General features: G+C 37.2%; 1 pseudogene; it reads right to left on the bottom strand.

Moving 5' to 3' along the window:
• Positions 1 to 16,248: 16,248 nt before the first annotated feature.
• LOC137210714 (metalloendopeptidase OMA1, mitochondrial-like) lies at positions 16,249 to 58,940 on the bottom strand (annotated as a pseudogene).
• Between the last annotated feature and the right edge of the window lie 13,149 nt (positions 58,941 to 72,089).

The following is a 72,089-nucleotide window of genomic DNA, read 5'->3' as shown; positions in this document are numbered from 1 at the left end:
GTGTGGTTAAGGACAAACAAAAAGTTACTCGGCTATATGAGGAAACTAATATACACGTAAAGAAGACCTCATTTTAAAACACATTATCTGCCAAAATAAAATTGCAATTTTAACCTACCAACTTGAAATTACACAGAAATTTCAAAAGTAATTTAGAATTGTGAGCTGGAAGGGATTACAGGCAATGTAATACCCTAAATGTGCATGACAGATGCTTATTTGTGCCAGAGGTCAGTGCTCAGTTATATTCTGTATGTCATCAGCTGAGCCAGACAAAGGGAGGATGCTACTGGGGGAGAAATGGATTGAAAGAGGAAGATCTGATATTAAGATACACACACAAGAAAGAGTGAAAATTAAATAAATTTTAAGAATCTCTAAAAGAAACCAAAGAGGAAGAGGAAGAAAAATGAAACAAAACAAACTACCAATAATTTTCTACAGGGTCAGTCTCTAAGTATATGAAAACAGGTAAGACACTGATACTTGTTGGGCATTCTACTATGCATTTGACACTAATCCTGCATTATTTAATTTAATTCTTTTGGAAGCCCTGTGGGGTAGACTTACTGATGCCCAGTTTACAGATGAGGATGCTAGAGAACAAAGATCTATTGATGGGATGAAGGTCACAAAGCAAATTTGGCAGCAGCCAAAGGAAAAAAAAAAAATCTAAATTGGGTCCTTTGCTTCCAATGCCCTTTTTAGCATGCTATTCCTGCTGCTTTAAATTTTCTGGAAAAAATGCTCTGTATTATGTTTTTTGTTTTTGTTTTTACATTAGAAGACACAACTAAGACATAGTATTTTTCTCAGTGTAACTAAAGTCAATATTCTTTTTAACTGTTGTTAGAAATGATATTGTGATGGGTAGATAGGGTACCTAATATGTTGAAAAAGCTAACTTTTGCCTATATTCTCAAAACAAACCCAAAAACTATTCAAGAGTAAAACACGTCAAAAATCCCTACCAAGTGCCCAACGCTGCTCTAGGAGTTTGAAATCCAATGATGAACAGGGCACGCAGAGCTCATGCCCATGTGGTGCTCACTGTTTAAGTGGGGAGGAAAGGCAACTGATGATATTAAAATTGAGAATAAGGGGAGATGAGTATTATGATAAGACAAGTTTGAGTTATGATGGGTATGCAGAGCAAGGGCACCTAACTTAGTTTCTAAAGAATCAGGAATGGCTTCCCAGAAGAATTGGCATTTGTCCTGAGATTCAAGGGATAGTTAGGAATTAGCTAGGAGTAAAGGTAAATGTTGATTAGGGGATATTATCTAATTAAGCTTTATATTTCAAATTTTAGGTTCAGTGAGCACTTGATAAACTGATTTTAAGAAGGAAATTTAAAACGATGAGACTATTCATGGTGGCAGTTAAGGTATATGATTAAAACCTGAAGCCGTGATAAAAGGAAATGCAAGTTCTCCCCCATATCTTTCTCAAATAGAACTGGATAGGGCCTGCTACAAGAAACTCTGAAAAAAATCACTTTTTAATGTTTAGTAGCATAAAAGAACTGTGAACTTTGAAACACTATAGACCTTAGGCTCAATAAGATGATTTACTTCTTTTTAAATTTCCAGTGCCTACCCAGCAATTCACCCACTGTTTAATTAGTGTCACTATGGCTCTATAAGGGTGTTGTCCACATGTTGCAAAGACGGAAATGTTCTGTAAATCTGCATTATCCAATATGGTATCCAATGGCCACATGTGGCTATCGAACCCTCAAAAAGTGGCTAGTGTGACTGAAGAGCTACATTTTAATTTTTATTTAATTTTCAGAAATTTAACCAAAATCTAAACAGCACAGACCTATAACATGAGGGGATAATAGAACATATTATTTTCAAGAAGAATCTTAGGTGAAATAGTAAAAGCATTCAGATGGCTATATAGTTCTATAGCTAATATATTCGATGTTGAGATCAAGGGAACTCTCATGTTCTCTCACAATAGATATCAAAGTGTCAGAGTCAAGGACAGAACATTACCTGGGAGACAACATGTATGCAGTCCTGTGGCAATTTATGAGGCCTAACCCTTATCTAAGTGCCAGCAATGTACAGTTGTCTTGGATTAAGCTCTATGTAGATCCTTAGCATCTGCAGATTTTTGACAAATGTTTCAATCTCTTTGAGTGTCAGTGCCCTAACCTGAAAAATGAGGATGTTTAGTAACCACAAAGAAATAGCATGTGTTATCTGAGTAGTTCAGTAACTCTCCTTAAGAGAAAGGCGTTGATTTCCCTTTCCAGAAGCATCTAGCTCATTTGGAAGGAGAATAACTTGACCTTTGGGCCTTATTTCATATTGCAGATTCACTTACGAGTACTTTCTGACAAGTCAATGAAACCTGAATAGGAGCGACTATTAAGACGTAGACAGTGAGGAAAGAATAAGACAACAGGTTAATTTCAGACTATCCCAAAGAGCCAAAATGGAGCAAGAACTGCATTTATCTATTACAAATCATGGCTGAAGTTAAGCCGCTTTTAATCCTTGGAACTACTCAGACTTTCCAAGGGGAGGAGAAGTTTTACCTAGAAAACTCTGTGTGGGGAAAACCCACACAGCTCTAGGTAAAACTTTGCAACTGTTTACAAGACAAAAAGGAACTCTCTATAGAAACCAAATATAAACAGCATATGTTATTAAACTCAAAACACATGAAAGAATAAAAGAAAGTCACGTATATTTTCTCAATGTGACAGAGTCTGAGGCAAGTCTTGGGAGAAGTTGAATAAGGCCACAAAAAAGGCTTTAGCTTCTTTCAAAGATCATTAAAATAGCCCCCTTCCCCACAAAAGGCTTTTGCCTCTTTAATATGGATGCCACTCAGAAGCCTATAGAATACATTAAATTCTTAGAGCATACATTCATTGTCATGTGATGGAAAGTAACTATAGCTGCACGATGTGAATTTATAACTGGGTAAGGAAGGTCTTTCCTGCTGAGCCCCTTGAAATGGATGGGGATTGTGTTCTCGACTTATTTTTCATTTTAAAGGTTTCATTACAGTTGCATTTAAGAGGATGGTGAGTATCATTTATTATGGAATTAGTCCTCGTGAAAAAAGTGTGTCATCCTGTGCATTGGTTTTCTACTGTTACCACAAATTTGGGGGGGTTTTAAACAACATCCATTTATTAGTTCAGAGCTCTGTAGGGTTATCTGCTTGGGGTTTCGCAAAGCTGATGCCAAGGTGTTGGCTGATTGCAACCTCATCTGGAGTTTGGGGTCCTCTTCCAAGTTATTCTGGCTGTTGGCAGAATTCCGTTTCCTCACTGGCTGTCCGGTAGGGCCTCTCTCAGCTTTTTAACGCCACTCACATTCCTTCTCCAGTGGTTCCCGCCATCTTCACACCAGTAACAGTGAGTCAAGCGCCCCTCAAGCTTTGAATCTCTCTGATTTCCTCCTTCTACCACTGGCCAGAGAAAACTCTCTGCTTTTAAAGTGGCTCATGTGATTAGATTAGGCCCACCCTTATCATAAGGTCTACTCTGCCGTGTAATATACGTAATCACCAGAAAGATATATTTATGTATTCAAAAGATTAAGGCATTTCTGGGGGACTTGGAATTCCGCCTGTTACACTGTGTGTGGAACTCACAGGATGTCTTCTGAGGAAGGCAGGTAGTATCAGCAGCATTGAAACACTGCCCACAGAGTTTGCTCTTGTATTTAAATAAACATTACAAAATGTAACCCATTTTCCTGTACCACCTCACTCCCAGAAAACTGGAGACTAGCTTCTGGGTTAGTTTATCTAATTCTGAATATATTAATTTAATCAAAATCTATTTAGCCACACTAGTGGCTAAGATATATACTGCTTTCTCTAGATACCAACTTGAAGAAGACAAGGTCTGTGGCCCATAAAGAAGTTGTATTTTAGTGCAGGAAATGGATACACAAACCACTATGACAAAATGTGATAAGGGTTCTACTGAAGGCCTGGATGAAGAGCCATCCCCTAGCAGCTCTTAATAGGTGAATAACAGTGCCCTGGATGCAGTGTGACAGAGTGCAAAAACCATACACCTTGGAGACCACAGAAGGGATTCATAGATGGGTTTCCCCACTTACTATTATTCAACCTTGAGATATTTGCTTAACAACAATTTAGTGGAAATTACTAAATGTACTTCATGTGTTTGTTAGAGGATTATAAATAATATGACATATATGAAAGCATGCAAGTAGCTCTTAGCATTTATAGGTTTTTTCCTCTTTCAGAGAAAGTCTTTGTAAGCTCTACCTCAGTGTAAACCACAGAAGTTCAGACAGAAGATGAGTCAAACAAATACCTTTGTTTTCAGGCTCATGACTGTCTACCTGTTCACCCCTCAGGCTTTCATTTGTGGTATTTCAACTAAGATTTGATGAATGGTGCTCTACAAGTTAATATGAGTATGATATAGAACAATAAACACTTGCATTTTTTTGCCTTTCAGAAGCTTTCAGATTACTCACAGATAATAACCACCTAGCATGTGATGACAATTATCTTAAAATAACAAAACACCAATTAACAACACATGTTGGAAAGCGACTTAAAGACAGTTGGTCAGTTCTTGTATGTCAGATATCTCTTGGGAACTTTTATTTGCACTATTGACTTGCTTATCAGATTTTTCTTCATAGGCAGATAAAAAGATGTATGTCACACAGAATCTTTGAATGACTCCAGATTCTAAATTAATGGGGCTTGAATCAGTACGATATTCATCAGCGTACATGTTCTTCCAAGTATTTTTCACTTGGGTTGTTTGTGAAATTTCAGAATTCATCCCACGGAAGACAGGCTCCATGTGAGGCTTAATTCTGAAAATTATGAACTTCCTGTGTTTATAGTAAACACTGGGAATTTGAGAGGACCGGGCTCTTTGTCAATCTCATGATGAGTGACTTTGTAAAGGTGAACAGATCCAAACGTAAGATAAGGCCAGGAGAGCTGGATCATGTATCTTAGCTGCCTAAACTTTGTCAGTCTGTGAGATTTAACTGTGACGGTTATTCACAGTTAACCACAGCAGGAAGCTCACAGTAACTTACTGGTCTTGGATTTTAAAACAACCTCGATTACGAAAAAAAAAAATCTTATTGGACTTCAATGTTTCATTTTTCATTTTAAATCATATTAAACAAAACAATGTTTAAGGCAGTCTATACATGACATGTGAGCTCTACTTTTAGTCTTCAAGACTCCCTGCCCTTCACGGTAATCCCACTGATCCCTTTTATTCTACTTAAAAGGTGATCAATAAGGGTTTAACACAGAGCAGTTGAAGAACCTAAGGATGTTTCCATCACTTTTATTACCTGGAGAAGACTGCTAATCCACCCTTCATTTTTCCACAGATAAGATTATATAATATATATCACACATATATAGATCTATATGTATGTATGTATATATGTATGTACGTATATGTATATATATATATGAAATAAAATGAGCCTTTAAATATATCTAACTTCTCCCTGATTTTTTAAGGATTAGTCAGTGCTGCACCATGTTCCCATTAATTGTCTCTGAAAACGATTATATCTCCTACCTTATTTTGAATTATTTCTTTGTTGGAGTATCTCTTCTGTAATTCAGTAAACTCATCCAGGGTCCATTGGCTATATTTAGAATTCTACTGCAAACACATAGCTCAGGGCCTTGATGAGTAAATGTGCATTGAACTGAAATGAAATTATGGTCAGAGTTCTCAGCAGTAAATTTATGTTTCTGAGTCAATCAGCCTGTCAGCATGTACCTATACCTTGATTGGCTTCTATAAGGCCCAATTTACTGATACATTTCTGGGTCTAAAAAGGAAAAAAAAACATTAAAATTGCTAACTTTTATTATAAAAGGCTGGGAAGTATGTTGTCTTAGTTGAAGCTGAATTTTAGAGGAAAATGTCCCAGATTAAAGCAACACTTTGGCATAGCTATTCTCTTATCGGAGATTGAATATAATATTCGTGGCTTCCTCCTTTTTTTTTCAACCTCACAGATTGTGACCACTTCACTGATAGGTAGAGTATTTTTCCATAAGTGTCACTACTAGCAAATATAAATACAAAATGGTAAAAATATAAAATATTTTAGGAAGACAATTCATCAAATAACAATTAAAATGTACTAGGTAATTTATCTATGATAGGATTATTTAGCAATACCACAGATTCCCAATACATACTGTACAGGGGCAGCATATTTCCTCATCCATAAATTGTAAAGAGATTGAGTTGTCTTATAGATTTCACATTAAATATAACTACATATTTAAATAATTATCCTTTTCAGAAAAAAAATACCAAGATGTCACTCTTCATCATAAAACTCTACAATTTCAATTCTTGTGTTTTTAAACAAAACCTCATAGCCTTATTTTCTACATTTTCGGAAGAAATTCACTTATCAATAATTATTCACAAACAGTTGCAACAATCCTTTAGAGTAACAATTATTAATCTCAATTTTAAAACCTAGGCTTGAAAGAGCTGTGATTCCAACACAGCTGTTTTATATTTCAATATCTCTTTTCACTATACCAGCTATCACATGGCATAGCTAAGTTACTAAGCTACTCATAAATTGACATCCCAGACTTATCAACATTTAAAACCATATACCTACACACTGCAAGCAATTTTTATTTTAGTTTCTTGGAGAAAGTGATTCTTGAGGTAGTTTTCAAAGTTTATATGTCATGTTTAGATTGATTAAACATCCATCCACTAAAGACTTAGAACTGGATAAGTTGTCGTATATTACTAGGAGTATCTTTTCCTGTTCTAATTTGAATTTTTAAATTTTTAAATTTCTATTTTAATTTTCAACCTAATAAATAACATTGCAGATACAAGAGACATTGATCATCTAGAGGTACGTTAACAAGAGCAAGAACGCCAGTCTGAAAGTGCATGTTACTCTTTGAAATGGAACCAACAAAAAAAGACGCCTTTGTCATAATTCCTGAGTCTTCACAGGGCCTTTTTATGCTATAGGGCAGGAGATGGATCTTGTGGTTTCAAGTTTTGTAAGAGGTGAGCTCATTGACTCCAGAAATGAGGGCGCTAATGGTGTAGAGAGAACCTCTTCGTCCTTAGGCACTTGGCATTTTGTCAGTCCAGGTTGGGACTGGCTCCTGTGGAGCTTCAAAGATATGTGCAGGGGGCTTCCCTGGTGGAGCATTGGTTGAGAGTCCGCCTGCTAATGCAGGGGACACGGGTTCGTGCCCCGGTCCGGGAAGATCCCACATGCCGCGGAGCGGCCGGGCCCGTGAGTCATGGCCGCTGAGCCTGCGCGTCCGGAGCCTGTGCTCCGCAGCGGGAGAGGCCACAACAGTGAGGGGCCCGCGTACCGCAAAAACAAACAAACAAACAAACAAAAAAAGATATGAGCAGGGAGAAGGGGGCCTATTTTTGATGGATGATTGTCCTCCAAGAAGAATAATCCACCGCCCCCATAGTTAGGTGGAACAGTAGTTTGTTACATAGATTTAGAACTTGGAACATTTTTATCTCAAGATATTTTTGATGTTATGAGATTTATAAAAGAAGTCGCCATATTTTAAAATCTTTCATAGAAGGTTTATTAGGCAGCTTGTTGAGATTGAGCATTGTGCAGGAGGGGTTGCAACTCTTTCTCTCTTAACTCAGCCCAACTTCCCATTGCTTATTTTTGAAAAAGCCCTACGGACTCTAGTCATCAAATATTATTGAAACCCCATGTAAAATAACCAGAACATTTGTATTTTGTTTCCCTATGGATTATGCAAGGGTTTCCAAAATAATGCAAAATTTTTTGGCTAGCTTGTTTTGCACTTTGTGAACCTAACATTAAAACAAACCCACAAAATAGTTTTGTTTTGTTTTTTCTTCATGACATATGAACCTAGTACACCCCTGGCTTTGTCAATTAGGCCACTAATAAGGAAATGATAGGAAACGAAAAGCCCAAAGAATGGATTTTCTTTACAACCAAACAAAATGCCCATCTAGCAAGTGGAATGATTACAGTCAGAGAAGAGCTTGTGAAACAATGTAGTGTAATCAGTGAGGCATGCGCTTGAAGGCAGACAGACTGTGGGGCTTCAGAATTGCTTTACCTTTCACTAGCCATACAGCTGACAAATTATTTGTCCTTCCTAAGCGCCGCTGTTATTTTTTCAGGTATAAAATAGGAATAATGGCAATTTTCATTCATTTATATTCTACATGTGTTGAGTGCCTATTACAAGCTACACGCTCTCTGGAGCCAAGGAAATAGCAATGAAGAAAACAGACAAGAATCTCTGACCTTGTGAAAGGCACCCTTTATTGGGGGTGAAAAAAAGATAAACATAACAATTAAATAAATGCATAGTGTGCTGAAAGATGAAAAAGAGGTAAATCTGCAAGATAGGCTGTACTAGTGAAAGTTATTTCAAGTAGTGTGGTTAGAAACAGCCTTACTATAATAGTAACATTGGAGAAATTGTTTTGAAGATGAGGGAGTGAATAGATCATAGCCAGGTGAAGATATTTCAGGAAGAGAGAATGTGGGTCTGTTTTTTTTTTGGCCACTAAGTTGCTGTTCTCCAAAATAAGAACACTTTGCTCTCATTTGCAGTGTCCCATTAGGATCAACTTGGATGTAGGCTTCAGTGAACCTGGATTCAAGGTTACCCTTCCAGTAGGGATGGAGTTAGAGGTCTCTCTAAGAGGGAGATGTTGGAATTAGAAGATAAATGTATGGCCTATGGCCAATATCCATCCTATGTATCATAGCAGAGAAACAGTTCAGAAATGGAGAAATGGAATTTTAAATTATTAGATTGGCAATTTTCCTAATCTATAAATCAATCATGAGAACAGGAAAAGAAGGGGGAAAAAAAAATCTTGATGTTGTTCTGAATGAGTGTTTAAAATTAAACAGAATCACAAACACTAGGCTCTGGTGATTCTTTTTCTTCACAAATAATTTTTTTTTTTGATTCTCCAGAAAAATCCATGCTAAAAAAGGCCACATACTGGAAAGTCTAGTTTAATATCAATACTATTAAGTTGAATATTAAGTCAATTGTTCAATATTATTAAACTTAATATCACTATTAAGTTGAATATTATGTTGATTCTTAAATATCAAATATGGTTAGATCCTATAGGATAACCTTCATTTTTAATTTGTAGGAAAAGCTTATGAAATGCCCCTTGCCTTACTTATAGGCATCCGATAAACCTATCTGGCTATTTCTCCACTGGTAGTTTAATGGGAACCTGCTGTGAATCACTTTGTAAAACAAAGCAAGTGCTCTGAATGCTTAGATATTTATGTGTCGGATTTTTCTAGAATGAGGAATATCTGTTTCTCCAGCAAGAAGGACAACTCAGTGCTATAGGAAAGTCACTTTATTTCTTTACGTCACTCTGTCTTGCTCAGGCTAGTTCCTGTGTGGCCCAGGGAGGATCATAGTTGAAACAACCATTAGAATGCATTGCACCCATCACTGGGGAAGTGAGTGAGGACTGGCCTGCTGTTTGCTTTGTTTCAGCTTCCTTACCAGTCACCCTGGTGAACGGAGAGGCTGGATCAGCAGCCCAGGTTAAATAACTCATGTTCAAACCATGACCCTGGGAACACAGAGAAAGCCTCTGTCACACATGAATTCAGCTGTGTGTGGATTTTGCTCTTTGCTTCCCCATGGATTTCCCTTCCACCTGTCCCCAGGATCACTGCTTTTCCCTCCAAAGCATGAGTACTTGATCCTGTCCTCCAGCTTAGCCTAACTCACTTTCCCTGTGTGAGCTAAATTGGAAGGAAGCTCTACTTGTGTGTGCAAACATAACAGAAGTAAAAGCATGCTGGAGAGGGTGTAGAGAAAAAGGAACCCTCCTACACTGTTGATGGGGATGTAAATTGATGCAGCCACTATGGAGAACTGTATGGAAGTTCCTTAAAAAGCTGAAAATAGAGTTACCATGTGATCCTGCAATCTCACTCTTGGCATATATCCAGAGAAAACCTTAATTTGAAAAGATACATGCACCTCAATGTTCATCACAGCACTATTTACAGTAGCTAAGACAAGGAAGCAACCTAAACGTCCATCAACAGATAAATGGATAAAGAAAATGTGGTATGTATATATATTTATGTGTATGTGTATACACACACACACACACACACACACACACATACACGCACACAATGGAATATTACTCAGCCATAAAAAAGAATGAAATAATGCCATTTGCAGCAACATGGATAGACCTAGAGATTATCATCCTAAGTGAAGTCAGACAGAGAAAGACAAATATCATATGATATCACTTACATGTGGAATCTAAAAGGAAAAAAAAGACACAAATGAACTTATTTCCAAAGCTGAAAGAGACTCACAGACACAGAAAATAAACTTATGGTTACCAAAGGGGAAAGGGGGGAGGGATAAATTAAAAGTTTGGAATTAGCAGATATAAACTACTGCATATAAAATAAACAACAATGTCCTACTCTATAGCACACGAAGTATATTCTGTATCCTGTAATAAACCATAATGGAGAGGAATATGAAAAAGAATCTATATACTATATTATAGATATATAACTATATAACTGAATCACTGTGCTTTACAACTGAAACTTACAAGATATTGTAAATCAACTATACTTCAATTTAAAAATTGTTTAAAAAAGCAAAGGCTTTCAATTTTGTACTGGACCATTTGTTGGTCCATTCATATCTCTCTGTGAATTCATACTTAGCATTCATATCTGGCCACTTTTAACAGAGGATGCACCATAAATATCATGTCAGCCTGGAAGACTCAGATTTATGTGAGTCATTATGCAGATGGGCGGGCTGATACCACCTCCCCACATTCACCACCTCCACTTCTTGGTCTTAAATAAGCTACCATGATAAAGCCACATTCTACCTATTGGTATGGTCTCTAATATTTCTTTTATTTTTCACTCACTTAGAATGCCAGGTTATAAGAATTATGCATGAATGTTATTCTTAAATCTGAGAGCTGTATTTAGAAGATTTTGTTAGTACTTGCTCTCGCCAGGGCATTTTGTAGCAGTGAAAAGAAGTCCTTGGTCAGAGACACAGGGATTCGTAGTAAGCAGACATCTGTGTGTGGAAGTAAATTTGATGTGACGTGAGCGAGACACCAACAGTTTCTGCCCAGCCTCTTTCTATCTTAATGCTATTGTGCCACTCATTCCTACCGCTGCCCCACTCCCCATGCCAGTCCTCTATGTTACTTAGCAACTTAGGAATGCATCCATCAGGGCACAATACTGTACCGTAAACAGAGATGCAGAGAGGCCTCTCTCAGCTTCCTGGACACATCAGTCTCTCTCAGGAGGAGGACAGAGAAAATAATAGTCCTACAAACTCTAAACCCCCAACCCACAAATTGTTTTGATTTGAAACCCTCCTACCAGATCCACCCAATAATCTGTCGGGAGTTGAAGTAATAAAACCTCTGGTGAATTAGAAACAAGTAGAATAAGCACCTCTCTCATTGAAGACCACAGAGACTGAGAATTTCCTTTCAATATGGTTTCAGACAGGCCCCTTTGAAACAACTTCTGGTCAAAGCACAGCAGCTGGGCTTCCCTGGTGGCGCAGTGGTTGAGAGTCCGCCTGCCGATGCAGGGGACACAGGTTCGTGCCCCGGTCCGGGAAGATCCTACATGCCGCGGAGCGGCTGGGCCCGTGAGCCATGGCCACTGAGCCTGCACGTCCAGAGCCTGTGCTCCGCAACGGGAGAGGCCACAACAGTGAGAGGCCCGTGTACCGCCAAAAAAACCAACCAACCAACCAAACAAACAAAAAACCACACAGCAGCCCAGGTGTATGGCACAGTCATAGGGTAAGATCTTTCGTACTATTTTTAGATTAAACAAATGGAAATGAGAATTTGCATTAACTTTCCAATTCTTTTTTATTTCTCCTTTCTAATAAAGTGGGATTGGACGACCAGGGGTCCCTGTCTCCCAGTCTCTTGAATTGGCATTGAATGACGCTCTGCTAAAACACTCAAGGAAGCTTCTGTTATTGTCTTCTCAAATGCATCCTAAGTTGACAGTTTAGTACTAAAGTAGACAGAAATTTAGAGATCTGAGTTCAAGCCACGAGTGGACTTCAAATCACTTCACCTTTCTGAGGGTCAAGTGATTTATCTATACATGGGAATAAAGGTAACACTCTCACAAGGTAGTTGAAAACACTAGATGATGTGTTTTATATGTGTTTAAAAACATATATGTGTGCATGTGTGTGTGTCTAATTTTATTAGTTCCTTCTTTAATGGTAGAACTGACTTTGTTTTCCTAAAGTAAGTGATTTAACCTCACAGCTACTGAGTCTGTAAAATGGATTGGATTGGATCAGTGGTTCTCAACTGGGGCAAGTGGACATTTGTCATCGTCTGAAGACAGTTTTGTTTGCCACAGTTGGAAGAAGTATGTTACCGCCATGGAGCGATAGAGGCCAGAGATGTTGCTAAACATCCTACAATGCATAGCACTGCCTCTACAACAATTGTTTAGGTCAAAATGTCAATAGTGCCAAGACTGAGAAATCTTGGATTAGATGACCATTGAAAATGTGTATCAACACTAAGAGCTTTTTTCCCCCTGATATATTATTGCTCCAATCAATTACAAATATTTGTTGAGTACCAATGGCTTCTCATTAAATTGAAGACAATCTGAAATCTTGGCCATGACCTACAAAGTTCTATGTGATCTGGTTCTGGCCCATCTCAAGCCACTTTCAGCCACTCTCACTCTGGTCTAGCCATGCTGGCCTCTATGCTGTACCTTCAATATGGCAAACTCCTCAGGGATTTGAATGTTCATTGTACTAGAAATCTTCTTGTCAGGTTTCTGCTTGTTTAACTTTCTCTTTTATTCACATCTCTGCTCAGATCTCACTTTATCTGAGAGATTTTCTCCAACCATCTGATGTGAAATGTCATCATACTTCATGTTTACCCCCTTATGTTTTTGTCACTGTATTTTTGTTCACAGATTCATTCCTAGTGCCTAGTATGGCAAAGGTGCTCAAGAAACATGTTGTCAAATTAATAGCTTGGGATCCTGTGCCAGACACTTGTTTTTGGTCTGTACTATTTCAATTCTGTTTTACTTTTAAATACTGGTTTTAATTTTGTAATTGTAACATGGAAGATGTCAGACATTTTTTAATACAAATAAAATTTAAAGGAAAAAAGATCTTATAAGGATTACAAAGATTATTGATTTTCTTTTCATGGAGGAAAAAAACAGCAGTTCTTTTCACATAATTATTATATCTACAAGGGTAATGTTTGTTTAATTAACATTGTAAGAAAAAGTTCAAGTTTGTATTTATTTTGGAGCTAGTGATTGACAGAATAATACTTTTCTGTGTGCTTATTTTATTTGTTTTATTTTGCTTTGGTTTGTCTCAGAGTGCAAATGTTTCTCTCTCTCTCTCTCTCTTTCTCTCTCTCTCTCTCTCTCTCTCTCTCTCTCTCCCCCCTCCTCTCTCTCTCTGACATAGTATGTGGAGTCCTGACTTCTATGAGAGCAGGGCCAGATCTTCGTTCTGCTTGTGTTCAAGTTCTTGTCTCAAGGCAAAGATTTCACAGCATTCATTAATTTGACAATCTTCTGAATCAGTATGATTCATTTGGTATTTTCTTTTACTTGCCTCTTTATTTACATGAGCACAGTTAAGAACTGCTGATAATACATGAAGAACTTCCTAGGGTGTGGTTAATAAAATAGTCCTAAAGTATACTAAGAGTCAAAAATGACTCCTTTTCTGGAGATTTTATATGTCCTCTGGGGTAATAATTTGTGTGCCAGAAATATCTAATTGTCTCTATCAGCTTGCCTAGAGATATTAAGAATGAATAATTATTCAGTTTACTTCTCCAGGTTTAGCCTGACCTACCCTATAGTTGCAGGAATATTCTTTTTTATTCTGAGAGCTCCTAGTTTGTCTGTGTGTCTGTCCCGCCTGAAGGAAACATTACTTGGCTTCCTGTAAAGTTGAGGGTCCTTTAGTGATAGACCAGATAACAAGCCAGTTACGACGGAGGACATTTTATGTATCACTTTTCCCATATAAATTATCTATATTACCCAAAATTTCGTAAATAAACCCATGTTTCTTCTACACATAGAAAACATATATAAAAAATAAAGATCAAGAGAATGAGAAGACAAGTCACAGACTGGGAGAAAATGTTTACAAAAGACATATCTGTTAAAGATTGTTATCTGAAATATGGAAAGAACTCTTGAAACTCAACAATAAGAAAATGGACAAACTTGAGTAAAAAATGGGCAAAATCGGGCTTCCCTGGTGGCGCAGTGGTTGAGAGTCCGCCTGCCGATGCAGGGGACATGGGTTCGTGCCCCGGTCCGGGAAGATCCCACATGCCTAGGAGCGGCTGGGCCCGTGAGCCATGGCTGCTGAGCCTGCGCGTCCAGAGCCTGTGCCCCGCAACGGGAGAGGCCACAACAGTGAGAGGCCCACGTACCGCAAAAAAAAAAAGAAAAAAAAAAGGGCAAAATCTCTGAAGTGATATCTCACTAAAGAAGATATACAGATGGCAAACAAGCACTTGTAAAGATGCTCTGCGTTATATGTCATTAAGGAATTACAAATTAAAACAACAATGCAACACCACTACATACCTATTAGCTTGGCCAAAATCTAGCACATTAACAATACACAAATGTGGAGCGACAGGAACACACATTTATTGCTGGTGGGAAAGCCAGATGGTACAGCCACATTAGAAGATAGGTTGGCAATTTCTTACAAAATTAAACATAATCTTACATCACACTATCCAGCTATCACCCTCCTTAGTATTTATTCAAATGAGTTGAAAAGTTGTGTCCACACAAAAACCTGCACACAAATGTTTATAGCAGCTTTATTCATAAGTGCCAAAATGTGGAAGCAATTAAGATGTCTTTCGGTAAATGAATGGATAAATCAACTGTGGTACGTCCATACAACAGAATATTATTCAGCACTAAAAAGAAATGAGCTATCAAGCTGTGAAAAGACATGAAGGAAATTTAAATGCATATTACTAAGTGAAAAAGCTACATACTATATGATTTAGCTATATGACATTCTGGAAAAAAGTACAAGTATGGAGACAGTAAAAAAATCAGTGGTTGCCAGGGGTTGGGGGCCCGGGAAGGATGAATAGACAGAGCACAGAGGATTTTTAGGGCAGTGTAACTATTCTATACGATACTATAATGGTAGATACATGTCATTTTGTATTTGTCAAAATGCTTAGAATGTAAACACCATAAGCGTATCTAATATAACCTGTGGATTTGGGTTATAATGATGTGTAGGCTCATTGATTATAACAAATATACCACTCCAGTGTGAAATGTTGATGGCAGGGGAGGGTGTATGTGGGAGAGGGGAGCAGGGGACATAATAGAAACTCTGTACTTTCCATTCAATTTTGCTGTGAACTTAAAATTGCTCTAAAAAAATAAGTTCTGTTAAAAAAATTAAGCATAGAAAGATAAAGAAAAAGTGTAGGAATGTTGTTTCCCCACTGTGGGCACAGCATTTGTGAGAGAATAGCTACCATCCATTGAAAAGTAAAGCAAAAGGAATTTGGCAAACAAAAGACGTAAGGAAAAACAGGTTCTGGTAAGATCTCTAATTAAGTGGTAAATATGTTCACTTGAAGGAGTATATTTTCACTGAGGTGGTCTGCTAATTGAGCAAAAGACTTAATTTTGAATGTTTTCTTAAATATCAAGACAATACCCCAAGGTATCTTTAGCTTCTCTTCCATTCTCGAGCCAGGTACATGGCATCCTCCAAATGGAGGCTAAAGACTGAGCTGCTTGATTTTTCAGAGACTGAGTAACAGGCTTTCTGCAAGGATGGATTGATTTCTGGGTCACTTTCCCCACAGGCTTAGAGTAATCCCTTGCACACAGTAGAGATGCAATTAATACTTTTTTTTAAAGTGTAATATAAATTTATTCTGTGACATTTTTCTCATTGAAAAATTTTAAAATAGATTAAAATAATCAGTGGTTCATAAAAAATAAATACATCAGAGGAATTTAGTTAACGCCTGTAACATAGATGGCTTGACCCTGACTATCCACTTTTGTTTTCATGTCAAACATTTTTAATAAAGTAATATAAAAATGATAGATTGCTGCATTCTACACGTCCTGTGTCTCAAACATTTCAAATCAACTTCCAGTCTTTTTTCTCAACTCTGTATGTTAATGGCATTTGCTCCTGTTTTTAAATGGGAAGAGTATCCATTTTTTTTAACAGTGATATTTAGGTCTTCTTTTTCTGCTTCTTCAAGAAAATGCTTCATGCCAAGTTTGAATAGTAATTGAGGGTCTGGTCCAGAAAGCAGTAGGCAATTACAGAGAGCCAGTGGTAAGAATCTATCAAAGTGCTCAGCTCAATTTCCATGACAATGGTGTGTGCATAACCATTCTGGAAACTTGGGATGACCATGGAGGCTACCTGCAAATTTCATCTGCTGCTGAAACACTGGACTGGCTCTGACATCCACACAAGACTTTGCAGCAAACTATAGTCCAATTTTGTCAACTTCAGCCTCTAATATTCTACTGTTTGGTCAATCAAACATATACTCTTGCAATGCGGACTTTCTCAAAAGTGCCCAACTATCTCAAGGACAAACGGCCCAAATCACTGTGTGAAAAATCAGACCTAAGAAATCCAATAAATCAATCAAGCTAGTCTTTTATTGCAGCCTGCCCAAGTACTGCACGTTCTATTTCATAGCCCAGAAGGAAGAAAAGTTGATGAATATCAGTTCCACTATGTAAAAGCTCAGTGAAGATAAACATTTGTCCATTTGGAATCACAAAGGAAGTGCTGGCTCAGCACATATACTAAAATTGGAATCACAAAGGCATTTATCTGGGGAATCAACCACATGAATAATCTCAGAGATCCCTAGGATATCTTTACTGTGCTCAGTTAGATGATAAACCACTTCTTGTCCTTAACAGTGGTATTGGTTGTTTTTCTTTTCCTTATTTTATTGGAGTATAGTTGATTTACAATGTTATGTTAATTTCTGCTATACAGCAAAGTGATTCAGTTATATATACATATTATTTTTCTTATTCTTGTCTTTTATGGTTTATCACGGGATACTGAATATAGTTCCCTGTGCTATACAGTAGGACCTTGTTTATAAATCCTATATATACTAGTTTGCATCTGCTAATCCCAAATGCCAAGGGGGAAGGGTGTGAGGGAGGGAAGGATTGGGATTTGGGGCATCTTTCTGAGTTAGCATATCATTTTAAAATTCTTCCATTCATGTTTCACGTTCCAGTACTGATAAAATTCTGAAATGTTCTTTTCCCAATTATAGTAGCTTGCTCTTTCCTATGACTGGACTTACTCCAGCTGAGTAAAATAAAACAACTGCAAGTAGCAATCCAAGTAATAACTTCCAATTTTTGTCTTCTTTATACTTTCTTTAGATAGTTCCTTCTGATTAGGAGGAAGTATTTGCCACCATTTCCTTATTTCCCTGAATACTTACAATGATTACAAGTAGTTTCTGCACTGGTTTAAGAATTATCAATAAGAGAGGAATCGGTCAAGTTGAAACTGTGAAATGTGGAAACTCCTGATGTCTCTTATGGGAGAACAATTTGGAGGACACAATATTGAAAGAGCAGGGATGAACACAACTTCTTTTATCAGTAGGTGCCTTGAAAAAGAGTCATTCTATGCAGTAATTTTTGTGTAGTCATCCAAATTTCCTTACATCTGGTACTCTAGAGGCATCCTGTTCTTTTGTTATTGAAAATCCTATGGAAATAAAAGTTTCCAAGCAGAAAAGTCAACTTACCACACTGATTTATTCCCAGGCCCTGATACTGACTTACTATATGGTTCATTTGCACTAAATGACAGTCTGGTGAGGTTACAGCTAGTGTGTTACATTTTCTCCAGTTGGCCAGTGAATTAAATCAGAAGAAAACACAATTTCTACCAGCCGACTACAATCCACAGATGAAGCTTATCTTTCTTTTGCTTGATTTATCCTAACAGTGGCAAAAGTGATGAGTCCCTCCAATTAGTGACTGTGTTTGTTTATTTGCTTTTCTGGTTGAGTTAGTAAGCTTTGCAATTGTCTATATCTTTTTCTCCCTTACTGTAAACTCAATGAAAGAAAGGGTTTTGGCTTGATTCCCATTAGAACACCAACACCAGACACAATACCTGCAAATAATAGATGCTCAGTCAATACGTTGAAGGAAAGAATGTATGAACAAGTAAAGCTGAGTTTTCTTTTTTTTTGCAAATCTGATTCTTGAACGCTCATTAGAGCACTATGGTATAGTCAATTAGCCTTGAACTAGAAATCAAATACTCAGATTCAAAGCACTATTCCATCCATTTTTATTATCTATCCTTTCATAAATCGTGAAAGTGCTGAGACTCAATTTCCCTACTTGAAAAATGAGTAGAAATCAATCTCACCAGCTAATTCTACTAAGATCTGGAGACTTTATCTACATAAGGCCAATGAAAGCACTGTGAGTTTTAAGCTGCTGTATAAATGCGTGATCCAACATGGCGTGTCACACTGACATCAATCAGGGAAATAATTTACAAAGTGAGTGGGAAGTGTCAGGAGGTAGAGAATGCTTAATTTGCCAGAATTTTCAGGGCAGTATGGTATATAGTTGGAAAAAACGTTTGATAAGCTACAGGAGCTGTAAGTGCAATCCCTTACCACTCCCGTTCATGTTCCACTTTCAAATAATACCCAATAAAACTTTCTTGTAGGAAGAAGTTCTCCAGTGGACTTCCCTGGTGGCACAGTGGTTAAGAATCCACCTGCCAATGCAGGGGACACGGGTTCGAGCCCTGGTCCAGGATCATGCCGCAGAGCAACTAAGCCCATGTGCCACAACTACTGAGCCTGTGCTCTAGAGCCCACGAACCACAACTACTGAGCCCACATGCCACAACTACTGAAGCCCGTGCACCGAGAGCCCGTGCTCTGCAACAAGAGAAGCCACTGCAATGAGAAGCCCGCGTACTGCAACAAAGAACAGCCCCTGCTCGTCACAACTAAAGAAAGCCCACATGCGGCAATGAAGACCCAACACAGCCAAAAATAAATAATAAATAAATAAATTAATTAAAAAAAAAAAGAAGAAGAAGGTCTCCACTTAATTGCAGATCTTTCGAAAATAGGGTGCAATATAAGTATGGAGCCAGAGGTGTGTTGCTTGAGGCACAGAGGGTGAATTTTTTTCTACAACTTTCCCTAGAAATTAATCAAAGAGACAAAATTTTATTTCTTTAAAGTAAAACTTTGAGATGATGCCTGCCTACCAAAGATACCAAATCAAAAGGCTGCCTGGGATGTACACATATTGTAATGGTCCAACCTCATATATAATCATGTCAGAATCATCTTGGACTATATCAGACCTAAAGAAAATCTCATCTTTGTTCTATAAAGTCAGAATATATTAATGTAGGTGAGACCAAGCTCAATCTTCTTAGCCAAAAACTTAATCTCACATAGTAATGTGGGGACAAGCCCGGAGCCAAAACACAGTATTCTACCTCATGCAGTACGAAATGTTTTACAAGTGATTATATTTTAAGTATTGATTAAAAAGCATTGGACAGATCAGTTCTTTGTACCATGTTTTTCCATTCCTTTTTTCCAAATGGATGGACTACATTTAAACTAGGCCAATGAAAACTGGTAACAGCTTGCTAATGGAAGTCAGAATCTTAGCTCATTTTATTCAAGTGTCCCTTCATTTATTCCTTAATTCATCAAACATGTATTAGATGCCTAAATGGTCCAAGCATCTGGAGTTGCATAGGGAATTACAGTAAATACAAACAAACATTGTGTGTATGTGTGATCTGAAATGTTTACTAGTTACGGTCTGAGATAAGAAACATACCAATAAGTAAAACATTTGGCTCTTGGGCTAATTTCCAAGACAATTTCGAAAAAATGTCTATTTTCTGTGTTCCCTCTTCACAACTGTGTTGAATCTGGAATATAAAGCCACTAGAGATTTGACCACAGTATTTCATTTCTCTTATACAAATTCAATAGAATACTGACATTCAAATTATGCCTACTCTCATCTTGATTCATTTCCAAGATTACCTGAAAATTTTAAAACAGTTTGAAACATGCATTAATTCATTCATTCAGCAAACATTTACAATGCCCATCATGTGTCCTGCACAGTGAATAAGTACTGGGGGGTTAAAACACAAATGAGCCTGCTCCAGAAGAACTCATTATTTGTAAAAAATATGGCTAACCTAATTTAGAATTTACTATATGACTACAAAGATAAAATTGGGAGGATGCTTTGAAATGCCTTTCTATGGCTATGAAAAATTTGTCCAAGATCTTTGGTTCTCCTTACAATTTTCCTCCCTAGCAGCTTATTTTCTAATAAGTTTTCTACCTTTCCCCTTCTCCTTCTCCTTTCTCTTCCCCTTCCCTCTCCCCTTCTTCTTCCTCCTCTTCTTCTCCTCTCCTTCTTCTTTTTCTGCTTCTTTTTCTTCTTCTCCTCCTCCTTGTCCTTCTCTTCTTCCTTCTTTTCTTTTTTTAGTGGATGACCCTCTATGTCTATGACTATATATGAACTGGACCTTCATCTGACTGAGTAGTTTTAGATCTATGTTTCCAGAATTCTTTAGAGCTTTCTGTGGAGACTCCTTGGGGATGACTAATCCAGTGGCATTCCAGGCTCACTTTCTTCACCTGATCTCTGGCAGCTTCACAAAGAACTGCTATTTAAATTGGGGCTTTGAGAAAATTTCATTTGAAAAAAGAGTTCTTAGACATCTTTAAATTTTAAAGTCCCTCTCTTTCTTGTCTAATTATTATCTTTGGAGGATAAACTGAGGCAAACAGAGGAGAAGTGATAGTATCAATACTATATAGCTACCTAGAGAGAACTATATTTGAACATGGGTCTTTCATTCTCAGATGCTCATCCCTTTAGGTTATTCTAGGCAACAGTTCTCCTCTGCCACATTGCCCACTGTAGAGGTAGAAATCTCTGTCTGGAATTGTAATGACAAGAGTGTCACCATGTGCTGTGTGTTTCCCCTCAAGTGTAGACTTAACTACCTCTTAACTTCCTTTTAGCTTTAATCAGGAACACTCTGTCCATAATTTTCAAAATGTAATTCAATTTAGAAGACATGAGCTATGAATTTACTAAATTGACTATGCTAGTTTGTAAACACTAGGTTAATATATATATATATATAATCCTTGCAAAGGAGTTTCTTATCAACTTCTTTAGGGATTGGGGATGCAGACATGCATACATCTTCAGTGAAACTATATCTATATTAGTGTCTTGTTGTTATGAGTTGAATTGTGTCCCTCAAAAGACATGCTGAAGTTCTAACCCCCAGTACCTCATAAAGTGGACTTATTTGGAAATAAGGTGATTGCTGATGTGTCTTATAAATTAAAGTGAAGTCATACTGGAATAGGGTGGGGCCCTAATCCAACATGATTTGTGTCCTTATAAGAACATGGCCATATGAAGACACAGAGATACAGGGAGAACACCGTGTGAAGATGGAGGCAGAGATTGGAGTGATGCACCTATAGTCCAAAGAATACAAAAGACTGCCAGCCATCATTAGAAGTTAGGAGGACGTCATGGACTAGATTCTCCCTCAGAGTCCTCAGAAGAAACCAAACCTGATCTTGACTCTCAAATTTCAGACTTCTGGCCTCCAGAACTGTTAAACAATAAACTATTGTTTTAAGCCACCCAGTTTGTGGTATTTTGTTACGGCAGCCACAGGAAACTTATACACATGCATAAAGTTCACAGATGAAGAAGGCATTATCAACCTTGCCATGTGTCTGGCACTCTGCTGGGAGAAGCTGACATTTGAGTTGGGCACTCAGGAGGAATTCGGAGTCAGCCAGAGAGAAAAGGGAGTATGTGTGTTTATAGCACAGAGAAAGCAGGAGCAAAGGACAGGATTTGGAAAGGTCTTTTGGTGTTTGAGTAATGCTGAGTAGCTCTGTATAGCTCCAGTGTGGAACATAAATTGTTTGGTGCTTGGGCAAAGACTGATGCAATGCCCTTTTGCAACAAGAGAGTTTACTTAAATCAAGAAAAACTTCAAGTTTTGGAATCACTGTGTGTTTGTGTGTGTGTGTGTGTGTGTGTGTGTGAGTTTAAATATGTACTTATCCCCAGATGGTTTTTCTTTCTTTCTTTTAATTTCTTTTTAATTATGGCAGCTATTCTCCAAACATGTTTTTGTTTATCTCAAACTAAGTATACAGTTTCAACATATGGAGCATATTTTGTTTTACTTCAGTTTATCTTAAGAAATCAGCTTTCCTAACTCTTGTTGGCAGTGAACCCAAATGATTTCTTACTTTTTCTTTCCCTCTCTACTTTCTCCTTTTTTCTTTTCTCTCAGTTACAATTTATCTCGATCTCCCTCACTCTCACTTTCTCTCCTTTCCTCTCTCCCTCCTTTCCTCCCTTCTTTGCTTTTTTCCTTCCTTCCTCCCTACTACCTTTCCTCCTTCCTTTCTCCCTTCCTTCTCTTCCTTTTCCTTCTGGGAGGTCACAAAAGATTTCCCATGTTGATGAACCAGCTCATTTAGTGGCAGAAACCAATAGTTCCTTGGCTTGTGGACATTTAATCAGCCTAGAAAATACACAAACTGGAAATAATGTTAGTAAACAAGTCAGGGATATTATTTGCTCTTTCATTTATAATATTATGAACCTGGCATTCTAGTCTGTTCATAATCTGAGCCCAAACTATATTATCACCCTTAGTTTTGCATGATGTGTTTTCAAACCTCAGTGTATTTGGATCTCCTGTTCTTCCTTTTCTTAGGAAGCTTATTTTCATCCTCTCAGCCTACAGCACTCCACTTACCCTTCAAGATCCAGCTCAAATATCCCTCCTTTTAAACGCATTTTATGATGCTCACTGGCAGAATTAATCTTTTTCTCCCCTGGATTCTCCTAGAGCTTTGTACATTCCTCTATCTTTGCTTTATTATGATTGGTATTTATTTTCATACATGTCTCCTCCATTAAACTGAGGTCAAAAATGGTTTCTCATTGTCGCAAAATCTGCTGTGTCCAATAGGCACAAAGCACTTCATAAATTCTCACTGAAGACATGCTTGAGTGGGAAGAGATTGCTATCCTCATACAAGAAGCAAAAAGCTTGTCTTTAATATCCATGCAACTCTTCCTTAAAATCATTTGCAAACTTCCCAATGTGAAGGGCACTAGAAATGTCAGAAACTGAGCATTTGAAGAGAAATCCACTTAGAAAGCTGAGTATAATATTGATAAGGAAAAATAAAATAAAATAAAATATTGATAGTGGAACTTATCCTTTCTTGGTGTGTATATTCATGTAGCAGAAACTGGGCATTCTAGTGGACTTCAAGTACAGTGTAGGAGCTCAGTGATATATTCATGAATGTTTCTGCAGTGTCACTAGAAGAAATAGTTTTACCACTCATACCAAGCCTGAAATCAGTTACACTATGCTGAGATAGTTTATGAGTGCAACTGTGCTGTGACTCATGAGGTCTGCCAGAAGAATGAAAGTATAAGTAGGGGCACATGTGTCATGTATACTTAATGTCTGTACTCCCCCAAAACAGAGCCTATGTCTTTCTTCTTAAAACCCCCAGCACATTACTTGACACATTGAATATGATCTACAAAGGGCTTTTGAATGAATGAATGAAGATTGTCTAACCTGATACGTAGCAGGAATGCAAAGTCACAATCTTCATGGTTGCAGCTCTATAATTCCTGCATCTGTCCATTACTATTAGCATTTTCAATGACTTTGTGATATAAGAAACTTTTTAAATTATATTGCATGACCCTTAATTTCAGCAACTTATTTCCAGCATCAATGACCTTGATCATGACCTTATCTGTCCTTCAAGCATTGCTTAATAGAAGTCTGTGCACCGAGTAGGGATAATGGTCCATGGACTAAGTAAGCATAGGTTCTGACCATGTTACTTACAATGACTATAGTCCCCTATCCCTAACTACCTCCTTCTAACAAGGGCCTTGGAAGTCTCAGTGATATAAGCTGCTAAGGAAAAAAATGTGGAGAGGATAAAACAGATGAGGTGGGTTCTGGTCCCAAGTAGGGAGGTATAATGGACAGTAGCATGCGTGGTGGAGGGTCTGATATAGGAGGAGGAATAGAGGTGTAGTGGTGGTGTACAGGGACCCATAGGCACCATGGATCAGCCTCACCACACCGCCCCCCGCAAGTCACTGTTCCCCTCCCTGGGGTCCTCACCTTCATTTCTCATGGGCAAATTGAACAGTTTCCTATCTTAGAGCAGTAAGAGATATTTACATGAGTATGACACATTTTCACTGAAGAGCTTGTGTTAGGGTGTGCATCTGCCCCATGAGGACAATGAGATTTTGTTACCTGGGAAACATTGTAACTTTCCCGTACCTGGGTATTCCCATCCTCATTGGAAAGGTGGTATGTGAAGGAACTGAGATTACAAATGAGGAAGAGTTTATAGAATGTCAAATGCTGCAGAAATACGTCTTGATTATTATCTTGATATTGTCCTTAAGGTAGGATAGGATTGGGAGATTGGGACTGACATATATACACTATTGATACTATGTATAAAATAGGTAACTATTGAGAATCTATTGTATAGCTCAGGGAACTCTACTCAATGCTCTGTGTAATTGACCTAAATCAGAAGGAAATCTAAGAAAGAGGGGATATATGTATATGTATAGCTGATTCACTTTGCTGTACAGTAGAAACTAATACAACAAGATAAAGCAAATATACTCCAATAAAAATTAATTTTAAAAAAAGGTAGGATAGGATTTCTCAAATGAGGAAACAGTCTCAGCCAGGTCAAGGACCAGAGATGAAGGAGCACACAGCTTATCAGCAGCAGAGTTCTAGAACCTGGTCTTGTTACTTTCACCCCAGTCTGTTTTTATTTTTGCTTCCCCCATGCTCATCCTCAGAAACCAGGTTGTCTCTGATGTAACAACATATGAACTTTAGTTAGGAGGTGTTTTTTCATTACAAAAGGGTAACCTTAACTGTTACATTCATGATCATTTAGATAGCTTGTTTTCTTTTAGTTTAAACCTAAAATTAAATAATCTAAATAAGGAATATATTTTTATAGCTAGAAGGGAATTTTCTGGTTAAACGTCTCACAGAGCTGGATCCTGAGGCTCTGAGTGGTTGATAAATAGCTTACCTGGTGACAAATGAACTACAGTGGTAGCACCAGTGCAATAGCCCCTTGCCCATGCATGTCACCAGGCCCCGTGCTGCCTTTCCTTTACAGAGCACCAAGTTAAATCAAGAGATAACAATCTTCAGAAGCAACATTAAACACTTCACGCAGTACCTGACAGTAGACTCCTAAACCCCCAACACAGTCAAGCCAGGAGATTTAAGAACATTTACATACATATTTGGAAGCTGTATTCAGCAAGCAGTTGTTCTTAGGTGCTCTGAGTAAAAGAAAATAGTTTTGATCGGGAAGGAGATGAGTCACTATCCCCATATCTTGCATTGGAAAGAGGGTATGGTGCAGTCCTCACTAGAAAGCAAACCTGGGAGGAAGGTGGGCAAGACTCCCAGGCGGAAATTTATTGTCTTTGCTGCAGGACCACTCACCTACCAACCCATCAGTCACCAGCTTATATGTTTCTCTCCACTGCTTCCTTCACTCTCCAGTGGGGAGAATTCTCCTCTGTCCTTTGGCTCATGAAACAACCTGGGTTTCTCTGACTCTCCCCACTTCAGCTAAGAAGCCCACATTTATGTTTAATCAAACTACAAATGCAGAATTGTCAGTCTCTGGGTGGCTTCTTTAGAAACAGCCAGAGGCTGCATATTTGATGCTTTGAAGCACATTTTCACCCCAGGAGTTAAGCTAACGTCTGTTGAGAATTGTCTCCAGCTCTGTCACTGTTGAAACAGAAGCTCCTCCATAAACCCCACTTTTATGCCACGAAAAGACTCCACTCTATGCTAAGACGTTAAGAATAGTTAGGGGGAAACGTTCTAGTCATTTAAAATAAGAAATCAGCAAAACTTCCACAAACCTTCATGTTAACATAGTGATTCCTAATTTACAAAGCACTTTCCCCTGGCTAGCCTTGCCCCTGTTTGACTTTAAACCACAGAACAACTGCATTGGTTAGAAAGAGTTTGTTGTGGAAATCTCCCTTACACTCCATCCAGTACCAATGACAAAACTCGGGTCCTTGAAAAAGCCATGCTCCTCTCACCACCAACATCTGCTCCCACTATTTTCTCTTTCAGGACTTCCCAAGGGAAAATTGCCCACCCTCTCCCCCTCTATCCCTACTCCAAACATTCCTTATGTGCATAGGAATGAAACATAGAATCATGTTTCTATCTTCCAGAGTATCTGAAATCAGTTTCTGGTTATTCATTTTTCAGTATGTTTATTTTAATATTTGTCACCCTATAAGGTTACACATCATTTCTGTGCTTAGCTTACTATTATATCTTTAGCATATGTCTAGCATATAATAGCTCAATAAATACTTCAGAATGAAATGAATGACCACCACCCACCTTTCTTTTCAACTGAGAAATCTGAAGCTCAAAGCAACATGCCAAATGTCATGTTACTAATAAGGGTTTTTGATGTCAGAGAGACTTGAAATCTCCAATTTCAAATTTTAGCATTGGCATTTACTCATTTGGGTGATTTTCTTTAAATCTCTGGTTCTCTTTTCTTTTATCTGTTAAATTCATATAATAGAAACTAAAAGGATTGTAAGTTCTATAAGAAATAAATTACATATAGTGTTTGTGTACTCAATATACCCTTAATAAATCCATTCATATCTTTTAAATCAATTAGTTGGACCACTGATCCTAGGCTATGAAGCTATTTCTATATATTTCAAAATCATCAATATCTCTTCTTACAAGAGGAAAATCTGAAGCAGAGGGCAAGTAGTCAGTGCTAAAAGCAATTGTTTCTCTTTATCTTTTCTCCTTTAGCTCATAACGCAGTGACAGAAAAGACTGTGAAATAAAATTTTCAAGGTAATAGAAATAGAAGCAAAACTAATATTTATTTAGTTTATTTAGCATCTTCCTAAACGCCTGGTATAATGCTTGTTGCCTTGTCAATTATTCACATTAACAAGGATTGTTTGAAAGACAAGCCCAAGATGGAGATGTTTAGGAGAAAATGAAGAGTTCTCATGGTAAAATCAAAGAGTGAAGTCACAGTGTTTTTACTGGCAGATTTGCTAAGGTATGGAGCTAAGGAAACAGCCAAGATATTAGTTAAAGAAGTTGTCTGAAGAGAAGGCTTATGCAGCTTAAAACCAAAAAAGGAAAGAAAATGAAAGAAAGAAAAAAGAACAAAAAAGAAATAAAGTAAGCATTAAATATCAAGAGATGTTCCACTCAAGTTTCTTGACACTTAATCTTGTGTTTGATCCACCAGACCACCTGTGTTGCTCTATAATATTATTATGTCCAATGTATAATTTATATTTTCTGTATTGTATTCCAAATCTATTAAAGGCAGAACACAGACCAAAGAGATATATATATATATATATATATATATATACACATAAATCGCAGCATAGAAATAGCAAGGGAATATAAAAATATTACCCTTCAAATATTCTATTTCAGGCTGAAAATGAAAGAAGGATATTGGAAAACCCACACGTATATGACTTAATATATATCATCTAGTTCATTTAACTTCAAAACTGCTTTAATACAGCTACATTAGAAGCAGTAATTATACATATTTAAAACTTTGGCTGGAGAGAGCTGACTGAGAACATTGACATGGGTAACAAGATGTTTGTGTAAGAGAACATGCAGGGGACTTGGAGTCAAAAGGAACTGGGATCAAATTCTAGCTCTGCCACTTATGATCTCTGTCATACTAATGTTAGAAAATGAAATCTGGGGTTAGTAATGCCTACGTCGTAGGATAGATATGAGTAAATAAGGTTGAAATAAGATTGAAAATAATAATTATTGAAAATAATATGAGTAGCTTCTATATACTAATACTTGTAATACAGTCTACATTTAATAAATAGTGTCTTTTTCTCCCAAAAGCATTTGTTGTTTTTAAATAGGAGAGAAAAGATAAAGTATCTTTGAAATACTAAATGATGTGCATCAGCCATGCTGCTGGAAACAAGAAAGTAAATGTGCTTTGCTTATCAGAATGGTGCCACTGTCATCTACCATGCACCTGTTTCTTTCCTTCTCCTCCACCTTTACCTCAACTATTGAAGTAAAAAAATGATTGAGGTGATACCAAGGCCTGCCTTATTCTAAAGGAGACTGAGGTCATACAAACACGTCCAAGCAAGCTGGTGATCTTCAGGAAGGAAAAGAATTCAAGCATTTTTTTTCTGCATATATAGACACCCAAGTCATTATATTTTTCTTGACTTATTGCACTGGCTAAAACATCTATTACAATATTGAATAGAAGTGACTGAGTATTCTTCTCTGTTCCTAACTTTCAAGGGAAAGCATTTGGGTTTTTTACCATTAAATGTGGTGTGAAGTATATGATTTTCATAGATGCCTTTTATTAGACTAAGGAATGTGACTTCTATTTCTAGGTTGATGAGACTTTTTTTTTCAGGAATAGATATTGGATAGTGATACATGTTATTCTGCATCTACTGAGATAATCATATTTTTTAGCCTGTTAATCTGGTTAATTAAATTGATGAAGTCAAATATTAAAATATTAAGCCAATCTTGCATTACTAGGATATAACAATTTTGATCATGATGTATTATCCTTTTATATATGATTTGACTTAACTTAGCAAAACTATATTAAGAAATTTTGGATGCATATTCATACGGAATATAAATCTGTAATTCCTTTTTCTTATAATTTCTTTGTCTGGCTTTGGTATTCAAAGAACACTATCCTTATAGAAAGATTTGTGTTGTGTTCTTTCTTCAAATTTCTGGAAGAATTTTTAAAGAATTGTGCTTTTTCTTTCTTAAATACTTGGTATAATTCACTATTAAAACAGCATGGCCTAGAGTTTTCTTCGTGTGAGGTTTTTCACTGTATTTCAATTTTTAAAATAAATATAGTGCTGTACAGGTTATTTATATCTGCTTTCATGAGCATTGGTATTTATTGTCTTTCAAAGAATTTTTCCATTTCATCTAAGTAATTGAACTCTGCAAGCATTTTTAATTACTAAATGTATAAAGTAATTATGAAAAGCAACCTGAAAGCTTTTGAAATTTTATAAAGAAATAGATTATGGTACTTTACTGCTTAAATCATCCTAATACTTTCTATTGAGCTCCCTACTGAACTCGAATTTCATATGAATCTTGTAATGCAGCCCATTAATTACCTTAAAATTTGAAGTTTGCATGACCTGCAAGTTCCTCCGTGATCTTACCCTTCTTCCCTTGGCACTCAGGCCTTCTGTTTCCCATACCTACAAAGTTATCTCCCACAGCAGAGACTTCACACAGTCATTTCTTCTGCTGGAATATTTTTTCTATGATTATTATATGGCTGGCTGCTTCTCAACATTCAAGTTTCAACTCAAATATGACATCCCTAGAAAGTCTTTCTTGGCTATGCTAGTTAGAGTTGTGGGCTTACTATGCACTGAAATAGTAAGAATTCTAAGATGACCCACAATTACCCATACCCACGTACAATCCAGTCTTTTTGAGTGTGGATAAGACCTGTGAATACGTTAGAATATCACTGTCATGATTTATGCCATGTTGTTTGGCACAAGTGAGTATGCAGATGTAATTAAGGCTCCTAGTAAGTTGACTATAAATTAATCCAAAGGGCCATTATCTTGGGTGGCCTTGACATAATCAAGCAAATCCTTTGAAAGCAGAAATATTCTTCTGTTTCTATGGGAGAGGTAAAAAATCATTTTGTGAGAGAGTCCACAGAGAGTCATATGGCATAGACCTCAGGATGGCCTTAAGATGCTGAGATTACCTCTGGCCAACAGCCAGTAAGAAAACAAAAACCTTAGTCCTACAATTGCAAGGAACTGAATTCTGCCATCAACATGAATGTGCTTGGAAGAGGACCCTGAGCTCCACATGAGACTATAACTCCAGTTAGCATCCTGATTTCAGCTTGATGAGACCTTGAGCAGATGGCCCAGTTAACTCATGCTCAGACTCCCGATCTAGGAAAACTGTGAGTTGATAAATTGTTCTGCATTAAATTGCTAGAATTCTAGCAATTTGTTATGCAGAAATAGAAAATGAATACACCCAAAGCCACTCTCTATTACACTGCATTATTTTATTTTCTTCATAGCTTAAAACTTTGAAGTTATATATTTTCTTGTTTATTTCAGTATTTACCCCAGAATATACATTCTACTAGAAGAGCAATTTTGGTTGTCATTCTGCCAGGTTGATTCTTGCCATTCTGGCTATTTGAGAGGTAGATTGGAGAGAATTATAAATCTGTTTCTGTTTTTCTGTTTAAAAAAGAGAAGCTAATATATACTGCATAATATTGAGATTTTTCTCAGTGGGACAAAATAATCTTTCTTTGGTATTCTTCAATTTACTAAATAATTAAATATGAAGGAAAGTCTAAAACTTCTTCAAAATGAGAGAACCAAGCCAAGATTTCACATAAATCAGAGGCATGTAGCTCTGTTATTTTTCAAATAATACAATTGTTTATGGAAGCCATGCAACATTTCAGAACAGAATTTTATTTTGCATAATGAATATACATAAAATTTTTTTTGGATTTTTCCCTCTGTTGTTATTGTGACCACATGTGGTGTTGGTGCCAGAACATTCCTCCCTTGTGTGTTTCATGCCCAAAGTGATCCTTATACTCAGGGTTTCCAGCATATCTGTCTGTTTTGTCAATTCTTGCTATTGTTATCCTGAAAAGGTAATCACAACTGCCTGAGCCAAAGAGGAGGGAGAGAGAACCACATGATTGTCTTTTATCCTCCTACGGGAAGAATTTAACTCCTTTACTTTTACTGAACTAGCAAGCAAAAAATACACTGATTAATTGTTTTTAAATCATCATACTTCCAGGTAATATATCCTCTTGGGTAAAAATTCAAGTCTAGAACTTTGTGGCCCACTATATTCATGTTCAAAATCTTATAGCTAAACAAAGAAATGTTGCATTTGTTATCACCTTGAATTCAGGTGTATTGAAACATCCAACCTGTACTCTTCCTGAGTGTCTAACATTTGTGGCTGTTAGCAACTGCAAACTTGTGAAATATGCAATGTCACCTTCAAATTCCAGGTCTTCAAAATGTTACAAGATTATATTAGATAAACATGTTTTGCCTTCAGCTGGTCAAGCTGCTTGGTAAAAGCCCTAAACCCCAAACTCTCCATTTAAACCAGTTTCAGTAACATCAACAGAATCCATTCCAAGATTTCAAACATGGTAAACATCTTCAAACATATGTCTAGAAGTACTAATATCTTTTTTGTATGAGTTAAAAGATTCTAGAAATTACTCTATTCAAAATAAATACATTTCCCATTGATCCTCATTGGTACCTAAAATTTTACCATTAAATTAAAAAAATTTTTTTGTGCTCAAGATTTACAGCTTACAAAATGATGGGTGTGTGTTTGCAATTTGTTCCCTGAAACAGAAATCTAGCTTAACCTGGTAGATAGAAAAGCATATTGGGAAGGGAACAACCAGGCAGTCCAGGCTTAAATCTTGTATCCATTTCTTATTGAAATGAAAACTTCTGGACCAGAGTATCCTCACATGTTAAAACCTAATTCAATAACGCATCTTACAAGACTGTCATGAATATGTTACATAAAGTAAGAAAAAGACCAAAACAAAACATGATTATTAGTAGCTATTATTGTTTTTATTTTAGGTGACCTGCTAACATTTATTGAGTGTTCTCTATAGACAGTCTATACATACATAGAGATGGAATAGGTTTGTTTTATGTGAATTCCAGGACAAAATAAGAATCAAAGAAGAAAACCATAGGGAGAAAGAAAATTTACTTCATTCTAAAGAAAAGAAAAAATAAATTATTATTAATCATTTTAGTATTGTTGCTATTACTTATTGACTGACTCCTTTCTATAGTCAAGTTATTGTGTTAATTGCTTTCATGGATTATCCTATTAAATTTTCACAACCCAACATTTATTACTATTTTTTGGAGAATCACACTGAGTAAGTTCACAAAGAGCTTTGCAACTATGACCTGATCTCAGGTATGTTGAATTACAGGAAGGTGTTGACCAGAAACAAATAGACTGCCAGATATTTCTCCAGCAAAGACAGGTGTATTCATGATCAGCAGAGAATTGCAATTTGGGGTCTGCAACCATGAGACACAGGCAAGTCCTCCACACAAAGGAGAATGTTTTTATAGAGAGGAAGAGGAATTTGGGAAGTCTATCTTAAACAAAGAGCTTATGGCTTTTCATTGGCCAGAGTCCTTGCAAAGAAAGAAGAGGAATCTCTTCTTCCTGTTGGGCTTTGCTATGTTCACAAGGTGTGAGAGCACCCCCTTCTGGTCTCCCAACCCTATTTAATTGAGGTTTCTTTTTATTAATTTTTTTCCAGGGGATAACAATGGGATTTGTAGGACAGCTAACTTGGAGGTACAAGGTAACTCTCAATTAGACTTTGTATAACCTCACTTAAGTTGCTAAAGATTTATTAAAGTACAGAGTCTAGATTCAATGTCATGGAGGTCTTACTTGACCCCAGTACATTTATTTCACATGGACATTTGGAGAGTTTTGGGGATGTGATGCCAATCACATGGTGGTAAAAGTTGGGAGTATTTTGTGATATTGTGATTTATAATAAGAAATGCTTATTTGGTCTTTGTCCCCTCTTCTGGCACAGACCTCCATAAAAATCTTGGAACTTCTTAAGTGATAAGAACAATAAAAGCGTCTTTTGTTATGTTAATGAGGCGGCTTTTGGAAAGAACTTAAGAATGAGAGCGGGTTGCCAGTGGATCCAATCATGTGATTATAGGGTTGGAACTTTCAATCCCATCCCTCTGACCTTTAGGGAGAGAGAAAGGCTAGAGATTGAATCAATCCCTAATGGCCAATGATGTAATTCATCATGCCCATGTAATGAAGGCCTATAAAGACCCCAAAGTATGGGGCTTAGAGAGCTTCCTGGCTGGTGACTGTGGAGATGGGGGAGAGTGATGCACTTAGAGAGAGCATCAAAGCTCCACACCCTTTCCCTGCACCATGTTCTGTGCATCTCCTTCATCTGGCTAATCCCGAGTTATATCATTTCATAATAAACCTATAATCTAGTTAGCAAAATGTCTCTCTGAGTCTTGTAAGCTGCTCTAGCAAATTAATTAAACCCAAGGAGAGGGTTGTGAGAACCTCAAACCTATAACCAGTTGGTCAGAAGTATAAATAACAACCTGGGCTTGGGACTGGTGTCTGAAGTGTGTGGGTGTGGGTGGAGAGGCTACTGAACACATAACCTGTGGAATCTGATGCTGTCTCTGGATTGGTAGTGTCAGAATTGGATTGAATTCTTGGACACCCTGCTGGTGTCCCAGAATTGCTTATTGGAAGTGTGAAGGAACACCACCACCACCATCATATGGAAATGGGTCTTAGAACACCAAAATAATTTGCAAAAATAATTGAAGACAATAAGAGAAGGACATAGCTGTGGATCAGAAGATGGCTATACATACCATATGACCATACCATACGATGACCATACCATAAATACATATCTAATGACGTTTAAAGCATACCATGAGAAGGTTAGTTTTAAAATGACTTAGAAAGTATAAATAACTTTATAGGAACTACAATAAGTCTCTAATAGAGTAGTTACATTAAGGAGATAAATAGTATATAGATGATAATTTTTAAAACATGTCATGTGGCATGAGATCTAGAGTTACAAGACTTGAATTAGAAAATTTATTTTGCTATCTATGTTATGCTAGCTATACTATGCTGTATCTATTTTACTCATCTTTGTAAACTTAGACAATCCATTTCACCTACCATGAATAAGTTTCCTTCCCTGTAAAACGAAAATATTATCTTGACTAAGTTATGTAATTACTGACCAGGGTAAAAAAGAAAACAAGATAGCATATATGAAGATACTTTATAAATAACCCAGTGATCTGCAAATTTATGGAGTGCTGAAGATGTTGATGATCATGGTGGAGGTGATATTGTTGCTGCTAATGGTAGTGATAATGGCCAAGCAATTCAAATCAATAAGTTTATTGATCTGCAAATTGTATCATCTATCTATCTATCTCTCTCTCTATCTATCTTATCTGCTTATCATCATCATCTCGGGGGCCAGAAAGGCCCCTATAATTGTCAAAAATTGGGACTGATTCTGTTCAGCAAGTATTTAGTTAAGCTTTAGTCAAACTATATCCATAGAAGGCAAGAGATCACCCCTGAAAGCCTGGAAAGCTGGCTACAAAAGTTAAACTTGATCGAGATGGCTTGGGTACTTTTCTTGGTGGACCTTGTGAGTTTTTGCACATCTGTGTAGATTGGGCAGCTGCCCAAGGGGTGTGGCTTTAAGTATACCAACATGAACACATGTCATGCAGATAATTTTCTGGTCTTTTGAAATGGTGGTATTGAGACAATATTAATGGAACTTCAATATCAACAGATTTGCTTGATTGTTCTTCTGGTTACAAACATAGAGATTTAATTGTTCCTTTCCAAAAAACAATTTTTAATGAGAGAGGAAAATGAAAATCTTTAGTGGAGAAGAGAATATTGGAAGAAGGAGTTAACACTTTCAGAATGTAAGTGTAGGTTACAAAGCAGGAATTAAGTGGAAAGAAGATACTTGAATCAGACAGCAATTGATTCAGTTCAAGGATTCACTAGGGTTTAAATTCCTGAATTTTAGCATTGTTTTGGACTAGATAATCCATCAGAATAAAAATGTCCATAGTTTTAAAATAAGTAATCACAGTACATACTTCTCTGAATTGGTGGAGATCAAATGAAATAGTATATGAAAATTGCCTTCTACAAAGTATTGTTTATCCTGCTTTACCCAAAATAATTTATTTTCTTCTCAATTCTGCCAAAGTCCCAGAAATTATCTTTGTGGGTCTTACATTCTTTTAACACACAATCTTAATTAGATTATTAATTTTTATATTTATAATAAATATATTTTATTTATCATATTTTCCTATGTTAATTTTATTTTTATTGCTATAATTTAATTACCAAGCATTTATTGACCCCATTATTAGGAATTGTTGCATTTGTATGTGAGTTTAGGATGTGAGAACAGGACATAAAACAGGAGATGTTTTGGGAAAATGCGCTTTAATTTGATGGTCAGATATTGATAGTGACTGAACAGTACTCTTATAGCTTACATTTGATATTTAGTGGAAGAAGAATCTAACATGTGTTGTTCTTCCAATATGACTTTTTTTTTTTTGCATGATCTGTGGAAACTTACAAAATCATGAAATTTTAGGTTTTAAACCTGAGAGACACTTAAGGAAACAGTTTGTGTAACCCCTCAACTTATAGTTGAAGAAACTAAGGCCTTGTATTTATAGATAGTGTCTATCATCCAGGTTACAAAATAGAATATATAGTATGATATGTACTTATGTATAAATAACCATAGAAAAAACAATCTGGAAGATAATATGCAACACACAGGGAGATCAGCTTGGTGCTTTGTGACCACCTGGAGGGGTGGGATAGGGAGGGTGGGAGGGAGGGGATATGGGGGAATATGTATACATATAGCTGATTCACTTTGTTATACAGCAGAAACTAACAAAACACTGTAAAGCAATTACACTCCAATAAAGATGTTAAAAAAAAAAAAAAAGGTAATATGCAACATGTTTCTTGACCCCAAGGCTATCATCAGGAACATTCTTCCTCATTCCTCCTTTGCATTCTTTAAGTAAAACCAGTAGAAAAAAACCTCTTCTTACTTAAGATTTCTGCTCAGTTGGCCTTCCTCAGAGAGGTCCCTGAACCTTCAATCTACGTTTAATACCCACGCCTTTGCATGGTCTGTGGAATGGAATGCAAATAGGACTTCTCTAATGTCAGGTTTTACACGTTAATTTAAAAAATAATTGTGGAAAGAACACAACTTCACACCGACCTTCTTAGTAAATATTTAAGTGTACAATGTATTATTGTTTACTAGAGGTATAATGTTGAACAGCAGATCTCTAGAGCTTATTTATTTTGCTTGATTGAAACTTTATGCCCATTGATTATAATTTCACCTTCTTATGTATTATTCTCTCATTAATATCTGTATCCCCACTAGACTATATATTCCAATAGAGCAAGGGCACTGCCAGATGTTTCTCACCATTGAATTTCCAGTCTTGAACATAAATATTGGCTCATTGTAGATGCTTGATAAATATTCATGGACTTAACAATACATAACAATCAAAATACAATCAAATGCCATTTTGAAAACATCCTAAAAATTCTAGAATTTCCAGAGCAATTTTTCTGACTACATTTATCATTCTGGTGGTCTTTAGAATCATGTCAGTCCCGTTTATTCCTAATCATAAATATTCCTGAAAGAAATCTGAGATACCTTTTCTGACTGTATTGCAGTGCAACTGTGCACATGTGCGTGTGTGTAAGTGTGTGTACTGAGAAAGAAAGAGAGAGAAAGGGAGAGAGAAGGAAAAAGGGAGAGAGAGGGAGGGAGAAGAGGAAGAGAAATAAAGCATTAGGAAGCAGGGGTTAACTTTTTGCAAAAAAAGGTAACAAATTCAGTAAGAGAAAAAAATAAATATCACTTATTGTAAAAACACTAATATTAAAGACATTACAACTTAATGTATGGGGAATATGTGGATAATAGTCATTAAATTTAGCCTCACATATATTATATATATATGAACCTATATAATATATGAAAAAGGATGTGATAATACAGGTTTCCCCTACTATCCGAAAGTAGAGAGTTCCTATGAAACCTTTCCTGAACCAAAATGGCATAAAGTGAATAAGCAATTACCTTAGGACACCCCTTGCTAACGAATTCACAAAATAAATTGAGATAAAGCACAAATGCCCACAGACACAGCTTAAAGCTATGGCAGCTCAGTGCTGAGATGCTGAGGGTAGTTCCCCAGGGAAGGAGCTTGGCGGGACCACTCTCACTGCATGGGGGGTGTGCTGCCTCTATAGCAGCTCCCTGCAAAACAAATGGTGAACACTATTTTCACTTTTTGCCTTTTGTTTTTTGTAAAAGTGAAGATGCCCTTTGGATGCCCTTTCTTTCAGTTAGTGAAAATAGGTGCTAATGCAGATATTTCATAAAAGCGAAGTGGTGTAAAGCAAACCTACAAAAAGAGGGGGATACCTGTGAAACAGTAGGGAAGAGAGCAGGGCACAACCTTTAAAGGAATGATACAGCCCTAGGCCATGACAAAGACTGGTTAGAACCAGCTGGGTCCCTGATGGCAGAAGATTTGTCTTCCAGTAGACCTTGAGCCTCATTATACATTCATTGTAATACATTAACATGCTAACTGACACACCCACCAGTACCATGACAGTTCAGAGCTAACCACAAAAGGCCAAAAAGTGGGCAGTGGCCCAATTCCTGGAAATCCCTGCCCTCTTCCCCCAAATAATTGGAATAATCCTCCCACTTGCCTATGAATTTACCCAGCCCATAAAAACTAACCACACCATATTTTGAGGCTCTCTAACCTTCTGAGATGGCCCACACTCTGTCTGAGGAGTGTGTTTCTCTCTAAATAAATCCACTTCTTACTTATCACTTCGTCTCCGAATTCTTTCTCAACGAGGCAAGAACCTTAAATTCACTGAGAACACCTGTAACTGCTTTTCCAAATATAACAGTAACAACTATATTACTTTTTGAAATTTACTCAAAGATGCATGTCCATTTTCTCATTCAAATCTCTATTCTTATTAACCCAATTTCAAAACAATAAACTAAGGGTAATAATAACTTATACAGTGCTTGCTATGTAGTCAGATACTCTTGCTAAAGCATATACATGTATAAACTTACTTAATCTTCATGAAAAATCTTACAATATAGGTATACTTCTTTTCCTTAGCCCAAAGTAGGAACTGAATCTTAGCTAAATTTAGTTTAATGTCACAAAACTACATAGTTGCTTACCTTAATACCCTTTCTGCCTCCTTCCCACCTCCTGTGGGAAATGTAGAATGGCAACAGTGGAACCAGCCTCTGTAGAACAGAGCCAGGGCACAAGTCTGGATCCTTGGATAACCTTGTGAAGTGGAAACATTTACTCACATTGGACCAACCACCTAATTTGGGGCTGTTGCATCTAAGGAAAAGAATTTTTTATCTTATTTAATCCACTGTAATTACAGGACATTACCTTGTGCTCTAACAAAAAAAAAAACCATGGCTTCTACCAAGTATTTTGGGGAAGGCTAAGAAGTTCTTAAACCAGATAGAACTGAAGTTTCAGCTAAAAGGAAATTCTCGTAAGCAACATCATGGTCTTGTCACAACAGCAAAATCCTGGCTTATCATTTCTATAAGGAAAAGGTATATACTCTACTGAATGTACCATGTCTCAGAATCTTAGTATTGCAGGCTCATATATCTACTTTTGTCATCATCACACAAAGAACAGACACATCTGTTGAGATAGATTAAAATGGTCCAAGATCACGAGATTGGTGTATAAAAACAATGTCAATTTTTGAGTTTACAATGAGAAGTCACTGTCACACAATCAGAGACACTCAAGTTCATGTAACCAATTTATTTTCTTTGCAGAATAAAGATAAACAGGATGCCAAATTGTAATCAGACGCTACTGCACAGTTTTATGAGAACTGAATATACTCAAAGTCTATATAATCAGCCCCGTGAGTCCCTGTAGGCAGATGTACACCGGAAGCCAAATCTTAATCAGAAGTTGCTTCGTGAACATGGAATCAGATGTAAGGAGTTTGATGATTCAGGCATCACGTGGTACATCTCACAATGTGATTCTCTTGGCAATAGGAGCAGATAAGCTATGGTCCATCTTTAGCTAAAATCATTGTCACTATGGTAAGCTATCTCCACTTCCAGATTTGGAGTGCCTTAATCATGAGGATAAAAAAAACTCAAAGTGAAAACAAAGGCTAACGATTGCCCTTCACTTCTACACTGTTTCCACTTCATGTTTTTTGCCTCCTTTTCCTTTGATTCCTCTTTTGATCTACTTATTCTATTTTTAGCTCTTATGTTACTTTGAACTAATGTCATACTTTTGCTACAGTCAAATGAGTTGATTTACTGCTTAGTTATCAAAGGGCAATCTTGTTTCAATCATTTCTGCATCTGGAGGGCCCATTAATAGAGGGCCCAGGTATTCACAATAAAAGAAAGTTTTTCAGAAGTTAATTTTTTTTTTACTGGAGTAAAGTTGCTTTACAATGTTGTGTTCGTTTCTGCTGTACAACAAAGTGAATCAGCTATATATATAAGAGAAATATTTAGGTCAGGTACTATGAATTACCAGAATTTTATCACTCCTTCTTAACCCTATTCTGAGATTTAACTTTATTTTCTTTTAGCTTTCTTATGGCATTTGACTGTATATTGCTTTATAATTTGGAAATTTTTATACCTTTATAATTCACACTTCAGTTTACAAGTGGCTTAAGGGGAATGGCCGTTGGTGATTTAACACTGCAGTTGCTTCAACACTTAAGACAATGTCTTAAAAAATAGGTTCAATTAACATTTGAATAATTAATTCAGTTAAAAAGTTAATAAAAACAATTGAGATGAAAAGTGTGCTAAGTTCTTTCTGTCCATATCCCATAACTAGAGGAGCCTGGCTAACAGGATAACAATGTTTCTAAGTCAATACATATCACTTTATACAAATGCTGCAAATTACTCAGAGGATAATAAAAATTCATATAATTGTACATTACATCATCATATGTTAACATTACCATCATGATAATGGACTAAAATGAGCACCTAAAATATGTATTACCTCAATTATTTTCCCCAAATGTTTTGAGGTGTAGTATTATTATTCCCCTTTTCAAATACAGAATCCAAAACATAGAAGGAGAAAGTCACACAAAATCCTGTAACCTACTATTTCTTTCTCTTTTTTTAATTGAAGTAGAATTGACCTACAACGGCTATGTTAATTCCAGGTGCACAACATAGTGATTCAATATTTCTATACATTATAAAAGGATCACCACGATAAGTATAGTTACCATCTGTCACTATACAAAGATTTTACAGTATTATTGACTGTCTTCCCTATGCTGTATAGTTCATCCCCATGACTCATTCTTTTTGTAACTAGAAGTTTGTATCTCTTAATCTCCCTCACCTATTTCACTCAGCTCCCTCACCCACCTTTCTTCTGGCAACCATCTCTTTGTTCTGTGTATCTATGTGTCTGTTCCTGTTTTGTTATTTGTTTATTTTTTTTGTTTTTAGATTCCACATATAAGTGAAATCCTACAGTATTTGTCTTTCTCTGTCTGACTTATTTCACTTAGCACTATATAATTTGGGTCTATCCAAACTGTTGCAAAAGACAAGATTTATATCTTTTATGGCTGAATAATATTTATATATGTATATGTATTATATGTGTATGTGTGTGTATATGTGTGTGTGTATATATATGTATATCTATCTATCTATCTATCTATCTATCTATCTATCTATCTATCTATCTATCTATCTCACATCTCCTTTATCCATTCACTTATAGATGGGCACTTAGGTTGCTTTTATATCTTGGGTATTGTTAAAGAAAAAAAAAATGCTGCAATGAACACAGGTGTGCATATATCTTTTCTAATCAGTGTTTTTGTTTTCTTTGGAAAATTACCCAGAAGTGGAATTGGTGGATCCAACGGTAATTTTACTTACAGTTTTTTGAGGAAACTCCATATTGTTTTCCATAGGGGCTGCACCAATTTAAATACCAACCAACAGTGCCTGAAGGTTCCTTTTTTCCACATCCTCACCAACACTTGTTATTTATTGTCTTTTTGATAATAGCCATTCTGACAGGTGTGAGGTAATATCTCGTTTTTGGTTCTGATTTGCATTTTCCTGATACGTGATGTTAAACATCATTTCATGTGTCTGTTGGCCATCTGTATGTCTTCTTTAGAAAAATGTCTTCTCAAGTTCTTTGCCCATTTTTTAATCAGGTTGTTTGTATTTTTGATGTTGAGTTATATAAGTTCTTTGTATATTTTGGATATTAACCCCTTATTGGGTTTATTAATTGCAAATATCTTCTCCCATTCGGTAGGCAGCTTTTTGTGTTGTTGATAATTTCCTTTGCTGTGAAAAACCTTTTTAGTTTGATATAGTCTCATTTGTTTATTTTTTCTTTTGTTTTCTCTTGCCTGAGGAGACAAATCAAAAAATAAAATTGCTAAGACTGATGTCAAAGAGCATAGTGCCTATGTTTTCTTCCAGGATTTTTATGGTTTCAGGTTCCACATTTAAGTCCTTCATCCATTTGAGGTTCTTTTTGTACATGTTGTGAGAAAGCGGTACAGTTTTATTCTTTTGCATGTAGCTGTCCAGTTTTCCCAACACCTTTTATTTGAGAGGCTGTCTTTTCCCCGTTGTATATTCTTGCCTTCTTGCCATAGATTAATTGATCATGTAAGTGTAGGTTCATTTCTGGGTTCTCTATTCTGTTGCACTGATCTATGTGTCTGTTTCTGTGCCAGTACCATACTCTTTTGATTACTGTCACTTTGTAGTAGAGTGGGAAATCAGGGAGTGTGATATCTCCAGCTTTGTTCTTCTTTCTCAAGATTGTTTTGGCTATTTGGGGTCTTTTGTGTTTCCATACAAATTTCCAAGTTATTTGTTCTAGTTCTGTGAAAAAATGCCTTTGGTATTTTGATAAGGATTTCATTGAATCTGTAGATTGCCTGGGATAGTAAGGTCATGTAAAAATATTTCTATAAATAAATGCAGTCTCTCCACCAGAAAAACACCTCCTTTTCCTCACTTCTTAGCTTTAATAAAAAGCATTCTTTCTGCCATATTAAGTTGATTTATTGTTTCATTTATTTTTCTTTTGCTAGATTTTAATTTTCATGAGGACAGGATAAGATATTTGTCTTGTCTGTTGTTGTTTCCAGAGAAAAAAGATCCCACAGTGCCTAAGGCATATTAGTCACCCAATAAACATTTGTTGAATGAGTCAATAAATTTAGAGTTTCAGAAAAGTGTAACAAAGAATATTTTATCCATTTAAAAATTGAGGTGGAAAGAGAAATAAAACGATGTAATAGATTTTTATATTAGTGGTTAATATTTGCGTTAGATAAAATGCTTCCATAAGGGTTTAGGAATATAAATTTACATTATGAGTAAGTTTGATTTCTCATAAAATTATCATACTAGTTTATTAAATTTAATTGCAGGCAAAGAATCTGAGAATAAATAAACTGCCTTTAATCTTCTAGTCTCTCAAACTCTGACTCTCACAGTGGCTGGAATAAAAAAAAAAAAAGAATTTCAGACAGTGGTGGATATTATCAGATATATTTTCCCAACAGGATACAGGTAAACACGTTTGGAAACTCCAGCAGGAAACCTCTAGCCAAGATTTGCTGCCATATGAGACCTGGGAAAGAGGATATTGGGCTAATTCTTGTCTGATATTTATGTGGGTGTCCTTAAAAGGGAGGAAGGAAATCGACTTTTTCCACAGCTGAATTCCAGATGTATCCAAGGGAACACATTTTGCTCCTACTGATGTCAACTGTCTCCTAACTCCTTTCACTAATTATTACAGATTGTAAACCCATGTCATTTCAGGCAACCACTCTCAATGTTCTTGGTGTATGGTGTCTCTCTGATCTCTGCTTCTTAGCTTAATAATAACAAGAATAGGAAAAATAACTGCCATGTAATGGGTATCTAGTGTTTGGCATGTCTTTGCGTACATCACCTACTGTAATCCTCATGGCAAACCTGGTAGTAGTTACTACGATCTATATTTTACAGATGATGAAATCAGGGGCCAGAGTTAGTGACTCTGTGAACTGTTTAGTTCAGTAGAGTCTCAAGCTGAGGGTTTCTTGTAGCAGTGTTTCCTACAAAACCTAAGAGAGACATCCTTAGAAAATCAAGGTCAAGATTAAGTGTGAGCATGTTAATTTCAGTTTTTTCTTTCCAGTCCCTGTGTCTATGTAATGTTGAAGCAACAGCTCCATTCAAACCAGCCTTTGGACAACTGAACCATCCAATCAAGTGATCAACCAACTTAAAAATAAATGAATTGTCAGTTTGATATTTAGAGTCAAATCATACAGTTTACAAACAACATACCCTTGGTTTCATTGGTCTTAGCATTGCAGGTGATACATAATTATTATATAAATTAGAACTACCATGACTTTTGTGCCTTCCGTATCTTATTTGGTCTTCTTTACATGACTTCAGAGATTTGATGGTTAAAAAAATATATTTATCTTGTCCAGCCAAAAATGTGTTTTCTAACCTGCTATCTAAGAAAGGTTTCAGACCTAAGAGGCAGGGAGATGGCCAATTCAAGCCTTCTTTCAAATGTTTGGGTTTTGAGACAGCCAGTGCTATTTGCCAGCTGGAATGTAATTGGATTTGGGAAAGGATAATTTTCACCATGAAACTTGAATAAGTCATTACTTTAGCCTTCAAGACCCCTGATAGAAATCTAATCCCAAAACTCCAGAGAAAAAGAAACTCTCCTAAAAGGAGAATGGATTCACTGGAGATCTGATTTCTTAAAGAATGTGATTCTAAAGGATTGATCAGTAAGACACAGATAATGCCTTATGCCATGATGATTCTCTAACCATTGATGGACAATTGTTATTTTCATCCTGCATTACTCACAGTATAAATCTCTGCCTGGCTGCCAGTCCTCACTTACCACTGTTTTCCAAATCCAGAAAAATTTCAGCCTCACTTGTAGGCCTGACCTGTCTTTAGGGATTTTCCTAACTCAAGATAGAAGAGATATAACTTGAGGCTCAGCCTCCAGCTCTGATTGGGTACTCAGTTCTACTCTACTTCTGAGACATGGTCCATATTTGTTCCTCATATATGGTAACAAGAGTCCTCTTTTGTATCTTGTACTTGTTTTTATATTGGGGGACCTATACCTCTAAAACTGGGATCTGAATTTATTCTTTTCAAGCCAGCTTCCAGGAACTAAAGCTCTGGCCCGGTTCCTTGCCCGTATGCCTGAGACATTTTTACTCAACTGCAGATTTTCTTTGATACCTACCAAGCTACCCAGATTCCTCACAATTATTTGCTCCGGATTCCCATCCCCTCAGTAAGCCCCTCTATTTACTTCCTCCAATCCCTATCTCATAATAACTGCTTCCTTAATACCGTTTTTGTAATTAACTTTTTGCATCCGTGGTTATGTTGATGGACTGGACTTACTCATGGTACCTGTGGCTTCTCTCTTTCCCGTGCCCATCTCTCGCAGAGCACTTGTGTTTGCCCTATTCCATTGCATCACTCAACTTTGGGTAGACATATGACACATAGGGTCCCATAAATCCTAACTGCTGAATATGCAGACAAATATCCCATTCTGGTCAGTGTGTGGGATTGCATAATCCCACATGCCATATAGCACTGCTGGCACAGTTCTTGCAGGAACAATTCCTCTTCCTGGAAATAATCACAACCAGAAGCATTAAATTTTGCAACACCCTGGGAAACCACTTGAACTATTCTGTGAGAGTGAGGAAGATATCAAGTATCAGTCCTGGAATCATCTTTTCTTAGAACAAAAAAACTGTGTTTGTGCTATCCTGATCACAGCAATTTTTCCCTGCATATTTTGAAAAAACACATATGCTTATATTATTTTAGATATTTAGGTGTATAGTGCCTAAATTTCCCAATTCAAATTATGAGGATATTTGAGCAATGGAGGTGCTTGCTTCTCCAGAGGTCTTTAAAATTAGGATAGGTACTCACTTATTTGCGATTTAGAACAAAGGCAAAAATTCTACCCAAATTTCTGGCTCCATATCAAGCCCTGTATCTGTAGGTTGCATTTTGTGGTGTTCATTTTGGCTCCTGAAGGTCTATTTTACATATAGAATTTATCATTAAAATTACAAAAATTATAAATAAGTTAATATATGTAATATATATAGACATATTTATACATATATACACATATATGTGTGTGTAGTCACAGAACATTTTACCAAGTGCATTTGCATATAATATTTCATTAAAAGTCTCAAAATTCACTGCAAATTAAATATTATCTCCATTTTATAGATGTAGAAGCGGAAATCTTAAGTGAGTTGATTAAAATCTCTAACAAAACCAGGAGCTGATTTCAGGTAATGTAGTTCCAAATCTCCCATTGTTTCCTCATATTCCACTTATCAAGCTTACTGCCTTAGCATCACCTCTCCCTATTAGGGTCACCAGTACATAGTATGTTACACTTTGAAATACATGCTATAAAAGGAAGACTCAGACCAAACCTTCAATAAAGCATCCAGTCTGGTAAGTTGTAATATTTTATATTTCAACTATCCTTGAGAAAAAAATTATTAACTGCCTAGATAACCTAGGATGGAAAATTTTATTTTTTCCCCTTACCTAGAATGGGAGAGGAAAGTAGCAGAATCATCAAACATCTGTTCTTGAAAATGAAGTACTGATATTTCATTTCTTTTTTAACTAAGTTTTTCAGACAATACATTTTGTTTGGGCATTTATTAAGTATTAGGCACAGTGATAGAAACTGAGAATACAAAGATAAGAAAAAGACAGCATCTCTTCTGCGGTTGTTCATAGTTTAGTGATGAATGCTGTAATGCTTTTAATAGAGGGGTCCACAAAATGTTCTGAAAACTTCAAGGGGGAGAATGCCACTCTATTTTTGGAAGTATAAAAAACTGAATTGAGTAAAAAGTCACTTAAGAAAGGAAAAGAAGAAAAAAAATAAATCTGTTGAGTAAGGAATTCAGATTGAAGGAAGTCCACATATTAAGGCTTAAAATAATGCAATTATCAAGAATATTCTGGAACTGGTGTGTTGTGGACAAAGAAGGGTTATACATCAGTCTGTAAGTTAGTTTAGGCCAAGAAGAATCACAAATATCATTCTGAGATTTTTCTACCCATTCCAACAGTTCATACGTGGAAGCATCGAAGGAGATCCTGAAATCTTCTGGCCAAGTCCCTAAATTTGATTTCCCTCAAAAGCAGAGCCTGAGACAAGGATTTTGTTACAAGTAATTTATTTGGGATGCAATCTCAGGAATCAAGGTGAGGGAATGGAGAGGGGAGGAACGGAAAGGAAGAAAGCCATTAGTGGATGTCAAAATGAGTTGGTTACCGCTGTGACATCTAGGGCTCAATCTGGCTTGGGATTCACTGGGAGATGCAGAATAGACCATAGTGTTGCCCTACCAAGCATGAGGAATCTGGAGCATTCATCTACACTCTCTACTCTTCATCCACTGTGGGTAATTCCTAGGGCATTCTTCCCAGAACTTCTGGCTTGATCTAAACTAAGAGCATTCTCATTAGATAAGCCTTTAGGTGGAGAGATAGAGGACATGTTAGCTCATAGGAGAGCCGTGTGTAGGTGATCTCTTAGGTGGGCCTGTAGTTTTATAGGACTACAAAGAGGATCATATTTATTTCTTTACAAAGTGTGAAACTAGCCTATTCTATCTGGGAGGCAACAGTGGAGACCCCCTTGAAGAGGCTGTGAATTTTAAGTCATTAGGGTTTTCTTCCTTGTCATCTCCTTCAATGAGTCTGCCTCCATGGTAAATCTGAAACATGCCCAAACCATATCATCCATGATAGAATCCCACTGCCTGCTGAGAAGGTTAGTTTTTAAAATCTGGGATATCCTAATTGCAGTCAGCAGGCTTCCTTTGAATGCCTATGGGGCCTGGGAAAGCAAACTGTGTTTGTTATTTGTCCTCCTTGGGATATACAGTATCAAGAAACAAGGCCCACCTTCCAAGGCTTCAATCTCTTTTCTTGCTCCAGATTGCAAATGACATCCTTGTGTGGGATGCATTAAAATCCTTTGTGTCCTGGTATCAGCCGGAGGCCTGCTCAGTGTACACCCTGGCAGCTCTCATAATGAGGAATAATAGGCAACATGTTTCCTTAAGATTTGTTATCTTTTCTCACTCAGCCCCAGCCAATGGGTCTGCTGGGCATTTTCTGAGCCCTGCTTTGGTGCAATAATGTGGAAGGCGAGATAGTAGAGCAGCATTTGTTATGGGATTCCAGCTGCAAACCTAACATCTGCTGAGTATTCTGTAACTTTCTTTGAACATAATTAAATACAATCACCAACCTTCCCCTTGGCCTCCCACCATAGACCCCATTAGAAAAGGGGAAGAAACTGACATCAAACGTATGTGGAAAATGCTGAACAATGAAACTAATTCAACCTCAATTTACCCATCCATTTCTGCTAAAGAAGCATTTGAATCATTATTGTCCTGAAAGCCTTTCTGCTTTTCTTCCTTTCTTTTTTCCTTCCTTCCTCCTTCCCTTTCTCTCTCCTCTCTTCTCTCTCTCTTTCTTTCATCATTTTCTTAAACAAATATTTATTAAGTACATTCCAGTACCCATGCAAGATAGACATCTGCCCTTATAAGTTTAAAGTTATTTAAAACAAGTTCAGAAACATAGTGTCATGATTAGTGGGAAAAGCATTGACTTTGTAATCAGATGTACCTGGGTATAAATGCTTCTGAACTATTTCCTAATTATTTCACTTCCCTGGGTCTCCTTTCCTCATGTATAAAATGGCAAATGTTATTTTTTTAAACTCACAAGGTTGTTGTGAAGTATAAACTAGTTAACAAACCATAACACATGAAGCAACATATTACAGCTTTTCTGCTTGTCTCAGAACAAGTCCCTTTGTTCTTTGAAAAGAGTTAGACACTCCCTGTTTTCTGAATAAATGAGGAGGGGAATGTTAATCTTTTAACATTTTAAGAATATACGACTGTCTCTGGCCAGAAGAATATATTCCCATATTCATAGAAACAAACAATTTCAGAGTCAGAAGGGACTTTTACTCTATATAGATGAGAAAATAAACAACTTTAACGAATATGCCTCAAGTCATACAATTAATTGAGGGTTGAGAGTTGGCTGAAACTCAAGTCTTATGGCTTCTCTCCCAGTACTCCTTCAACTCGCTGCTCTAGAGAGTCAATTTGAGAATATAGGTGACTGGCCCAACGTGGAAATGGAGAGTCTGTTGTAATCTCTCTCTTACACCTGCTACTAGATTCTGTTTTCTTTTAAAAATATGTTTGTAACGTAATTATGACATTTTTGTGGTAGAGAACATTGATTGCTCATAGAGCAGTCATCCCCATTCTCTTCTGAAATAGCCTTCATTCCACATAGAAGCTAAAAAGGATAGCTTCTTCCTTTCCCAGTCTCTTCAAAAGCTAAGATATGGGTATGAAATTAACGTCAGCTGATGGTACATGAGGGGATGGCTGATGCTGTATGGGGGGAATGTGTTGTTACTTACAACTTACAAGCTGTTTATTAAAAATATATATGCAAAAATAGTAAAACTAATCTATAATGTTAATATTTTGATTTTGTTACATTTGTTTGCATGTCTTTGCATATATGCACATCTATGTGAGCTCAAACATGTACATACATATATATACATGGTCACTTGTAAGTAGTATTTTGAAACCTTTTTCATGTGGTATTACCAATTTTGCATACAATTTAAAATTCTTCTACACCATTATTTTGGCTATACAATACTCTAACTTTTGACTAACTGGATGTTTATTTAAGCAGCTCCCTACCATTGATCATTAAGCTTATTTCCAACATTTTATATTATAAACAACATCTTCATGACTATCCACAAAACTAGAGTTGTCTTTCTTTCCCATAGCATATTAGTTTTCTCAAAACTGCATTTATAATGGCATTATTTTACTGAAAAGCCTGGAAAGAGCAAGTTACTTTGGAAAGTTTTACACTTTCTAAAGTGCTTTTATATTCATTGTCTCTTTTGACCCTCACAGTGATCTGTTGAAGGTGATTGGGTAGCTATTATTAACTCTATTTTTTAGGTGTAAAAACTAAGGATTACTGTTTGATTGGCTTTCTTAAGAACTAAGCTAGCATGTGGCATGTCATTAAAGGTTTTTTTGACTCTAAAGTATAGTATCTTCTATCTTTCTTTTCCTTTTATCTTCCTACCTGTCTGCTTTCCTCCGTTTTTATTATTTTTTTGACTAAAGAAAACATTATCTCTGCCCTTGAGTTGCTTATAATTCACTGGGGGAGAAAGGCAAGTAAATTGACATTTACATTATCTTGTGAAAAATGCAACTATGGGAGAATGAAGGAGTAGCTCTTAAATCAAACAGGAAAAGCTTCCTAGGAAAAGTAAAATTTAAGGAGAGATACTCCATATCAAGCTCATAATTCTCACTGAGGTGTTTCAAATTCCCTCTAATCAATTATAACCTCACTTTAAAATCTCCACTTCTTTGGAATTACAATATTACATTCAAATAAGGAAGAGTCCCTCCCTGTCTTTGGCCATCGACACTGCCCTCATCCTAAACTCCTTGACTATACCAGCCCTCCTTCATTATGTATACAATCTGTTGTCTTATGAATAATTATTCCACTTAATACAATCTTCCCAAACCACCCCCCTCTCTAAATCCTACTCATCACATAAAACCCAGTTCAAGATTTATGTCTTTCATGAAACCAGAATCAGCACCTATGGCTGTGCCTGAGAAATACAGAATTCTCATATAGTTGGAGAAGACTATAACCATCATTCTGTAAAATTTTCCATTCTCTGACCACAATTAAAGAAACACTAGCTTGCTTACTATTATCAGTTATTGTGCCTTGGACCAGGGCTACAGAGATATTTAGGGTATGGTCACTTCTAAGAGAAGGTCATTGTAATAGTCCAAGGATAGTGAGATGGTAACCTTCTGAGAAATGAGTTCTATATGTGTCCCTTTTTCTTCCCTTCTACAGATTTCTGTCTTTCTAGCTTTTTGATACAGGTGAGTATTAAATGATAGTGGTCTTGCATCTGAGTTTTCATAATCTTCTCAGAAGCTTAGAAGAGCTTCACAACTAGGACAAAATATCAGAAGGCTGAAGAGATGCCACTCAGAGGAGATTGAACAAAGCTGATATAAAAAGAGGCTGCCTGAGAAGGTGCTGACTGACAAAGACATCCATTCAATGAACTTTGCCTTTGGAAGACACTTCCCCTGGATTCTCAGAGATCTCTTTTTATTTTTTAATTTTATTTTATTATTATTTTTTATATGGCATTTTCTTATTAGTTATCTATTTTATACATATTAGTGTGTATATGTCAATCTCAATCTCCCAGTTCATCCCACCCCCCCACCCCCCACTTTCCCCCCTTGGTGTCGATACGTTTGTTCTCTACATATCTCAGAGATTTCTGATAATGCTTGGCAACACTGTTTTGGAAATGGTATTTAGATTTATGTTAATAGACTTCACTGTAATTAACATCTATCAAAGCATTCAGGGGAATTTGGAACCTTTACCTTCTTGGCATGAGATCAATGCAATAGAGAAAAGGCATTTTGGTTGACAACTAAGCCAAAGTCCCAGAAATATCACTCAAGAACTCAGGATTTTGGCACTGAAAACAAAAGTACATAAATATATTGCTGAGGGCAATCTCCATAAATTAGATTTGAGTTGCCAAACCATGACGGAGGGCCAAAAGATAGGCAAGTTATGCAGACCATTAGAAGTTAAGTGGGCAAATATAAATTTAAAAAATTGATTACAGGAATACTTTGTTTTCTGAAGAACCTGACCTGTCCACACAGAGAAATGCATTTAATTTTATAATAAATACTTGCATTAGTAATCTACTGTTACAAAAAAACATTACCACAAATTTAGGGGATTAAAACAACACACTTTTACTATTCCAAAGTTTCTGTGGATCAGGAGTCTGGGCGCAGCTTATCTGGATTTTCTGCAAGGCTGTAATCAAGGTGTCAGCTGGGCTCCATTCTCATCTGGAGGAAAGACTGGGGAAGAATCCACTTCTTCCACTTTGTGAAGAAGTTCACACAGGTTTTTGGTAGAATGTATTTCCTTTTGTAGGATTGATGGCCCTAGCTTCTTGCTGGCTGTCAGCTGGAGGCTGTCCTCAGCTCCTAAAGGCTGTTCATAGTTCCTTGATATGTGGGTTTTTCCAACTGACCTTTTAATTTATCAAGTTGACAAGGAGAATATCTAGAGCCAGTTGACTAGTAGAGTCATATATTTTAACATAATCATGGGAGTGATGTCAGATTCATCCCTTTTGCCATATTTTATTGATTAGTAGCAAATCACAGGTCCCTCCCAAAATGCAATAGGAGGAGATTGAACAAAGCTGTAACCACCAGGAGGCAGAGATCATGGATATCATCCAGATCTGTCTGCCACTATAAGGAATAAAAGGTTCATGGTTGTGTATGGATACACTAAGTTCTAAACTCAAGCATCATTTTTAAATCTATACCTTTCTTCTCTGGACTACTGCCACAGTTTCCGAATTGGTCTCTTAGCTCCTAATTTTACTCCTAAAAATCATCCTCCAGAGAACAAAGTTTATTTAAAATCCAGTTTTAACATGTCACAGACCTGCTGGTTGCTCTTCCTTCCCTAGTCCCCCACCTGCCTTCAGGTTAAATCCAGAATCTTTAGAATGGAACTATACTGAATGTATACAGCACATCTCTTCAGTTTTACTTCTAGTCTCTTCAGCTCTGCTTCTTATCACACTTCTGTTACCCTGCATGTAGTATGCTATTTCTCTTCTTAGCCTTTGCATATGATCACTACTTCCCCTCAAATAACTTCCTTACCTTCCCTGGCATTTCCTTCATCTGGAAAATTCTAACTTGTTCTTTAAGAAAATGCTGGCTTCGTCTCCTGTAAGAAGCCTTCTCTGTTATTTCCTTGCAGTTTCTCAAATTCTTTAATACTCTTTGCATAGCTGAACAGTTTAGTACCAACCCACTATGTTATATTGATTATTTTGTTTTTCTGTCTCCTCCAACTTGTCTCTGGACAAATTCAGGGAAGAATTATGTTTTGCTCACTTCAAACTTCCTGATATTAGCATTGTACAGTGTCATTTGAATGAATCGATGCATTAACAAAATAGTCCTTGTCAGTAAATATATAATGTCAATTTTGGCTTCAAGATTTTTTTTCTTGAATGCACATCCTTCATGAGATATCAGTATGTTGTAATTTTAGTAGTAGCATTTTTCCACGTTATTGGGTGTTTGAATTTCACCTATCGTTTCAGAAAAAAATTTAAAAGCCATGAACGTTGGATTTTTGAGATACAAGTTGCAAATATTCCCCCTTAATTTATCTATCATTTAATTTTGCCTATTATGTTTGGCAATAGTTTTACAAACTTTTTATGAAGGTAAATATATTCTTTTGATTATTTCCATGTTGTTATCTTCTCTGGTTGACACAGAAAATTAAACAGTTCATGTGCCAAAGTGGAAGAGGGAAATTTACTCATTCTTTGGTTAACACTGATACCATAATCAGAATAGACACATACAATGTAGTGGTTTAAATAAACATATCTTACAATGCCTTGCACACATCAGGTGTTCAATAAATATTAATTGTGTTCCTCCATTATTTTTAGTCACACATAATACCCATGTATTTGTAGGCAAATACATACAAACATAGAAACACAAACTCACCTATTCATATATTCTTAATTCAGAAACCGATCATGTTTAGGGGTTTTCTCAAAATATCATATTTTGCTTTTCAACATATATGGCTTAAAACAACAAAAACAAATGTCTCACCATTCAGTGGGATGGGTCTGCTGTGTGGTTCCTCTGCTGGGGTCACCTGGGGTCACATATGTGACTTCAGCCATCTAGTTAATTACCAGGAACTGGATGGTCCAAGAAGGCTTCACTCATATGTCTGGTGACTGGGGCTAAGTGATGTCTGGCCTCTCTCTCCACATGGTCTCACTCTTCCAAGAACGCAAGTGCAGAAGCTACAAGGACTCTTGATGCCCTTCTCAGAAGCTGTACAAAATCACTTCCACTGTATTCTACTGGTCACAGCATATCACAAGGTCAAGCCAAAGTCAAGGGCTGGGAAAAGAGACTTCTTGTGAGGAGCTGCAAAGAACTTGAGGCCAATTTTGATCCACCAAATTGTATAGTTGGATTTTTAGACCAAGTCCTAAAGGGGCTCTATTCAGTCACTTGAACAAGTATCAGAATATAAGAGGAGCTTAAATACAACCCTTAGTGAGTCAAGGAAACTCCTTAAAAAGTGAATATTCTCCTGTTCATTAATCATTATAAAATGTTTTGTCGTGTTAGGTGCACCCTACACATATGGGAAACACTTGGAAATCTTAGGTTTTAAACCCCACCAACCGGTTTCCTTTTAAACTCCTAACTTTATGTATAGATATGTAGGTACTCATATACATAGAAATATATAAACATGTATTATTTACATATAAGCATACTGTTATTCACAAACTGTATATAAATGTATTCCCATAGTTAAAAATATTTTAAAGTTTCAATCCAACTCCTTTATTGTGATTACATAGAGGGGAAAGTAATTTATATAAATACAGCCTGAAAGCCTTTCAAAAATCCCCTATAGTATGGATTTTGGCTTCTCCCATCATTTGTTGATATGATGTGTATGATAAAGACCACACAGGATTTATATCTATATATTTTTTAAAATCACATAAAAATATAAAAGGAAAGGTTGGATGCTTTTTGCCAAAGTGCCACATTATGAAATATTTCAGTGTAGGGTATATTAGCAAAAACACGGAGTGCGTCTTTGGGTAAAAAGAACACAGATCAGTATGGAAAGACTTTAAGAGTTATGATTCATTTTTTGGAAACTTCAGCCATGTGCATTGTTAATCCTTTGTAGTTTTAATTGACCCTCGCCCTATATCTATCTTATTTCAACTTCCTGTATCCCTAAGTGTGGCTGCAAAAATATTGGGCTGGTCAAAAGTTTCGTTCGGGTGTTTAATAAGATGTTATGGAGAAATCCGAACGGACTTCTTGGCCAGCCCAATACTTTGATCTGCACATACTTTCTTTCTTAAGGAGCAACTAAGCAATCCTGTTAGGCCAGAGAAAATCATAAGTAACAGTGAGATACAGAATGACGTTAACAGGAGATTAACAAAGAACAGAAACTATTTTTTATGATGCAACCCTTAATTTAAAAAGCATTCATGAAGAAAGAGTTTTAAAGAACAACGAGATGAGCAAATCGACCACTTTTGAATTGTATCTATCACAGACTGTATATGTCAATATATCACAGATTGTTGTGTAGATTCCTCCAGCTTCTAGGGCAGCAGTTGGCAAATTATGGTCTGTGTTCCAAATACAGCTCACCCTCTGCTTTTGTAAATAAAGTTTTATTGGGACACATTCATTTGCTAATGTTTTCTCTATTGCTATTTTTGATATACAATGCCAAAATTGAATAGCCTTGGAAGAGATCACGTAGCCAGCACCACCTCAACAATTTACTGTCTGCCTCTGCACGCAAAAGTTCACTGATCCCTGCTGTAGGGCCTTGGATTTCTTCTGGCGAGGTGAATGAGAATCAGAAGTTGCAAACAGGGCTTCCCTGGTGGCACAGTGGTTGAGAGTCCGCCTGCCGATGCAGGGGACGCGGGTTCGTGCCCTGGTCCGGGAAGATCCCACATGCCGCGGAGTGGCTGGGCCCGTGAGCCATGGCCGCTGAGCCTGCGCGTCCAGAGCCTGTGCTCCGCAGCGGGAGAGGCCACAACAGTGAGAGACCCGCGTACCGCAAAAAAAAAAAAAAAGAAAGAAGTTGCAAACAAAAGCAGGAGGCGTTTGTGGTTTACTGGGAAGAATATTTTTATCGATCATTGTCAAAAGGTTTGGGTTTGAATTTTGGTTGGCTATCTGTTGGCTGTGTAACTCTGGATAAGCTATTTAACCTGGGATTCTTCTGTTTCCAAAGTCTCTGCTACTTTATCTCTGACCTTAAAATGGATGTTGATAAACATCCTGGAACAACTTTCTGAGCTGTAAAAATGCCATATATATGTGAATTACTATTAATTATAGTAACCATTTAATACTGTTGACCAAAATATTTTTCTTTCATAAGCTTTGTAAAACTGCAGTCCTCTGTCTTTCCAGAGTAGGGTATGGTTGCAAAGGTGGCTTTTGCCAATGAAATAGGAATCAAAGTATCACTGTGTCCCTTTGAAGGAGGAGTCATTTGGTAGGATCTTGGAACATATTAACTAAAAAAGAAGAAAATCCAAATTAGGTGCTAACTTTAGTTAGTAATAATGTACGAATATAAGTTCATTAGCTGTGCCAAGTGCATCACACTCATGAGCGATGTTAACAACAGGGAAAATAAGGTGTCGGCTATATGTGAACTCTGTCCTATCTCTGCAACTTTTCTGCAGATACAAACCTATCCTCAAATCAAAAGTTTTTTGAAAAGATTATCTTGACCGGAATTCCTAGGGACTCATACCTTTTCTCAATAATCAGGGCTTTCGGGGTCATGCCAAGGTTGAGAATAAAATATTTCCCTTGCCCTTCACACATGTGTTAGCTTTATTAATTCATGCAAATGTATTAATTCATTCAAACTAATGGATACTATTAAATAGCTGCCTTACAACAGACCACATAGCAAACACTGCGCCAGGCACAGGAGGTATGGATTACAGAGCTTAATCAAATTTTAATTTTTTACTTGAAAAGAATAATAATCCTTGGGTCATTCTGAATTGTACTTGTTTTTCTTCCACTACCATTACTATAAAATATTTAGAAAGTAAAATCCTCAGTTTTTAAAGGGTATACAACTGGGTCTACCAGTTTTTAAAGGGTATTCTCTGTAACAGGAAGAGTTCTTAGATTTTTTTCCTGCCAAAAGGAATGGATATAAACTTCAACCAGTCATCCTGGCTCAAAAGCAGAACAGAGGGGTCATTGTTAAGAGACGAAGATGTAATGCAGAAAGAGAGAGAGCAGATCAGTGCAGCAGACACAAGTAAATGCAATTCCCTGGTGATAAGTAATTGGCAGCAGACATGCTGTCGAATGTACTGAGGACAGAGAGAACCTTCTTAAATTCAGTGAATTTTAAACAAAGACTCCAGAGTAGTTAAAGACAGAGAATGAGGACTGAACTTCAAATGATTGCAAACTAGGGGATTAAGTATTCTCTGCAATCCCTGATATGTGCTCTAACACATAAAAACAGCACTGGAAATGCAAAAACAACTGAGGCACGAGGAAATGCAGCAGAATATGCAAAGTAGAAGATAAAGGGGCTACAATTCTTAGTGCTGAGCAATTTGAAACTGTTAATACTATATATCATTTATATTTTGTTTTGTGAACACACACACACACACACACACACACACACACTAGAGTTTATAAAAATCTCAATTCACAGTGTGAAGTTCAATTAATCTAAAGTAACAAAATCTCCCCATGAAACATACTGTGTATATACAGGCTAGTTGGGACTCATCTGACAGTTCCTTTTAAAGCTGTGATTTAAGTTTTGCCAGATAACGTGCTCTGTGGTGTTATTTGCATTCTCACCACAGCACTAAGAGTTGGGAATTAGGAAACCCCATTTACAAATGAGGATTCTAGTTCACATAAGTAGATTAAACTACCAAATATAAGATAGCAAATTAGCATTGGATCCAGATTCAAACCCATCTTCCTAACAGGTACGACCAAAATTCTGATGGTCAGAGTAGGCGAAATGAATTCTGATCCCGTTATCTCCCATATAATCTGCGTTAGCCATAATTGTGCCTGTGTGGTACACTGAATGAATACATGTGATTCTCACCAGGTGAAACTGATCACGATGAGCTGGTTAGAAACAGTAGAGTGGAGAGTCTGATTATTTGCCATGGTTTCTCATGAAACACTAATGTTAACCTGAAATGTGTGGACTGGGGCTGAGTGGGATGACGGGATGGCTGGGCCAAAAAAGAACTTTCTTGAGATATAGCAACTTCCTCGAGAGATATCGCATCCTTGAGAGATAGCACAGTTGAGTTAGCGGAGTGATGCTTGCATCATCCAGTAGGATATATAAAAGTCTTATCTTCCCAATCTACTACTTGTGCTGTCCTTTCTCTTCTCCACCTTACTGACTTTGGGGGCATTTTTATATTGAAAGATATCAACAATTAAAAAGCATATGGGACTCATTTGAATGGTTAAATAATAATAATAAAACAAATACTTGTGTAGCCAATACCAAGCCAACAGTTTTGTAGCCATTAAGATACATTTATCCATCTCTTTTCCTCCCTACGAGAGGTAACCCTAATCCTGAATTTTGTCTCAATCTTTTCCTGGCTTTTCTCTGTAGTTTTACCACTTAATATGTATTTGTATTTAATAAATTATTTAGTTTTGGTTGGTTTTAACCTTTTATGTAAGTAGGATGATCTTACACACTTATTTTAGCCATCGTATGTTTGAGATTCATTCCCGCTACTAATAGATAAATTCCTGTTTCCTGCAATTACTATCTCATTTCACGAACGCTTCAGTTTATTTACTCATTTAGCAGTGCTGGGCAGTTAGGGTTTTCCCAGTATTTACTAATAATGACACTGTTGCTGTGACTATTCGGATACCTGACTCCTGATCCATGAAAAGAAAATCTCCCTGCAAGTTTACCCAGGATATGTACCAAAGAGAGGAGCTGCTGTGTATCATGGCATGTACATGTTCAAATTCACTAGGTAATTCCACTTTTTCCTCAGAAGACTTGTAGCAATGTATGCCCCACTAGCAATGGGTAATAGGTCCCCATTGTTCCACAGCCTCATGAATGTTTTCTATAATCCACCTGCATAGTTTTACCAAATTGGTCCATGTGAAATACTGGCTTAGCGGTTTAAATTTTCTATTTCTCTGAGAATACAATTAAGCAATATTCTGTATGTTTATGGTCATTTGTGTTTCTACTTCTAAGGAATGCCTTAGACTTGTGTCTTTTCTCATTTTATTTTCATTTCTTTCTTTCCCATAAATTCTTTGTATATTCTGGAGAGGAGCTCTCTGTCAACTCTATGTATTAAAAGTATCTTCTTCCTGCATGTGGCTTTATCACTCTCTTTGTGGTAACTTTTGATGATTAAGAGTTTGTGTTTTTAAATTTAATGTGGTTAAATTTATCAAGGTTTCCCCTTATGTTTTATATTTTTATGTCCATTATAATTTCTTTCAATATCCCTTTCGGAGGGTTGTTTCTGGTTTGTAAAACTATGTTCCTCTATTGCGTAGGTAATATTTATAGCTACCGAAGCCTACTTAAACTCAGTATTCAAGTTTTCCTTTCAGTTTAATCCTTCTCAAAAATTGTTCTGACCTTCTCTTTCCCACTTTCCTGTCTGAACCTTCTTTGTGAAATATTACCATAACTAATTGAAAATTATTCTAAATACCTCTAGAGTCTAAATTAAGAATTACTTCATATTGGCTTAAATATCAGCTTCTTTCCGCCAACTATCCCTCACATCCGGTACACTTCCTGAAAGGTCAGGAACTTCAGGGTTCTCCTTTCTTCTGAAATCATAGCAATCAGGCTCCGTGAGTTCCTTCATCTCGTCTGTGGAGGAATATTTTATTTTAAAAAAAGAGAGAGAGAGAAAGAATGAAAGAAGGTTTTCTTTCTAATCCCACACAGAGAAACATTCCTTTTCGTAGCCAGATCCACATCAAGATGCAATCATTTGTTCTGGTTTTTAATCACACTTGACTGAATTGTTTACCTTAAAAATGGTACAATTAAAGATATTTTCAGGTTTCTATTCAGCCATGCAATGTGGCTCTCAGCCCAGGCTTGCTCCTAACCACAAAATCTTCCACCAAACAATAGATGTGCAGAGATGTTTGCAATACTGATAAAAGATACAAATAATCTTCCACATAGTTTTTTCCTTGTTATGAAGTGAAGAAGCAGTACTCTGCAGAAGTCTTTGGGTTGCAATTTAGAAGATATATACATTCGTCCTTCAGTATCCATGGAGGATTAGTTCCAGGACTCCCCTGGATACCCAAATCTGCAGATGTTCAAGTTTCTTATATGTAAACTGGCTCTGGTTTCCATGCGGAGTGGTTAAATCCAGACATGGAACCCACAGATACTAAAGGTCGACTGTATTCTACCCTTAGTTCTCATGTTAGGATCACTCTCTGTGCCTCACTTTCCTCATCTATCAAATGGGAGTGTCGAAGTAACAGTTTTAAAGTCTTTTGTTGATGTTGTTGTTTAAATATGCATTTATTGTTTTAACTCTGTTTCTGGAAGACCCCATATTTTCAAATAGTCAGTCACTATATGTCCTTCTTATTAGGTAAGCAGTTTTATTAATGGACGAGGGGCAGTAAAGTCCTTCAGACCACTAGTATTTGGGAAGAGGGTTGGAGGCATTTCATCAGGTTGACTAAATATAACCAGGCATAGTATCTTACTCCAGAGCCTGACCTCCTTTACTGCCGTGGAAGAAAACAAACTTAATTCTGTCCAGCTGTTTTTATTCTAGCCATATTTTCATTGTCAGTGAGCTCAGACACAACTTACAATATTATTTTCAATATAAGTTGGCCTTGACTATATATTGGTACACCAAATTTCAGATTCACTTCCAAGGAAGAAAGCGTTTTGATTAAAACATGTTTGAATTTCGACCTTTTTACTAAATCTTTTTCTTTCTCTTTTTTCTCCTCCACACAAATATATAAAACAAATATTCAAGTCCAAGACAAAGATAATTCTAAAGTTCTTTTTTCTATGTGGAAAGTATAGTGTGAATTAACATACAAATGTTTATATGGGATAAGAGCTTAATAAATAGCTTCTCTAGTCATTCATCTAAAAATTTTTATTGAAGATTAACTTATGAAAATTGTGGCAGGCTAACTTTTGTCCCAGCTATCATAATACTTCTCATGAGAGGCAAAGACAATAAGCTAGTTTTAGTGGGCATTATTGCTAAGTCTAGAGCTGTCTAAGAAATAGAACTTCATTTTCTAGAGCTTAATATTTGTTTCCAAGTCCCATTCTGCTGGAAGAAAATGGCCTCAGGTCTTCCCAGGGTTTTATGTCTCTAGAGTTATGCCACTGATCTTGGGTCACGGTGGGGACAGCACTATGGTCCTCAGCCCTGGTCTGGGTAGAGCCTGAGGATTACCATTGTCTGAAATTTATGGCACTTTGGGGGTTTGTAGTTTTTTTTCTGTTGCTTCTGTACTGTGTTTGGCGCGAAGTGATGTTTTGGTAGAGTTCCCATTTGCCTGGTCATTCTGTACAACCATTTCACTCACTGAGTCTTTATTGTTTCCCCAGCAGAGCTGCCAGGAAGTGGTCCGCTGATACCTCCTCATCTTGCTACTCACTTTCCCTACACAGGACCTGAGAGATAGGTCAGGTGGCTGGAATTTCTTTCTACTCTTGGGTGAATTCTTCTCCTTTCCTGTTTCCAGCCAAGACACCTGTTCTCTAAAGAGATCACATTTGAAACTAAAGGAAGAAAAGGGTTGAGTCATTCACAAATTGAGAGAAAAACGTGTGAGTAGGTTCAGCACGGTCTGGTTGTGTTTGGAGAATTAATCTAAATATACATTTTCAATTCTTTCTTCTAATATTCCCATGAGATGAGCACTTATGATTTTATTGATAAAAATTAAAGCTCACTTTGTTAAGGCATGCCAAAAGCTCTCAGCTAGTATACAAATATAGCCATTTTAATTATAAAAATTCATAAGATTGAAAAGAAAAATAGGTGGGATAGGGTAGAGTGGGGAACCTGACCTTGGAGGAGAGGAAGAGAGTCCCTGAGAATAGATATATACCTGAGTCCTGAGGAATTGAAGAAGCAGTTGAATGAACAGTTGAGAGAAAAGCTTCAGATTGAGAGGATATTGTGTGTGAAAACCCTTATATGATAAAGAAGTGAAATGTTTGAATTCTAGTCACTAAGAAGACTAGAATTACACCGTCAAGCATGCAGGTGAGTGGGCCACAAAGTGAGCCAAAAGAATAAGGCAGCAGACATACTGCCTACCCTTGAGAACAGGGATGAGGGTTTGGAACTTCAGATGGCTTTATGGTTACCTTAGTATATGATTCTAACTTCACCATAAAGCTAACACACCCAGGAAGGAGAAAAAGAAGAAAACCTGTATTAGTTTCTTATTGCTGTTGTGACGAATTTGCACAAATTTAGTGGCTTAAAAGAGAACAAATGTATCTTCCAGTTTTTGAGGTCAGAAGTCCAAAGTTATGTCTTTATGCGATCAAAGTCAAGATGTCAAGACTGAATTCCTTTTGGAGGCTCTAGCTAACAATCCATTCTTTGCCTTTGCCTGTCTCTAGAGGCTGCCTGCATGCCTTGACCCATGGCCCCCTGCCAACAATGACATCACTCTGACATATGATTCCACTGTCTTGTCATCTCTTCCTCTGACTCGGAGCCTCTTGCCTCCCTTTTATGAGAGGCCATGTGATTGCATTTGGTTCACTTGGATAATCCAGAATAACCTTTCCATCTCAAAATCTCTTTTACCATGTAAGGTAATAGTCACAGGTCCGGGATTAGCCCACAGGCATCTCTGGGGGACTATTGAAATGCCTACAACAAGGCCTACATAATTATAAAGATTTTAGAAAGAAGACTATTTATAAAATCAAATATATTACATTGTGTTGGTATCATGTTAAATGCTAAATAAATGGACTACTGGAACATTATTCAGGGGTAAAAAAAAAATGGACTGGAATAGATAACAATGAACCGTATCTTATTTTACATAATGATTTACTAAAATATAAAGCATATATTGAAGAATGAAAATGGGTTAGGTGACTGATGATTGATTAAAGACCTTTATTTTTTTTCTCCCATAAACAAAACTATTTAGAGGAATAGGATAGTATCAAATGAGAAATATTTACTCCTTTTTTAAAGAAAGAATCCAGATAAAAGAGTGATAATTGATTTAGCAGATGTGTTGGATGTCTTCTTTTTGCCCTTGCAAATCTACTTTCTACCTCTTCCCACTCTGATCTCTGTTCTAGGACCTGACTTTCATGGACTAAATCAAAGAGTGCCCTTGTCCCCTGACTTCTGGTAGGGCTCATCCAATAGGGAGTCTCAGAAAGAAATTTTTAGGGTTAGGAGATTTATTTTCCCTGACACTGTCCCTGTGGGGTTGCTATGGACTGACTCATTCCTACATCTAAGACAACCCTCCCTAAAACCTCTCTCCTATTGGTTTCTCCTCATTATTCTTTTCCTCCATTCGATTGGGTCTTGCCTATCTTTTGTGGTTCCTTACACTGTACCCACAGCTTTGTTAATTTTATTAGATCCTCTTCAAATGATCTAATTTTGTAAAATCCATCTGTTTCTTGCTGGGTCTCTCATAGATGCAGCAGAACAGAGAGAACTATACAACTGGAACTTATGTAGTGAAGAAGGTGTATGAAAGGAGAGGTGATGCATGCTAGAGATTGCAGGAAGGGCTGCACTTTGAAAGCAACAGATGAAATGGGAAATGGAAGTTAAACATGCGTAGAAACAGAGATAGCAGGTAAAAGTCCGTGTACGAGAACACGCAAGCTTACTTTTTACCTACTCATATAGGAGTCTAGCAGCCAGGCTACTATTTAGCAGGAGATTTGCGTGTAAGAAAATATATGAAAGCAAAATATATATTTAAACATTCAGATATTTAAGATTTATCTCACACGTACCTATTTTAAGAAAGGTACTCTAGGATGTGTTTCAGCAAATGAGGGAAGAAGAAATAAGAGAAAAACAATAATAAAAGAATAGGTAAGATCTGTCTAACAGTAAGAAGAGTAAATAGATATTCCATCTGGAAGCATCTGGCTCAGATGAGAGCAAGAGAATGGAAGTCTCCAAGTAATGAAAGATAATGGTTTATTCAGTTTTTAGCCTTACTTAAAAGCTTCATATTAGTTCTTTTTTAAATAAATAAGAATATCTTAAAGTGTTAATTTATCATGATTTTGACAAATAATTTTCCCAGTGTGAAGTGGACAATTAATTTGTTCATTATTATCTTGTTGTAGTGACATTTGAAGTTTACATTTAGTTAAATATATGCATATTTTTATAATTTTTTCTATCACATTTCTACACAGAAATTTTTACTTCCATAAGGTTTAGTCAAATATCTACCTATATTTTGTTTTCCTTTCAAATTGGATTTAACCCTTTAATTTTCTAGGTATTATTGTGACTTGCAGTAGAAAGATAATTGTTTACTTGAGTTTTTGAAAATAACTTCCATTACAACTGGTCAGTGACCCATTCCCTTTCACATTCTTGTTTTTTTTTATAAGATTATATATTAGAATTCAACACATATATAAAAGCATGTAAGAAATAAATGTTGAATTTATTTCTAGGTGTGCACTGTGTACACACCTAGAATAAGAAATATACCATGACCAATACCCCAAATGTCCCCGTCATGCTCCTTCCCTGTCACTATCTCCCTAATATCTATCACACAAATATAACTGTTATACTGAATTCTAACACTGTATATTAGTTTTGCCTGCTGTTGAACTTTTTATAAATGAGATTATAAAATATCATAAATTACATCCGGATGAGTTCACTCAACATTCTCTCTATGTTTTCTTTGATTTTCAAATATTTGGGGATTTTCTAGTTATCTTTTGATTATGGCTTTCCAGCTTACCTCCTCAAAAATCAGAAAATATCTCCAAGAAAGAGAACACTACACTTATTTAAATTCTTCCTTTCCTATCTGACAAACTGTGCAGTTGGGAGACCAGTCACTCTTCCTTTGGCATGTAGCGTTTGACAAGGTACTGAAGATGCATTTGGCCTCTGTACCCTGATACCAAATTAAATTTCAGAGACAGAGTTTTGGGTGAAGTAGAAAAGAATAGCTTTATTGCTCTGCCAGGCAAAGGGGGCCCCAGCGGGCTAATGCCCTCAAAACTGTGTCCTGACCTGGGGAGGGTAGTGAGGAGTTTTATAGTAATGGTTCAAAGAGAGCGTGATTGGCTCGAGGACATGCTTCTGATGGGTTTGTGGTGAGGTAAGTGGGAGTCAGCATCATCAACCTTCTGGTTCCAGCTGGTCTGGGGTCTGTGTGCTGGTGGGTACCATACCCTTAACTTCTCTCACCTGGTGGGGGTTTCGGTATCTGCAAAACAGCTCAAAGATGTTGTTATGTATATCGCTTGTCAGGGAACCAGGACCCTGCCCCAAGCCTGCACTATTATTTCTTGACAGTTCCTCCCTTGTCTCTGCATCCCCTCCCTTCCCTAATTAGCAAATGTTTGAACCTGCCCAGTTGGAACCCAGGAAAGGTCATGGAGGCTGAATGAAGCCTATTTCCTGTAATCAAGAAATGGGGCCACAGAAAGGCTTTTGTGCCCAGGAGCCCCACAGGGTGCTGCTCAGTTTCAGTACTATGACTCCTTTAGGCCTTAGGAGAGGAGAGCATCATCTTTTTCTATTCAATGGCCACTATTGTTCTGAATTTGGCCCATGTAATCCACAGTCCCCTAAGTTGTACCTGGAAACAAACTGCAGGGGATGGAAGATGCAGTGGCAGCCTCATGGGAACCTGTGCCTCAATGGAGTACAAATTGCTTCCTTCATCAAGGAACACAGAGGGCACCTGCAACATCAGGAGTCTGTGGATGCTGTGAAAGCAGAAAGTCCTTGAGGTGCCTATATCTACCTTCCAAAGGTAGAAAAATGAAGTGTAACTATAAAGTCAGATTAATTTTGTCCATTTAAAAATGTACCCCTCAATGTATAGTAAGATATTTACTCAAATAATGTGGCCATCACTCCAGATAAGTTGCGATTCTTTTCATGGAATTGTCTTAGGCTTTGAACAATGTTACATTCAATAAGTTCGTAACAGAAAAACCATCCTTTAAAAGTGAGTGTCAATTTTGGAAATAGATTTGAAGTGTCTCAGTATAAAGATTAGGGAATGACCTGGGTGTCATCATGTGAGGTCACAAATAAGGTGATATTGCAAAGTAAGGAGACTGGCTTGTGTGGATGATAACTATCTTAATTTAGGCTGGTGTAACAAAAATATCAGAGACCGGGTTTTTCAACCAACAGAAGTTTATTTCTTACAGTGCTGAAGGCTGGGAAGTTCAAGATCAAGGCACCAGCCCGTTTGATTCCTGGTGAGGGCTCTCTTCCTAGTTTGCCAAAGGACTCCTTTTTCTGTGTCCTCATGTAGCAAAGACAGCACTAATCTCATTCATGAGAGCTCCATCCTCATGACTTTATTACCTCCAAATGCCCACCACCAAATACCATCACACTGGGGATTAAGGCTTAAACATATGAATTTGTGGGTGGCATCAACATTTAGTCCATAACAAAAACTGACTGAAAGTAGTTCACAAAAGAAAAGTTCTGCTGTGTTTAGAGAAATGACATGATGCCCTTGCCCAAATCCAGTCTTTTCCTAGTCTTCACTGTCTTAGTAAGTAACACACTATTGAAACCATGCAACTCAGATTGGGACGTGAACCCATGGTTTTTCAACTGAGATCACACACCTGGTCTCTAGACTTAATGAAGCTCAGTTTCTTGATGTCTTATCGCAGAAAGAATTCAGTGAGAGACAAAGTGATAGGTAAGAAGTGAATTTATTTAGAAAGAAACACACTCCACGGACAGGCCACCTCAGAAGGCAAGAGCAGCCCCAGGGTATGGGGTTGTCAGTTTTTATAGGGGTGGGTAATTTCCTAGGCTAATAAGTGGGAGGAGTATTCCAGCTATTTTGGGGAAGGGGCGGGGATTTCCAGAAATTGGGCCACCGCCCACTTTTGACCTTGGAACTGTCATGGTGCCAGTGGGTGTGTCTTTTAGCTTGCTGATGTGTTATAATGAGCATATACTGGGGCTCAATGTCTAGTAGAAGTTGACTCGTCCACCATCTTAAACCTATTTGGTTATAATCAGTTTATATTGTGCCCTAGGGCTATGTCATTCTTTTAAAGGTTGTGCCCTGCCCCTTCCCTCCTGTTTCACTATTATTTATTAACAAGTCATAAATAATTTTATTTATTTATTTATGTGTTTGATTACTGGTATATTTTCAATCTAGCCTCTTAATATGAGTCCTCTATGGGTAATGATACCTTGTTTCTTATGTTCCCTGATGCTATACAATAGGTATCAAAAACTCTTTGCTGAATAGAAAAGTAAATATGGTATTTTGGTTTCATGAGTGCCCAGTATTTCTCTCTTTTCTAGCTTCGCTGTGGCACCATGGGGGGTCAGAGCAGTCTTGATCGACATAGCACTCCTGTGCAGATAATGGGCTCTTTTTCAAAAACTTCTCTCAACCCATTGCTATGGCTGTGTCCCTACTTCTAATCATCTCTATCCAGAGGGACAGAATGGTACCTTTATTAAAGTTTCAGGGAGTTTTCAACTGATATCAGTGTTGAAATGTGAAGAATTGATTGAAATGAAGAGTTTTCAGCTCTTAGACATAGAACAACTATTCTATTTATCAGTGGCTATGTAACAAACCACCACAAAACTCAGTGCCTTAACACAACAACAACTTAGTATTATCTTTCATAGTTCTGGAGGTTTGGAGGCTCAGCTGGACATTTCTCATTTGGTATTTCTCATGCAGTTCCAGGGAGGTGGCAGATGGGTTTGGGGTCATATGGAGGCTTCTTCACACACATCCGCTGCCTGAGCAAGGGTGCTAGACAGCTGGGGACTGGTGCAGCATCTTTCTATCCATATTCTCCACATTTCTAGCATGGTGGTCTCAGGGTTCCGAGAAAGAATGTTCCAAGGAAGTGGAAGTTGCCAACATTTAAGGAGTTGGCTGGAAACTGGCCTCGTGCCATGTTTACAATATTCTATTGGTCATAGCAGTCATAAATCTCCCCCAGATTCAGAGTGGGAGGAGTGTCATTACAATTGGATTCTGATTGGTCCCATCCAAAAAAGGGCAATCTGCAAACGAATGTTTACTCATTGTGTGGAGCACAAGTTGGGGGAAGGGCAGAGGCTGACAATTAACACCTGATGAGGTTAAGTATTTGTATTTTAATTTGAAAATATCACCTAGGAAATCAATGAAATCTTGGTAGTTAAATTCTCAAAATATGAAGAAATTATATTTGAGCCTTCAAATTATAAACACAATAGACATTTAAACAGAAATCTATCCATTGAGACAATTCAAAACCTGACATGTAGAGTCCATTAGGATTTAATACCTTTAATGTTCAGAAATCCAATCTTAGCTGATGTGTAGTGGAAGAAATAAAATACAGTGCTTGATTTGAACAGGTCAGTTATCAAATTATCCCAAATAAAAAGGTCAACTTGTATTCCTGAGTTATATTCAAACAGCACTCTTCTCTTTTCTCAAGGTAATTTGAGAAGAGTTTTCTGTTGAGAGCTGAGAAAGATCTGCTCTCTGGTACGGTCATAACAGGCAATGTTATTGGTTGTAAAATGTTCATTTAGAATGGCTTGTAAAGAAAATATTTATGTATCTCAATACATAGACTACATTTCCTTGTAAAGTTATCTTTGAATGCTATATAAGGAAACCTAGAGTGACAACCAAACAGATATTTTACATATGGGAAGGCTGAAGAATTGTTAAATGCTGACCCAGGATGGTCAATCTCTCCAGTAGACACAAAAATGTGAGACTATGAAATAAGCTGTGGAAGAAGAGATCATTTGAGTTATTGGCAGGAGTTGAAACAACTTATTCATTGGCAATTACAGCTGGGAAGTTCCAATATCCTTCCTGCCAAGCAGCTCAAATAATCTAAATATTCAGTTTAGCAACTATGAGTTAACACTGTTGCTGAGAAGGAGATAACTTCCAGTGAATCTTGACATTGGACCTGGAAGATCTCTCCAGTGCCAGCCCTCTAATTCAAATTTTAATGTGTATCTGAATTATTTGGGCATCTTGGTAAAAATAGACTCTTTCTTAGTAGGTCTGGGTTAAGTGCTGAGATTCTGCATTTCTAACAGGCTCCTGGGTGATGTGGGCATGGCCCGTCTGTGTACCACACAGGACTGTAGCAGGACTCCAGTCAACATATCATTTTAATGAACTGTCACAATTGTAAGTAAAGTTGAGATTGAAGTAATATTTTATGACTCCAAAAGTCTTGTGAATCGAGACAGCAGGTCTCATTATGGAGGTTAAATAAATCATAGATAAAGTTCAGAGTTCTAAAGTTCAGAGTTCTAAAGCTGTTAGGGATTCCTTGCAAATTGTTTAATAGATTAACTGAAACGGAGAAAGATGATCCAGCTAATCAATAACGTCACGCTGTGCAATGTATTTGTGTTCTAGACAGCCACTAGTGATCTAAGATGGCTCAATGCTTTGAGAAGGGATTATCCAATTGTTAAGAAGGACAAAAGGACTGATGACATCCATGAGTTTTCCATTAGAGCTGATCGTAAGTGTAGTGATAAAAATGTAGAATCATTACAGTGATATATTTAGAACCTTATGGCATACTTCACTCCGATTATAAGAGCTCACTGTGTCATTTTTATGATAAAGATCTCATTTAAGAAAAAAGATATCATATACCGTTCTTGTTTTGGCAAGCCACCCATACTGCTATTAGAGGAGAAAACTTAGTGTGAGATAACAAGTCTCCACATAACCACGCACGTCTGTCAGATTCTTTCTCATACACACCCTTGGTGGTGGGTTGAGTATAACATAGCCTCAAGCTATCTATCACTCTGCCCCTTAATTAGACGAGAAAATTGACGTGCACATAAGAGATAGTATAGGATCTCACATTAAGATGTGTGCAGGCACGTGTGTGTGTGTGTGTCTGCATGCGTACGTATCTATGTATTCATGTACGTATCTATGTATTCATCTATCTATATCTTCCTATATCTATATCTTCCTATATCTAAGGCTTATATGGATATATAGAAACTTTTTTTAAAGAAGACTGTAATCTGAATTAGATCACAATAAATCAAGAGAGGTGATGGAGAGACTTTTCAGGATTGGCTTAGGGAAAAGGAATTCTTCTGAGGAATTTTATGGAAAACTCAGTTATTTGGGTGAGTCTGTTTTCCCAAAGAGAGGCTGGAGAAATAAACCCCTAACTACTCAAGTCTATCCAGAATGATCCTCAGCTGTGGTTACATGAAAAGGATCTGATCTCAGGGCTATAATTTCAAAGTGCAGGAAAAGGAACTTTTTCCAGATACTTCCTCTTCTATTACTAATGTTAATCTTTCACGTTAAGAAAAAAAATTGTAAACGTCAACACCCCTGTTGATAATTGACTTTTTTTACTTCAAAAATTTGATTTAACTTAGTATTTCTGAATTTATTGAGGAGTACAATGTGTCCATTATTGTTCTAGCTACCGTGGAATAGGAACGACTAATACATGCACTTTGCCTAGGTTCTCTAAAAGTGAAGCTCAGGGCAAGGATAAAAGCACTGATTTGACAGCGGGACGCAAGCTCAATTGATAGGTGTTAAAAAATAGAAGTGAAGGGCTTCGCTGGTGGCGCAGTGGTTGAGTCCGCCTGCCGATGCAGGGGACGCGGGTTCGTGCCGCGGTCCGGGAAGATCCCACATGCCGCGGAGTGGCCGGGCCCGTGAGCCATGGCCGCTGAGCCTGCGCGTCCGGAGCCTGTGCTCCGCAACGGGAGAGGCCACAACAGTGAGAGGCCCGCGTACCGCAAAGAAAAAAAAAAAAAATAGAAGTGAAGCAAAAAAAGATGAGAATAATCCATTGAGTTAAACTGCCGGCCACTTCCTTACTATAAGCCTCAAAGAGAAACCACTGGATGCTCTGAGGCTTGTTTTCTAGCACACAGCACTTTCTCCGGAGGGGCTACATAGAAAACTGCATCTAGGAGTAGTTCATAGAGGAAGAAGGAGGAGGAACTTAACTGCCTGGATCCCTCCTGTCTCCTGTTTAATGTTGGTTAATGTTTACCCCGTGGAGATGGGATTCCCTCAGACCTCCAGTTCACTTCACCTGAACCCTCAGTGACCACTCAGTAAAGCAGATCCCACGTTCCCTAGTGTCACATTTCATCCAACTCCAGAGAAGAAGGGTACGTGGCGCCACCAGAGCTCGACCTGAGGCTCCAAATTAGACTCCACCCAACTAATTGGGGAAGCTCAGTTAAGGCACTGGAACAAGCGGCAGTGGTTTAAGGGTGAGGTGGGCGGCAGGCGATGCACGGTCAAAATGAAGCAGTCAAAGATATCAGAGATGGAGCGAAAGGCTTATGATGAACACAGTTGTCTCCTTAGGGTACCACATCTCACGCCTTCCAAAACATCCAGCTACTATACTACAGTATCAGACATCCTTTTCATTTATTCATGTTTTATTTTCTGAGAGGGTGAAGATAAGTTTTGCTCCTTCCTCCAAAAGATAATTACATGCCACATCAGATATAGAATGTCCTTCAATATGTTAACTAGTTGTCATGTCCTGGAAGCCAAAGGTGGAAAAAAACAAACAAATAAACAAACTATACTGCCTGCTACCGAGGTAGTTTTAAGGCTGTCATTGGCATTTATTAAGTCCCTCCTCCATTACCCATTTTATTTTATTTATTTATTTATTAAATTTATTTATTTATTTTTTGTGTGTGGTACGCGGGCCTCTCACTGTTGTGGCCTCTCCCGTTGCGGAGCACAGGGTCCGGACGCACAGGCCCAGCGGCCATGGTTCACGGGCCCAGCCCCTCCGCGGCGTGTGGGATCTTCCCGGATCGGGGCACAAACCCGTGTCCCCTACATCGGCAGGCGGATTCTCAACCACTGCGCCACCAGGGAAGCCCATCCATTACCCATTTTAGATTCTCCTCACCCTCAGGCAGTATTTGGTATTTACCATATCCTGAAGGAAAGTGCTCTAAGCCAGATGGTTGTCCTCCAGCTGTGCCTCAGCTAAACCACCAACAAGCTGTTTTATTATTCCATCAGGCCAGCTGTTTCTGTGTGATTGGGTACACGGTCTTGGGCCCAGAAGTGAATTTCCTTATTAATAAAAGTGTACCTTGGCCCAGAGCAGCATTATGTATGAGAACATATTGATAAATGAGGCATTTTGTAAGTCTTTCTATGGTGGAGGCATTTCAGGCAAAAAAGTACCTGTACGTGAAGTATAAACTGAATTCTCTAACTACAAATGGCTCCCCACTCTAAAGCCATTCTATTTCTGGCTGCTTCCTTTGAGGAATGTTGTAAGTCTCTGCTGATGTCTGGTTGGGCATTTTATAGTTGCCATAGTGATGAGTGGATTAAGATGGCATGGAAGTCTGCACCATCTGCTTATGCATTTAGTGATGCCTTTCAAATATCTCAATATATACACTATTATCTCAAATATATTTCCATGGCATGATGGAGTTGCTGCTGTGCAGACTCAATGTTAGGACTAGTGGATCCAAGAGCTCTTAGGTCGCTTAGTCATTTAAAGGTCCATGGTCAGGGGCTCAGTCTCTACTAGCACATCAGGAGCCATATTTCAAATGGAGAGTTGTTTCCTACTATAGAAAGCATGACTTTGATGTGGAATCCTATAGGTTTGCATTATGATGTTCTTATTGGGCCTTTTAAGAACTTATAGCATCCTTATTCAGCACAGATACCTCTTATACTATCACACCTGTTAGATCATACTGGTTAAGGGGTAGAGCCAA

Source organism: Pseudorca crassidens, chromosome 17 (genome assembly GCF_039906515.1).
Source record: "Pseudorca crassidens isolate mPseCra1 chromosome 17, mPseCra1.hap1, whole genome shotgun sequence".
In the NCBI taxonomy this organism is placed as follows: domain Eukaryota; kingdom Metazoa; phylum Chordata; class Mammalia; order Artiodactyla; family Delphinidae; genus Pseudorca; species Pseudorca crassidens.
This window is presented reverse-complemented; position numbering and strand designations above follow the sequence as displayed.